This window comes from Spermophilus citellus (assembly GCF_964194105.1).
Source record: "Spermophilus citellus genome assembly, chromosome: X".
In the NCBI taxonomy this organism is placed as follows: domain Eukaryota; kingdom Metazoa; phylum Chordata; class Mammalia; order Rodentia; family Sciuridae; genus Spermophilus; species Spermophilus citellus.
This window is the reverse complement of record NC_138190.1, coordinates 86,170,680-86,242,768: the sequence shown is the minus strand read 5'-3', so window position 1 is coordinate 86,242,768 and position 72,089 is coordinate 86,170,680. Positions and strand designations below refer to the sequence as shown.

Here is a 72,089-nt window from a genome sequence, read left to right as displayed (position 1 = left end):
TTTGGAAAGCAGTATGGAGACTCCTTGGAAATCTGGGAATGGAACCACCATTTGACCCAGCTATTCCCCTTCTCGGATTATACCCAAAGGACTTAAAAACAGTATACTACAGGGACAGTGCCACATCAATGTTTATAGAAGCACCATTCACAATAGCTAAACTATGGAGCCAACCTAGATGTCATTCAGGGGATGAATGGACAAAAAAAAAAAATGTGGCATTTATACACAATGGAATATTACTCAGCATTAAAAAAGAACAAAACTATGGGATTTGCAGGTAAATGAATGGCGTTGGAGAAGATAATGTTAAGTGAAGTCAGCCAGTCCGAAAAAAACAAATGCCAAATGTTTTCTCTGACATAAGGGGGGTGACTCATAGTGAGATAGGGAGGGAGAGCATGGGAGGATTAGATTAATTGGAGATAGGCCAGAGGGGTGGGAGGGAAAGGGAGGGGGAGGGGATTAGCAAGGATGATGGAATGTGATGGTCATCATTATACAAAGTACATGTATGAAGACTTGAATTGGGTGTTAACATACCTTCTATACAAACACAGATATGAAATTGTGGTATATATGTGTATTATGAATTGTAATGCAAAAAAGTACATGTATAATGGCATAAATTGATGTGAACATACTTTATATACATAAATATAAAAAATTGTGCTCTATATGTGTAATAAGGATTGTAATGCATTCCACTGTTGTGGGTGTATTAAAACAAAACAAAACAAAAATGCTGCTTGACTGTAGTAATCATTTTACTATACAGGTATATGAGACATCATATAGTATATCTATGTAAAATGTACACATTTTTATAAGGTTTCATCACACTGTGATGTAAAAGAATAAAAGGGTAGATTTCACTACAAAACTAAAAAAACAGTAAAGACTAGGAAAGAAACTACAAAAAATTATATCAATTTGACAAATTTAATGAAATGGAGCAACTCCTTGAGAGATGCCTATGGAAAAAGAATTAGGAAACCTGAATAGCCTAAAGAAGGTTAAAGAGATTGAATTAATAGTTTAAAATCTTTTCTGAACAATAAGATCTAAGTCCACACCATGTAACATATGTATTTAAAAAACAAGTAAGGCAAAGTAATACCAGGTCTAAAAAAACTCTGTTCCAAGATACAGGTGTGATCACTTTTACAACTCACTTTATGAGATTGGTCATTGAGTGATACCCCAAGAAAATAGATGAGAAAAAAAATTTAGGTTAGTATTATTTGCAAACACAGATGCAAAAATCCTCAAAATATATTAGCAAATTGAATCCAGTTATGTGTAAAATTTAATAAAAAGTGGGGTTTATCTAAGGAATAAAACATGGACTAATTCAACTTTTGAAAATCAATGTGATTCATATTAACAATTAAGAAAAACATGATGGCCACAGAAAAACCACTTGAGAAAATTCCACACACATTCCGAAAACAACTCAAAAAAGTTAACAGACATAATCAAGAAAACCTACAGCTAATACGATGAACCTTAACGGTGTCAATTGACCACTTTTCCTCTATGATGGCAAATAAGAAGAGGCTGCTAAATTTCAGCATTCTTTTAATTGAAATCACAAACATTAACAACAAAATTGTCGGGGGCTGGGGATGTGGCTCAAGCGGTAGCGCGCTCGCCTGCCATGCGTGCGGCCCGGGTTCGATCCTCAGCACCACATACAAACAAAGATGTTGTGTCCGCCGAGAACTAATAAATAAATAAATATTTAAAAAAAACAAAAAAAAACAAAAAAAACAAAATTGTTGAAAGTCCTCTCACACGCAGGCAAATCGCTCGCAGTCACGTGAGCACCACAGCGAGCCTATAGCTGTTGTTCCTGTGGTCACATGCCACGCGATGATCTCGCGATACTCAGCGCTCTGTATCACAGAACGCTGAAAAGGCCCCACCCCTGTGCGTCAGGTGGTTCCCCACCCACGTGGCCCCCAAAAGGTCAAGTACCAGGAACTTCCCTTTAAGTGGGCTGCCCGGATCTTGGCTTACTGACGAGTGGAGTCGGAATTTCAAGCCACAGGTCCTTCGAACTGCCATCGATGGCTTGTTCTGGCTGAAGTTTAATTAGAATCTGTCACAGATCCCAACCGGTCCACAAACTTTGATATCCTGTCACGGTGGACAGTTTTCCTGGTAGGAGGAACATTAGCTGGGAGGAGAATTTTACTCTGGGTTTGGGCTTTGAAGGGTAGTCGAGTGGATGCCACAAGTGGGCATCGTGAAGAGAGGGGTTGGGAAGCGGTAGGGAGAGGACTTTGCGATTGTGGCTAAACTTCTGTACAGTTCTGATTATGGCGTGTGTGTGTGTGTGTGTGTGTGTGTGTGTGTGTGTGTGCGCGCGCGCGCGCGCGCGGGAACTGTTGGGGGTAGGAAGAGAGGTGGAGGCAGGCCAAGCGCCAGCCTGGGGACTGGTAGCAGGGCAGAGTCAGCGGGGTTCATGGATTTGTGGGTCACCCCTCAAGGGCCGGGCTCTCGAAGCCCAATGGGACCATGCTCCCTTCCTCAGACCCTCGCTACAACCCGATCTTGGCCGGTGATCACGCCTCTAGATTTGCTATCTATACCTCGCGTTCCCCTCCTCTGCCCCTGGTGTATCCATGGATACCAGAGCCCTCCTAGATGCCAGGTCTTACAGTTGATGATTCCAGAACTAATCGTAATTTCCATCTCATAGTTGATTCTGTAAAGATTCTTTTTGTTCCTTGGACTTAGTTTCCCAGGAGATGTTTGAAACATATGCTCAGGAAATAAGTAATTTTAGGAGGGAGGCGGGGGGGGGGGAGAACGGGGTCAGTGGGGGAGAGGGTAAAATTTCTAAAAGTCTTTAATATTTCACTAAACTGCCAAGTTAACCATGAGGAGAAGATTCGGGATTTACTTCCTGCGATGAATTTGAAGTCCAGCCATTTTTAAGAGCCCACTTGGGAGGGGGTTCATAAGCCTTTTCTGCTTCAGGTCTCTAAATAGCTTAAAGTAATAGAGCCATGTTACTCTGGTGAATTTCACCCGTGGTTTTCTAAGCATTGCTTCTTAGACTCCTTCCCCAAAACTCCCTCCTTTCCTTCAGGTGGAAAATTATGGTGAATAGATTTAAGAAAAATATTAAGTAAAACCATAAGCAATACATTTGATACATCAGCAATGTAGTGTTGGATTAAATTGAACAATAACAAGATTCTGCTTACATTTAAGCAGAATGGGGCTTTTAAAAATAATGCCTGACAAATGGTTAAAGAACTTTGTCATTTGTGATGTATTGTAACAGATAGCTTAAATAATCTATTTTTCTCTCATTTCTGCATTTTCAAGTTGGTTCTGCAAAACACTAGGGCTGAAGGACAACAACAAAAATGTGCTCTACACTAAAGAAGTATGGGACATACAGAAATGAAGGTAAACAGATTTCCATACTGTAGAATATATATTTATACACACATATATAAATGTATATAAATATAAATATTTTAGATAACTTCACTTGTATGTACCATGAATCGAGAGAGAGAGAGAGAGAGAGAGAGAGAGAGAGAGAGAGAGAGAGATTCCCTACTTTCTATAGGAATGGAACATTTTTCTACAGAGCTTTTGAGAGAGGTGGTACTTCAAAAAATATTTGGGAATCTCTGTTCAGACTAAATCTTGTAACATTTAAAAAACCTGCTTTTGTATGCTAAAAAAAATGGGATGAATGTTTATAATAATTTTAAACTTTTCTCCTTCAGAAATTACTCATTGCTCATAATTCAACTTATTTCATTATTTGGAGCATCTCCTGCATGAAACTTTTCACTTACTTCTTCTTCTGAGGTAGCCCCAATATGCATGCTTCTGATAAAATTGTGGCAAAAAGTAACAGAACTAATGAAAGTCTTTTAAGAAGTAGTATCTGTCATAGCAAATGAGTGTCCAATTTTTTTTTTTCTGGTACTGACAATTGAACCCAGGGGTGCTTAACCAGGAAACCACATACACAGGCCTTTTTAATTATTTTTTTAAAATTTTGACTCAGGGTCTCACTAAATTGCTGAGGCTGGTTGTCAATTTGTGATCTTCTGCTTCAGCCTCCTAAGCCACTGGGAAGTGTCCCACTCTTGAAGTCAGGATGTGTCTTACCTTCAGGGTGAACAAGCACAGTACCTCTCATTTGATACAAATCATCTACACATTTTCATAACATTTTTATTATTGAATAACTTCAGCTGTGATTACCTTGAGTCCCTATTATATAGCACACACTGGGATAACATTATCATGTAATTTATTTCATTTATCTCTCAGAAAAATCCTGAGAGGGTGTTATTTTCTTGAGAGATGAGCTATAGCAGTGAGGAAGGGCTGTATTATGCTGTGTTACTAGGCATCTGAAAACTTCAGTGACTCCTATTACATAGCCACGGCAGGTGTGTGTCTTTCAAGGGATGGTGGATGTTGGGGCCTGAGTGATTCTTATTGGAATGTCTCAGAGGAACAATGAAATGGATGGAGCAGCCACCATCTTAAGAGTGGTCTGTAATTGTGCAGAGTGGAGGAGAACCCAGAGGGCCTCACACTAGTAAGCAGATGTTCTGATGTAGAAATAGCACACATTGCTCACAAAGGCTTGGTCAGAGCTAGTCACGCAGATGGCCCTGCTTAAATGAGGGCAGTCAGGAAGTGCAGCCCTACCAGAGAGGGGCATGAAAACACTTGGCAAACAGCAGCACTAACTGCCACATAGAGGATTGGAAGCCAACAGAGGTTCGAGATTTGACTAAAAGCATGAAAGCCATAAGGGACAGAGCATGGATTTGAATGCAGACAGGTACAATTTCAAAGTGATCCTCTTCTCTACCCCGTTTGACACCATACCCTTTTCGCTAACTAAAGTTCAGGTATATTTATAATAAAAGTTCCTTTATTCAGTGACAGAGTCTCCCCTTCCTTAATCATCTGATTACCTAACAGTTGCGTTGAATAGGTGTGATGGCATGAGTCAAAAACAACAATATTAGCCAGGCGTGGTGGGGCATGCCTGTAATCCCAGTGGCTCAGGAGGCTGAGATAGGAGAATCGTGAGTTCAAAGCCAGCCTCAGCAACAGTGAGGCACTAAGCAACACGGTGAGATCTTGTCTCTAAATAAAATACAAAATAGGGCCGTGGATGTGGCTCAGTAGTTCAGTGCCCCTTAGTTCAGTCCTCGGTACCAAAAAAAAAAAAAAAAAACCATTGACAAGCCACAGGCTCTTTCAACGCAATTCAGTGTATTGGATATTTGAATATTCGCTGCATTCAGGTATAAAATTTGTAGAAAATATAATGTGGTAGACAAAAACCTTCTTACTTGATCTTTTACTTAACAAAATTTAACATCATATCTTTCCACTTGGTCATAAAAAATAAAAATAACAAACATTACAGCAGAAAATTAAAAAAAAACCCTGATAACCACAGTTATCAGTGATAAAGTTGAACTAAAATGATAGAAGTCAAGAGTTTTAGAAAGATTGGGTAATGATAAAGCTGTGGGCACTCAGGTGAGGAACATTAGTGAGAAAGTACAGAAGAGCCACTCTTGTAATACAGAAACTGTCATGCTAGCGGTCACAGAAATGATGACAAAGACAGGATAATATGAAAAAGATAGGATGAGCATTTGAAATTTCAGATTAAAAAGAAATATTGTGGGGAAAATGCTACTTTCCAAAGTGAAGAAATAGAAAAATCTTAATATTATTAAAAGCATTCTTTAGAAGGAAAACATGTAAAGGCAGAATTAATACCCATATCAATTAATTACATACATACTATGCCAAAAAAAAAAATCCGCAAATAGATTCCAACAAAAGCTAAACTAGATATTGCAACATGGCAGAGTTGGACTTACTCCCAAGCACACGACATTTGTTTAGCCTTTGTAGAGGTCCATAATGTAAATTAATGCAGTTAAAGCAATGCCTGAAGAAAGGAAGAAAGAGTGGATGATGATCACAAAAAGATCCTGTGAAAATAATATGCAGTAAATTAACCATCTAGGATTAAACCACAGTAATGACAATAATTTTTCACAAATCACAAAGAGAACATTATTTTTGTATATTGACCACTGGTATTTAAAATAATAAACTATATTCTGGACCACACTTATGAGTGAAATGTTAGAAGCATTCCCTTTCACAATTGGGAGAAGCAAAGATGGATCCTATGGAAACTTCTGTTCAACATAGTAGTGAACCTGGTGCAGTCAGCTGCTACACATTCTACGAAGCACTGCAAAGAGATCTATTGCAAACTTGCATTCAAACGTATATATAAAAAGCATGCACAGGGCTGGGGCAGTAGCTCAGTGACAGAGCACTTGCCATGCATGTGTGAGGCATTGGGTTTGATCCTTAGCACCACAAACAAATGAAACAATTAAAATAAAGGCATTCTGTCTGTCTACTACTACAATTTCTTTAAAAAAAAATCGGATGAATAGGGGCTTTGGGTTTCAGCTCCGCAGTAGAGTGCTCACCTAGCACATGCAAAGCACTGGGTTAGATCCTCCACACCACCTAAAAATAAATAAAGGTATTGTGTCCAACTACAACAAAAAATATTTATAAACTCATGTATGTATAAAAGGAAAATAAGCAAAGTTGTCGGTGTGATTATCTTCATGTAAAACTGAAGAGGACCTACATAAAATTAAAATAGAGATCAAGCTTGTTGGATATAAGAGTAGTATACACAGAAAATTTACAACAAATAGAAAATGCCACTTTTGTTGTGAATAAATGATTTACATAGCAGACACTATCATGCTTTGCAAATACACAATGAAATTGTCCCACATGGTGGCTATTTGGACACTCAAGCCATTCTTAGAAGCTTTGAAGCCATACGGAGACTTAAGAGTGAAAAGAAGCACCCATGAACACACATGAGCATGCAGGCATGCCAGAGAACTCTCCCCCCTCTTATTCTCTCACTCAGTTACCAGAGCCCCTTGCAATCAGTGTCTCCAGTGAGACCACGGTTCTATTAAACATATGCATCAACATAAAACTCAGAGGGAGCACTGAAGAATGTGGGAACCACATGCAGGGTCAGTCATGGGTGATGGTACAAGTCACTCAGTCTCTGTTGTATGTGTGGGAAAGCAGGCAGCAGTGGTGTATGGGGATATGGCCAGCATCTCATCGTGGCATTGTTCTTCCTGCTGAGGAAGGTGTAAGCCAGCTGAGAAATTAAAGTCTAAAGTAATTAATGAAGACCAAAAGACAAAGAGTCAAAATGTATTTTAAAAAGCAGAGCTCCTGATAGATCCAGTCCACACAGGTCCTGGAGCCAGGCAAAAGAAAATGTCTCCAGTGGTTTATTTAAGGGCAGGGATCAGGTTTCAACTGTGGAGTCTTGCTTTGTGATGTCCTGCAGTCAGCAGGATGATTGGCATCTTAGCAGGTCACACCCATCTCAGGTGCTGTGTGGGACATGGCAGAGCAGAAGATGAATTCACAAGGTCTCTGGGTAGTCTTACACAGAGGGAATATCCACCTGAAGTTCCCAGACAACAGGTGTTCCTATTCACTCTGCTGGGATACCGACAAAGTCTACACACAGCCCACGGATGGCTTGCGACAGTCGTCTTTCACCTGAAGCACACCTATAGATGAGTGGGCCTTGCTTGGCTCTGCATGATCCAGGCCTGCTTTTCTGGTCCTTACAGAGCTTCTGTAAGCTAGGTAATTTATTTTTATAGTATTTTTGAAAGTGAAAAATAGGCAAAGGTGAGTTAGGACCTTGGATAATACAGGACTTGACATGAAAATTGATTGCAAGCAAAAGACCCTGCAAGAAATGGGGATCTGGAAAGATGATCTGCCCTCAGTGCACAGATGATGAGAGCCTGATTCACATTAGAGGAAGAAATAGTGGAGTTCTGTGACATGCCATGGTGACACAGGTGCAGAAGTTGTCAGCTGTGATCACTTGAAGTATTGATGATGCCAGTGCATTGGTGGGCATGACAGAAGCTTTTTAGTGATTCTGAAGGCACTCCTGTCCCTGTGCCATTGAAAAAGGCTTAGGTGAGGAGAGCATTGTCATCTTTGAAGTGCTTTGGAGCAGTGGATATCTATAAGCCACAGATGCCATTCTAGATCCTGCCATTGTCCCGTTCATCTGATGGGACCCTGGAGCCAGAGGCCAAATAGAAGTGTGCAACATTCCAGGTGAAGTGATGGGTAGCAAGGCTAGAAAGGTAGTCATAATAGTTTGACCTACAGTGATCTTTGAAGGTGGTTGGTTGATCTGAAGATTTCCTGGCTCTTGAAGCATCTGAACATGATCTGCGTTCTGTTTGATTCATATACAGATAAATGCAAGATAAGGAGGATTTCTTTAGGATACAAGCCCACTTACAAATCTGTGAAATAATTAAAAATGAAACTCTACTTCTCTTACTGCCCTTGTCCTAGGGTCTGCCACAGAAGACCTAAAAGTGAAGTCACAGGGTACTCCAGCACATCTGTGTTGGCTTAGCCAAAGGAACACATGGCCATTTACCAGAGTTCCTGTGAGCTTGCTCTAAAGATGTGTCTCTAAGCCAGAGCTCCAGGAACTTGTCCTGCAAAGGGCTGGATTGTGAATATGTGGGGCTTTGCAGGCCATTTTGTCCCTGCTGCAATAATTCAACTCTGCCATGCGTAAAGCAAAAGCAGCCGTAGGCACCGCATAAATGTGGCTTGGATGTAGTGCACCTTTTTGAATATGAAGGTGAATTCAAATCACTTTCACATGTCTGGAAATAATAATCATCTTGTCACTTTTTATCCTTTCTCCGATTTCTTTCAAGTTCCCCCAAGTGTCCCTAACATGTAATCAAGATTACATCTACCTGAACAGTTTAAATGGGGAGAGTCCAATCTTGTATTGCATTTAACGTAGCATTTTTATAATTGTGTTTTGGAATAATAATGTTCCAAACCTAATAAATGTGCAGTAGGCTGAAACACATGAAGTGTGAATTCTCATGTAGGAGTAAGAATGAATAGGCCAAAGGGGTGGGAGGGAAAGGGAGGGGCACGGGGTTAGCAAGGATAGTGGAATGTGATAGACATCATTATCCAAAGTACATGTATGAAGACACGAATTGGTGTCAACATACTTTATATACAACCAGAGATATGAAAAATTGTACTGTATATGTGTAATAAGAATTGCAATGCATTCCGCTGTCATTTTTTTTTAAATTAATAAAAAAAACAGGAAATGGAAAATCACTGTGGTAAGGCATGGACCACCACAGGTGGGGTCTGGGATGGAACTTAACCACTGGCAAGGCCAGGGGAAGGACTGGATTAAAGCCAAGCATCCATGGACCCAGCACTCCTGCAGCAGTGAGGCCACCACCACAGGAGAAAGACACAAACCAGGGTCAGCAAGGAAGGGATGGCAAAAACTCATCCCATCCAATAATTGGCCCTGAGGAATAGGAAAAATGGCAAAGGCTGAAACTGGCCTTGACATAACATCTCCTGAGAACAATAGAGGAGTGCAAAAGGGTGAAGGTTTGTCTACTATAAAAGAGTACAGACTGTCCCAAGAAGGATGGCTTGCTGAACCTAAGGATCTACTTTTTCTCCTTCTCCAACTTCAGTAAAACATCATCAATGGTAAACAAGGGACAAGGTTATGCCTTAGTGGTATAGCGCTTGCCTAGCTCATGTAAGGTATTGGGTTCCATCTGCACCACCACATAAGGATGAACAAATAAAATAATGGTATTGTGTCCATCTATAACTAATAAAAAACAGGTAAACAAATTCTGGTCTCTCCATGTGATAGAATACTCTTCAGCAGTAACAAGTCAAGGGCACAGACGGATCCTATGCTGAGTTAAGGAAGCCAGACACAAGCAGGAGATTGTGTGTGATTCTGTGTATACAGAACTCTATAATAGGTAAATGAATATTTAGGAATCTAAAGCAGCTCTAGGTCTGCATGGAGCCAGGGGACAAAGAGTTGACCAACAGAAAACTTGTGGGTTGTGTATGTTTTTACCACAATTGAGGTGGTGGCTATCCCTAACCCCTGAGTTTCACAAGTGAGGCACCTAGGATCAGAAGAAGTTGGGTGAATTGTCTAAAGTGATGCAGTGTATTTATCAGAAGGTACTCATGCCTGATTATCAACTCTTATGCAGTATATTGCTTGATGGGAATAGTGCTGCTCCCCACACACCTGAAAAAAACCCTGATATGGCCATGAACAAGCTTTGATACAAATAATGCATAGACATGAAAGCATAACTAGTCTGCGTTACAGCCATGACTTCATACACACAGTTGACAATCCACACATTCCTTTTGCTGATTTGAGGTTCACATTCACACACAAATGCCAAAAGGCTATTTTATAAATGTTTTCTTGTGAGGAATCATACCATCTCATATGGTGGCATAATCCGACATTTGTCTCTGCACTTAGCATCATGTGGCTTGATGAACATTCCTTCCTGCTTCTTGGAGTCTACTACTTACACCTGAGAGCTTCCTTAAATTATAATACTTTTTTTGCCCAAAGATTGGAAATCAGAAAGTAAGACCTCACCAAGTCCTTCCACATGCCTGTTTCAGATTCCAAGCATTTTATTTTCACACCTGTTAGCACAAAATGACCAGGACAGTTGCTAACTTCACAGATCAGCACAGCCTTTAATGAAAGGTGGAGTCATGCCTCTGGTGGACCCACTTCCCTGATGGAAAACAAGCCATTGGCCAAAGCAGGAGTCTGTTGCACAGAGGTGAAGTAATTATTGATAGAGCGTGTCAGTTTGGGCACTCAGGAAACAAGTTTTGTGAGAATTTGATATTTGTTTTTATTGGGAAATACTTTTACTTGAAGAAGAATGGAGGGTCTGGGTTTAGTGTTCAGTATTTCTCTCTTTCCCTCCATGGTCCCAATGAACTGTCACTGGGAAAGGATTTATTTTGAGAAGGATCAATGCTGTGGCTTCCTCTCAGGGACTGCCATTCTAGGCTTGATGGACCTTTCCTTCCCAGGGATTGTCTTGACACTGGATGTTGTGTTTCATTTCCAAGGATTATCCTGTCAGTGGGAAAGAATGATTTGAGAAAGGATCAGTGTTATCAATGCGTTGCCTTCTCTCTCACTCCTTCTTCCAGGCCACATTATTTTGGAGTTTGTCATTTTCTATATGTGCAATGCCCTCAATTGATACGTCAGATTCTTTCCCACAGGGGCCAATGTGGTCTAGAACTCTCAGTTTGTAAAGTACATTAATGGCTGACATGGCAACCTGCACCATTCCCTATCTGCTTTCCTTCTCATTGCCAGGAGGACTACATACAAATGCAGGGAGCACATATGCATCTCCCACTTAACACCAGAAGTGCTAGACCTGGTAATAGCCGACTGAATTAGAGTGCTTATTAGATTACAGTCATTCTCCGGGTATTCTCCTTTTATTTCCATTCATTAACTCATTCCATTTTTAAAATAACCCCATGAGGATGATGACAAAAAAAAAAACCTCAAACCAAACCAAACAAAACCAAACAACAACAAAACAATAACAACCTTGAGAGGTAGAGAGGTATTAAATCCAAAGTTATCTGCCCAAGACCATAGAATTCAGCACCAGGGTTCAAATCCTGATCCATGGGACCTCAGACCCTAAGCCTGTAACCAATAATGTGTTATTCTGTATTGAGACTGAAATGAATGCTGGGACATAGAGAGCACTCCGAGTCCTGAGGACAGAGATGGGTTGGTGGCTGGAATCTATGTCTGAGACCCTCAGACTTCTGTCTACAAGACCCATCAATGAATGTTGTTTCCTTGCAGTGACTCTCCTTTCTCAGACTGTGTGGGAACTCCTTTCTCTGGGGTTCAGCCTCAAGTCACAGAGCCAGACACGATATGCATGGAAACAGAGGAAGGTTTTCAGAGGGTGCATATCTCCAGGAGGAATTTGCTTCCTCAGAGACTGTTTCATTGTGTGTTCCATACTCTTGCCAACTCACCCTCATCTTCCTGACACATATCTTCACCCCTTGGCCTTTTCACTCGCTATGTCAGGTATTTATATCCCTTCTTCCCTAACTATTCTCGAGTCCAAGGGCAGTTGTTCTCTACCCCTCTCAACAATACCTGACACTCTGAGGACCCATCATCCTTCCATGCCAAAGAGCCTGAAAAGGGGGGCCAGAATTTGGCCATATTTAGGCAGATAATATTTTACATGATAAATTGAAAAACTGAAATATGCAGGTCAAAGGATAAAAAATGACTACTGGATGGCAAAGCTTATCGTAGAAAATTAGAGTCACACAAGAGGAGAAGGAATGTGAGTTTCATATAAAAATCTTAGGGAAACATCACTTGTGCTTAAAAATATCCACATGCTTCTGCTAGGAAACTGTAGAGCAGGGTCCCAAATCCTGGACCTACTGTGAAGCCCATGCTGTCCTCCACTGCGTCCTATGTCCTCCTTCATTGGGGATGTGCTCTAACCCTGGCCAAGTCATGGACTGTGCCCCACTGTATTTGAAAGAATTCTTTCTACTTTAATAAGAAGCCATCCAGTCAAGTATTAAAACACCATTATCAAAGATAAAAGCACTGACAAGAACATTGGGAAAAAGGAACAAAATTTGGCCATATATAATACATAACACGTGGAAAGAAAATACGTGTGAGTTCCAGCTCTGCGTGACAGTGCAGATACCACCATGATTTGGAACATATGTATCCAAAACCTTGTATAGAAGGACATCATATGATCATGTGGACCCGTGTGCCCACATGCCCACACACTCACACCCATACCATGACACATGTGCATTCCTTCCTCTGTAACAAGGGCAGTCTTTCGAGTCAGTCACAAAAATGAGCGACCACAGACGTGCCTACAACTCCAGGACATTCTTCCTGCATACACCATGCGTCCAGAAAGCTGTGTGCTGAACTCAGTAGGTAAGCCTTTCTTTTTTTCTGTCAGCACTGTTAGCCAAAGCCGCCATCTCTGACGTCAAATCTACAGCTTTAGCATAGTCTACAGGGAGCTACATAGTTTTAGTTCTAATTTCTATGTGTACATTACTGAAACATGTCAATTTTGCAAAAGAAAGATTCCATGCATGGCCTATTTCCAAACAGGTTATGAAATAGTTGTCAAGCCCACTTTGGTATACACCAGTAGATGTGGATAGAAGTGGTAGAGAGGCCTGTGTTCTTAAAAAGTGGTTTGTTGATGATCCCAAATCTACATGACACACGTGGGTAAAATAAATATTAGTTGGGTCCTACATATGCCAGACACTCCCAGCCAAAAGTGACTCCTAATTTGCAAACCCCAAGGCCAAAGCAGATTCCTCCCATCTGGTCCAAGACCACTGTCTCCACCTGGCCCAAGAAACTTGGTTCCCATCCCAACAGGAGCAACTAGCATAACACCTAATCCCTGGCCAGCTCCTAGAATTTTTTCCTTGAGACTTGGAAGTTCACCATTAAGGGAGAAACAGTGCAGCTGTTGGAGGAGCTGTCAGGCTGTGGAAGCACACCAATAGATCCTGAGGACACAATATGAGTTCTGCCTCTTGTTGGGCTCAGAAATCCTGGGAAATGTTCCCTATGTCTGTGAGCTTAATATTCATGATCCAAAAGGGACTGTGAATACAGTTCTCATGAGATATCTGTGAGGAGGTCAAGGAAACGCAATGAGTCTGCCCAACACTGAGAAAATGTTGGTTGGCACTGGGCAAGTGCTATTTTCCTTCTTGCACCAGTTTTCCCTACCAAAGCAGGATGAAGTTCCTGTGGTCCTGGGGGTGCTGGGGAGGGCAAGGGAAGGCATTGGAAGGGAGGAGGAAGCATGGAGATGATTCAGGCAGACTTCCAAAATAAAACAGGAAGTAACATAGGAATATACATGATATTATAAAGGAGACTCACTAGTTCTTTCTCTGTTGGAGGCTCTGGTATTATGAAGTGGAGCTTGAGGAGGTCCCAGAGAGGCTCTACCTCATTTCTCATACTCTCATATGGCAGGGCCATGAGCCAGTGACTGGGCTGAGATGTGGGAGTTCAGTAAGTGGATGTGAACATATGTGTGTTTTGTCTTCAATATCTCTGACTATCAGGGAGAGTCTGAACAGGACTTTGCTGAGAGTAGGTCACTCAGTGGATTTCACTGTGTGAAAGCAATGATCGCCCCTCCCTCCTGCCCCTAGGAGGTGTTCACCGGAAGCCTGGTCCTCATCAGGATGTTGCAGAGTGCTCAGGAACAGACCAGTTTCTATCCATAACTGTGTCCCGAGGCAATGGGAATCATTAAATCATGAAATGTATAACTCACACACCTAGGGAATCTTCATGGTTAGAGCCTAAGAGGAAGTTGTTTTCTGACATTCTGGCTACCTTAATCCCCATCTCCACCAAAGCACTAATATTGCCTTCTGCTGGTACATGTTTTCAGTCAACTCTGGCATCAGTAAAATAAGCCCAGTGAGTCTACCTGTGGGAGAGGGAATTGAGAGTATCTTATTTCTGTAGATGCCATCCCTGCCCCCAAACAAAGAAGAAAAGAACGTTTCAAGTCTTGCCACCTGATGAATTCATTATCTGGGTGGGGAATGTGGGGGTTGAAAAGCAACAGCAACTCCTAGGAGAAAATCCAGGGTCAGATACAATCTAAATGATATGAGTGTACACACACACACACACACACACACACACACACACACACACACACACCTTGAGGCTCAGCCTGCATTGTCCAACACACTCAAAATCAGATTAAAGACAATTAAGTAGAGACAGAGAGGGGTATTACGTAGTGATAAAAGGGCCAATCTACCGGGAAGATGTAATGATGCTAGGTATGTAGGTACCGAGACACAGAGCCTCAGAGTACCTGAAACAGCAAAAGCAACAACAATAAAAACAACACTGATAAAAAAAATAAAATTAAAACTGAACATATATATATATATATATATATATATATATATATATATTAATTTAAAAAAAAAAACACACTGATGGACCTGAATGGAGAAATAGCTACATCTACAGCGAGAGTTGGGGCCTTCAGCGCTCCATACTCTGGCATTCCTGGGCAGCAAAGCGGGTATGATATACAAGACCTGCGTGATATGATACAGTAATAGGATCTAAGTAATCAACATCAGGAGAGTACCCTTTTGAAATATCTTCATTGGTGCATTGGTGCAAATATCACCCGATGCCAGGATTCAGAATGCCATATTTGGACATGCACATAATTTGATCTGTCTCATTCCCCAGTACCTTCCTTTTCCCTTCCTCCTCCCTCCCTCCGATCTGCTCGCTCTGCTCTACTGATCTCCTTTCTACCATGATTACAATTTTAATTGGCGAATTGGGATCTTTTTCAAGTGCCTGAACCATCTGCACAGATAGAGCATCTTCTCTGCCACCGAACACACCTCAACAAATCTACATCAACTGAAGTCATACAGAGGACATTCCCTGCCCATTTGGAATGAAACTGGGAATCAATAACAGAGGGAGAACAGGAAAGTCCCCACACATTTGGGAATTGTATTTGAAGCCGCTCATTCCAGTTTGTCATTCAGACCCTTGTTACAGAAGCGAAGAGTTTAGGAAGAGTCCTGTCCTGGGCTGAAAGCATTGCAGGCTGTGCAGAAGGAAAGCTTGCTCTGAATATTTCAAGCTGAGTATTGTTGAGGGCGAGGGTGGATTCCTCCCAACTCTCACTAAAGCTTTTACTACACCAGCAAAGGAAGCTCACTCAGCTAGCTGATTGTTCACAGTTAGTTCTGGGGGCTGATTGGATCTGGGCATGTGACAGAAGTTGCCTCCCAGCCATTGGTGGCAATCGGAGAAGCCTCAGAGAAGGCAGGGGTAGGACAGCTGCCTGGTGTGTTTGAAGCCTAACCCAAGGGCAGATGCACCCCTGATCCTTTTCAGTCCTGCTCCATGTAGTAAAAGGCCCAACAGAATTGCTTCCTTTTCCACAATGTCTCCTCTAATTGCACCACCTGTGAGATAAAACGCTCCTATCTGGACAGACAGAGGAGTTTGCTTTGGGGGGTGTGTCTGATTGCTTCTTGGGGCAGACTGACACTTTGCTTGTCCTTCCTTGTGTTAGCCCAAGATGGCGGTACGTCGTAAGTGGACCATTGATGTGTCTTTATACCTGTGTTTTTGTTCCCAGTTTCAGAATACAGGAACAAATGCAGTGCCCTTCAAGGAAGGAAGAGATGTGGAAGTTTGTCCTGGAGCAACTCTGGCAGGAGGAAGCTTCATTATGAGCATACTGGGTATGAGCTTCCACCTTCATGCCTCCAGGAGGATAATGGGAACATGGGGATGAGGGATGTCCATGATGAATCCCAGCTCAGGTAGTAAGTGACCAGGCAGCCTGGGTTGTGGGCAGCAGCCCCTGGACCACTCTGTGTGGCCTTCCTTTTCTTCTCTCAGTGGGAAACTGAAGAACAGTGGATGAGGCATATACTGGTAGAGCAGTCCTCATTCTCACCCTGGCATCAGGGAGGAGGGGCGGGGGTGTAGAGGCCTTCCTAAGCATTGATGGAAACCTCCTTCTCCCCCGTTACCAGCACACCTTATTCAGCCCACCGTGACCACAGGAGAGGGAAATGGCATGATGAAGAGCCTACCCATGTGACTCTGTGGAGAGAGAAAAAGACTCGAGGGAGAGAAATGGGGAAGGAGATACGAGATGGAGTGAAGAGGAGATGGTTCAAAGTGACAGTGAGTTTCTTGGAAAGGTCTGCATTAAGTAGGCTCTTCTGGAACCTGAAAGAAGGAAAATGACATTAAACAGCATCCGTTAAACACACACCTCCACTTGCAGGAGAGCTTCTGAATGGAAAGAAAGTGGATTCTGGAAATCAGTATTGAGTGCAGAAACATGGACTCATGCTTTAGAAGTCTTTTAATGCTAGGCAAGAAAATAGCACTTGGCTGGGTCTGTCCTCCATCCTAATTCCTTGCTGTCTCCTCCACTCTGACTCTTTCTTTTTATCCTTAGATTCCATATGGGAGAAAGTATGACAAGGCATGGCTAATGAATTCAATCCAGGGCCATTGCAGTGTCCCCTTCACCCCGGTCGATGTAAGAGAGGATGGTGAAGCCAGCTGAGTGGGCACAGGGGAGGGGGAGAGGCCTGGCTCAGCAGGGGCCATTGTCATCTGATACCATTGCTTCTGCCCTCACTACCTGTGTAGTTCCACTACATCAGAAATCGGGCCCGGTTCTTTGTCCAGGATGCAGGCACGGCCTCTGCATTGAAGGATGTCAGCTACAAGATTTGCGATGACAATGATGTAAAGGTGTGTGCTAGGGGCTGTCCCTGTACCATGTCTTGGGGGAGGGAGGATGGACTAGGGGCTGGTTGTCATCTTTGGGATTAGTGGGCCTGTTGTTGATCCTACCTCTCCTTCCCACAGATATTGGTCTTAGTCAGCCCTTCTGCTGTACCCTACTCTGTGCAGAATAAGTTCTCAGCAGAACAAGTGGAGCAGCTAAAGGTAGTGCAGATTTAAGGCATGCTGTGTGCCCACTCCCCGGATCCTACCTGCTCTCACCTCCTGACTCGATGACTCTTGTCACCATGCCCCCACACAGCCTCAGAGCCACTTTCTCCATCTCTGCCTTTGCAGTTGACCATGAGAAAACGATATGATGTCTCCCAGCAAGCTCTCGACCTCCAGAAGCTCCGATTTGATCCAGGTATTACCGACCACAGTAATTCTAGGGCAGGTGAGGGCAGAGGGGTTTTCCTGGGACGAGGAGGTAGGGATTCAGCTTGGGGAGGGTTTTTTTCTTATTTGCTCTTTTAAATTATATATATGAGAGTAGAACGCATTTTAGCAGATTATACGTACATAGAGTATAACTTATTCTACTTAGGATGCCACTCTTGTGGTCATACAGGATGTGGAGTTATCTTGGTTATGTATACGAATACAAGGCTAGGGAAGTGATGTCCTATTAATTCTACTGTCTTTCCTTTTCCGCTCCCCACTCCCTTCCCTTTGTTTCCCTTGGTCTAATCCAGGGGATTTCTATTATTCCCCTTCCAACCTCCCTTGTTTGCAGTTAGCATCCAGAAATCAAAGATGACATTCGGCCTTTGTTTTTGGAGGGGGATTGGCTTACTTCACTTAGCATCATATTCTCCAGTTCCATCCATTCACAGGCAAATGCCATAATTTTATTCTGTATGACTGAGTAATATTCCATTGTGTATATATACCATGTTTTCTTTACCCATTCATCCATTGAAGGACACCTAGGTTCCTTCCATAGCTTGGCTGTTGTGAGTTGAGCTGCTATAAACATGGATGTGACTTTGTCGCTGTAGTATGCTATTAACAATTTTAAGACCTTTAGGTATAAACCAAGGAGTGCGATAACCGAGTCACATGGTGGTTCCATTCCAAGGTTTCTAAGGACTCTCCGTACTGCTTTCCATAGTGGTTGCACGAATCTGCAGTCCCACCAGCAATGTAGGAGAGTACGTTTCTCCCCACATCCTCACTAACATTTATAGGTACTTGCATTCTTGATAATTGCCGTTCTGACTGGAGGGAGATAGAATCTCGGTGTAGTTTTGATTGGCATTTCTCTAATTGCTATAGATGTCGGATGCGTTTTCATATACCTTTTGAGCATTCATATTTCTTCTTCTGTAAAGTGTTTGTTCAGTTCCTTTGCCCATTTATGCATTGGTTTATATATTTTTCGAGTGGTAATGTTGTAGGGACAAACGAGGCAAGGCACCGAAGATAGCAGGAAACAGTTTTATTTGGCTGCAGCCAGGTTCAGAGGGCACAGCTTTTGCTGAAATCAATTAATCCCCTGAACCCTGAGTTCAGGGAGTTTCAGAGTTTTATACCCAGTGTGTAAGGGGAGGGGCTCAGAAGTTCACAGTCTGCAGAAGTTCACATAATAGCAGCTTTTCCTTTCACGGTTCTGGGCAAGTTAACTCTTCAAGGACAACACTTGAGAAGGGGAGAGCTTCTTCTCCCCTTTCTTTCCTCCCCCTGCCAGCTGTTACCATGGAGCCCAATTGTAGCTTATCTTAAAAATGTAGACATCTCTGTGAAGCCCAGCTCAAGGCCAGAGGCCTTGTTTGCACATTTCTTCAAAGTACTATACTGGATACATTTGTGAAAACTAGTAATGGGGTGCCCAGCACCTGGAGTGCTGGTATCTTCTCGGCCAGTGGCCAAGTAAACAGGGCGACACGAAAATAGGAAGTTTATCTACATTGGACTCTTTCTCAGAGACTCTTTTGCTGACAGTCCTAAAATCAGCCATGGTGAAGAGGGCTTTTCTGTGGAGAAAGGGGGTGCCACTTCAGTAAGTTTTCTGAGTTGTTTGTGTACTGTGGAAATTAATGCCTTACCTGAGGTACTGGTGGTGAAGATTTTCTCCCCATCTGTAGGATCTCTGTACACGTTCTTGATTGTTTCCTGTGCTGTGAAAAAGCTTTTCCACTTGATACCATCCCATTTGTTGATTCTTGATTTTACTCCTTGCGCTTTTGGAGTCTTCTTGAGGACTGACATGTTGAAATGTTGGAGACTTGGGCTTACTTTTTCTATTTGTAAGTGCAGGGTCTCTGGTCTAATGCCTATGTCCTTGATCCACTTAGAGTTGAGTCTTTTGCAGGGTGAGAGAGAGGGGTTCAATTTCGTTCTATTACATATGGATTTCTCATTTTCTCAGCACCACTCCTTAAAGAGGCTATCCTTTCTCCAATGTAAGTTAATGGTGCCTTTGTCTGGGATGAGATAACTGTATTATGTGGGTGTGTCTCTGTGTCTTCTGTTGGTCCATTGGTTCCATTGGTCTTCATGTCTGTTTTGGTGACAATACCATACTGTTTTTATTACTATAACTCCTTGGTATTATTTAATGTCTGCTACTGTGATGCCTCCTGTGTCACTTTTCATGCTAAGGATTGCTTTGGCTATTCTGGGCCTCGTGTTTTTCCAAATGAATTTCATGATTGTTTTTCTATTTCTGTGAAGAACGTCATTGAGATCTTTATAGGAATTGCATTAAAACTGTATAATGCTTTTGGCCGTTTTTATAATTTTGATTCTGCCTATCCAGGAACGTGGGAGATCTTCCCATTTTCTGAGGTCTAATTCAATTTCTTTCATTAGCATTCTGTAGTTTTTGTTATAGGTATCCTTCACCTCTTTTATTAGGTTGATTCCCACACATTTTATTTATTTAGTTTTTGAGGCTATTGTAACGGGGATAGTATGCGTGATTTCTCTTTCAGCCAATATCCTTGGTGTATAGAATATGATTGATTTATTGGTGTTGATTTTAAACACTGCTACTTTGCTGAATTTGTTTATGAGTTCCAGGAGCCTACTAGTAGAGTTTTGGGGGTCTTCTAAATATAGAATCATGTCTTCGGCAAATTGGGATAGTTTGAGCTCTTCTTCTTCATTTTCTTCTTCTTCTTCTTCTTCTTCTTCTTCTTCTTCTTCTTCTTCTTCTTCTTCTTCTTATGTGGGGAGGGTTTGTGCTGGCACTGATCCAGCTGGACCCCTCTTACCCTTCTGATTCCCTTGTCTTGGCTTCCCAAAGACCTGGTGGGCTGTGACATTGACATGATCCTGAATCGAAGAAACTGCATGTTTGCTACCCTGCAGATCATTGAAAGGAATTTCCCAGAGGTGAGACCTTAGGCCCAGGGCCAGTATTTAGATAGAGGGGTGGAAGGGATGGCATTTAGGGCAGATGTGCCCACCAGGTGCTAGAAAGTCCCCATCACTCTTATGCTTCCTCCCCCAAGCTGCTGTCCCTGAACTTGCGAAACAACAAACTGTACCGGCTGGATGGCCTGTCTGACATTGTAGAGAAAGCCCCCCATGTCAAGATCCTGAACCTCTCCAAAAATGAGGTGAGAAGAGAGAGCCAGATGAAAAGAAAATTGCATTGAGGGTGGCTGGTAGTGCACAGCAGGGTGCTGGCAGGAGGCAGACAAAGGCAACTGGAGTGAGGGTCCCAGAGTCTGGGTGCAGGTTCCCAGGTGTCCCTCTCTCCCTGGGTCTCCTTAACTGGTTCCCTCCCCATCTTTCTCAGCTGAGGACCTCCAAGGAGTTGGTCAAGCTGAAAGGGATGAAGCTGGAAGAGCTGTGGCTAGAAGGGAACCCCTTGTGCAGTGACTTCCCAGAGCAGTCTGCTTATGTAAGGTAGATAATGCCTGGTAACACCTGTCACCCTTCCTGGGGACCTTTGCCTCCTGGGAGCCGGAGCTCCCCCTGAAGTCCACCTCTGCAGGAGGATGCAACCTTGGCCCTCTGGAAGGATCACAGGCCACGCCCTCTCCTCTATCTGTGTCCCTCAGCTGTGCCCACAGGTCTGCTTTCCTTCTTGCGACCTGCTCCCCTTTTTCAGCTGGACTGGGGTGTGTTTCCCGCCCCTCTGCACTGGCCTCCTCCAGCAAGCCCTCTGAAGATGGGGCTGGGCTTTCCTCCCCTGTCTCTATGAGTGGCCCTTCTTCTCATGTTCCAAAAAGGTCCCCCTTCCTGTCCCAGGCCGACATGGAGATTTTATGCCCGTGCTGAGGACCAGGGTGGCTACCATCACAACATCTGTTCCTCTAAGCCATTGGTGGGAACTGTTTCCTCCTTGGGGAGAAACTTAGGTTCCCTGAGTCAAGGAGCCAGAGGTGGGCCACTGACAGCGAGCAGAGGCCTTCCCAAGACAGGAGGGGAAGGCAGAGGGCAAAGGAGGGGCAGGAGGAGGAGGAGGAGGAGGCGGGAGCACAGGCCACTCAGGGGCACTGCTGCTCTCTCCCCCACTCCACATCCCACATCCAACCTGGTCCCTCAGAGCAGCCCTGGGTAGCCCAAGTCAAGATGCTTCCTAGGGCAAGACACTGACTCAGACAGGCACAGGTGCACAGGGACCACCATGAGGGAACCTGGTGCTCATAAGAGGGGGCCACAGACCCTCTGTCACATGCTGAGCTGGTGCCTGATTCTTCACTACTGGTGCTGGGAATGACACCTCCCCTGGGGGTGGCTCCTTTTCCCATACCTGGCCCCCTCTGGGCCCACACAGGAGACAGAGGCTGAACCTGCATCCTGTGGGCCCCAGCCCAGCAGGTACATGTTTGCATTCCAGGGGCAGGTGAAGGAATGGGCTGCAGTAGGGCAGCTGGTTTCTTCTCACTTCTGCCTTGACCTCCAGTACCAGGGGGCAGCATCTTCCCCTTCCCTTTGCTTTGCTTCCTCTTTCCCCATCTCTCCATCCCCCGCCTTCACTCCCTTTCTGTGGCCATACCCCTGCCTTCCCCTGCCTGCCTCACTCACCAAACCCCCACCCCACCCAGCATCCTATCCTGGGAGGTGAGAGTATGACCTGGTCTTGGTCTGGCCAGGCCATGCCCCACGGAAGGCTGGACACCCAGCACAGTAGCAGAGCCCTGGTCTCCCACCCCATTCCCTGCTCCCTTCAGCGCCTTCCATGGGGGGACCTGGAAGAAGGTAAGGGAGGCAGGGTGGGCCCTGGAGGAGGGGGTCAGGCCAGTGTAGCTGGGAGGTACCCAGGGGGAGGGAGAGGGAGGAGAGCAAGAGGGAGAGAGTGTGCACAACCCTCCACTGTCACCTCACTTCATTAGATTTTTCATTTGCACAGTGCTATCCAGGATTGTTTCCCCAATTTGTTACGCCTGGTAAGTACACACTTCCGGTCTTGTCTCCTTACTCACATACCTGACCTCCCCGCTGGCCCCAGGCCTTGTGGGCCTTGCCTAGATTATGTGCGCACCAGACCCTCATCCATCTTAAAGGGCATGGATTCTCCCTGGCATGGACATTTTCCCTAGGGAGAACACACGTGCACACACCCATACACACCCACTCACAGGGTGCATATACTGGTAGAGATTTCCAAGAGCTCATGATGCAGACACCAAGTGTGATCTCACCCATGGATTTTCCAGGGCCTATTTATACGTGGCCTCTGGCCCTTGTTTCCCCTTGGGCCTGTTCAACTCCTTGCACTTGCAGTGCCACCACCCTGAGCTGCACTGCTGACTTCCTCTTCCCTTCTCAAGGATGGCCAGGAGTTACCCACACCAATTGTCGTCGACCTTGAGGCCCCCAAGTTAATAAAACCCTGCACGGTGAGAAAGAAGCACCAAAAGAGATGGGGGCATTGCAGGGTAGGCTTTAGCCACCACAGAGACTAAAATGACCTTTTAATTCCAGGAAGACTCTAAAGGAACTGAGACCCTAAAGAATCTAGTTCTGCAATTCCTGCAAGAGTAAGTTCCCCTGAGACCTTGAGGAAGGGGAGGCCTGGGACAGTGTGGACTACCGTAGCACAGGTCTGCACATAGGAGTTTTCTGGTCTCCTCTGGGCCCTCAGCCACAGAGTTAGCCTGTCCTCTTTGCTCCCTCACAGGTATTACTTGATCTATGATCACGGAGATCGAGAGGGTCTCCTCAGTGCTTACCACAACAAGGCATGCTTCTCTCTGACCATTCCCTTCCATCCTAAGGACTCAGCCGAGTGAGTATCTGTGCTCAGCTCTGACCCTGGTCTGGGGCACTGTGACTCCCCCCACATCCCCGCAGACACATGCCAGCTCCTTGCCACACCGGCACTGGCTGGACCACGATTATTTGCTCCTCTTTTTCTCCTAGGAACAGCTTGTGCAGATTCGTCAAGGATAGCAAGAATATGAGGAAGCTCAGGAATTCCTGTAAGTGTGTGATGGGGAAGACTGCGCAGCGACAGCATAAGGGGGTGTCAAAGGGTCAGTCACGGGGTTCAAGGGCAAGGGTGTGGCAGCCCCCTCATCTTTGCTTCTCCTGTCCTCTACAGACCAGTGGAAGCAACTGAAGCACACAAAACGTGACATCTTGGATACCCTCTGCGTGCTGCCCAAGACTCGGCATGACCTCAGCTCCTTTGTGGTGGACATGTGGTTCCAGACGGTGAGCACCTGCTTCCTCCCTGGGCTGGGACCAGAAAGCTGGAGGTGGGTAGGAGGTTAAGCAGATCCTGAGTTCCTGCATTGCCCCCTTTCAGGAAACAATGCTCTGCTTCTCCGTGAATGGTTTGTTCAAGGAAGGTGAGTGTCTATACAACCCCCTCGGATCGCCTGCTGCTCCCTCCCCTGGGTGGGCACCCTCTCAGAACTCCCCCAGCTTCCCTGATTCTGGGCCTTTCCTTCCTGTTCTTCCCTGGGGGCTCTTCCCTCGGTGCTCCCACTCTGCCCACAAAGCATCCTGGTCTGAACGTGGTCCGTGCCTGTCTGCCCCACAGCTCCGGTGTGTGTTAGGGACATAGGCTGTGGGGTTCCATGGCTCTCCTCCCAGGTCCTTACTCTGTGGCCTTGGACCAACTACTTGACCTCTCTTTTTCGCCATTTTTTAAATGGGGCTAGTAGAACCCATCTCTTGGGCAGGTGTGAGATGAAGATCAAGTGAACTTTTGAAGTGGTTTTCACAGGGCCCAACATGTGGTAGGGGCCCTATCGCTGGGAGTGGATTGTTCCAGTTGTCTTCCCCATTCCTGCTGTGCCCTCCTGACTCCAAGTGAACAATTGTCTGGGTCTGGCCTCCTCCAGTGGAAGAGCCCGACTGGGGGATGCTGTTTGAGCATGTGTAAAGCATGTGCAACTCCAAGGGAATGTTGTTTGTTGTCCTTGAAGTGGAAGGAAAGTCTCAGGGATGTGTTCATGCCTTTACCCGGACCTTCGTTGCTACTCCTGGCAGCAATTCCAGGTGAGTGCTATGGGGCGGGTGAGAGCACCATTCTCAGCCTGGGACCAGTGGTATAGGAATGTGGTGGCAGAGTCGTCAGGATATTCTCCACATAGTGGAAGACCAACAGGTAGATCCAATGAGCAGTCTAGCCTAGTGGTTAAGACTAAGGGCTTTTAACTGGGAATGACAGTTCTCTTCCTGATCCCAACACTCACTATGTCCTTGGTCAAATTACTTGACCTTTCGGTGAGACTCACTGTCCTCCTCTGAAAACGGGGACAAGAGTACCCAGGCTCTGGGGCTGCTGTGTAGGAGAAAATGCATTGGGGTTAAATCTACAAGTCCACTGGGCGTGGCAGCACATGCCTGTAATCCCAGCAGCTTGGGAGGCTGAGGCAAGAAGATCACAAGTTCAAAGCCAGCCTCAGCAAAAGCGAGGTGCTAAGTAACTCAGTGAGACCCCGTGTCTAACAAAAACAATACAAAATAGGGCTGGGGATGTGGCTCAGTGGTTGAGTACCCCTGAGTTCAATTCCCAGTACCACCCACCCCCCGCCCCGCAAAAAAAATCTACAAATCCAGTGAAGCTGGTACAAAATCTCTCCAAAGGTGGGCTCTATGGGTAGGAGCCTAGGAATCTGGGAGGCAGCTATAGTAGGGATATTGGAGGAATCCAGATGCTGCGTGGCAGTGGTTAAGGAGGTAGGCAGTGTGGGGTTATCTGTCGGGCCAGTTGTTTCAGGGAGTGTTTGTTATTTTTTTCTCTCTCCAGCCTGTGCATCGTAAACGACCAGCTGCTTGTGAGGGATGCCAGCCCTGGTGAGATCCAAAGTGCCTTCTCCATCCCCATGCCCACACACTGCTCCAGCTTCATGTCCACCCTCTCCCAAGAGCAGCAAAAAACTGTGCAGGCTTTCTCCATCCAGTCTGGGATGAAACTTGAGTGGTCTCAGAAGTGAGTGTTGGGTATAAATGTGAGTGGGGCAGGGGAGTGAATAATGGAAACTCCCAGGATATTTGGGGGAAAAACCTGTGGGTATTTGTTGCACAGTAAAAGTGGGCCCATGAAAAAGGTAGCACACTTTTTTACTGATGTATGTAAAGTATATCAAAAATAGTATAATGCTCAAATGTCATCATCTTCCATATGAAGAGTCCAAAAGAACCCATCATGACAAGCCACTAGAACAAATATACAAGTTCAGCAAGTATTCAACATCAATGCACAAATTTCATGGGTATTTCTATGTACTTGCAGTAAACAATCCAAAATGAAATTAAGAAAACAAGCCCATTTACAATAGCATCAAAAAGGGTAAAACAAGGCTGGGGCTGTAGCTCAGTGGTAGAGTGCTTGCCTAGCACGGGTGAGGCACTGGGTTCGACCCTTGGCGAAAGAAAGAAAGAGAGGGGGGGGGGTGGGGGAGAGGGAGGGAGGGAGGGAGGGAGGGAGGAAGGAAGGAAGGAAGGAAGGAAGGAAGGAAGGAAGGAAGGAAGGAAGGAAGGAAGGATATTGTGATCATCTACAACTAACTAAAAAAATATTTTTAAAAGGATTAAAACACTTAGGAGCAAATGTAATCAAAGAAAGTAAAATCACATGTGCTGAAATCTTTGGCAAAGCATGGCTGAAGAAAAAAGTAAAGAAGATGTAAGTAAGGGGATAGACACCTCATGTTCCCAGGGTGGAAGACGTAATGTCAGTAAGGTGCCAGTGCTGTCCAGAGGAATCTTCAGATTCAACACAACCCCTACCAAAATCCCCGATGGCTCCTTTGCAGGAGTTGACAAGGTGATCCTAATGTTTATATGGAAATGCAGCAGATGCAGGATAGCCAGAATAGTTTCAAAGGAAAAGAACAATGTTAGGAGACTCACACTTACCAACTTCAAAACCTGCTACAAAGCTGTAGCAATCAAGACCTTGTGGTACCAGCATACACACAAACATGACTCTATGGAAATGAACTGAGAGTCTACCTAATGCACCTTTACATTTATGGTCCAATTGTCTATCATCTGGGCTGTTGGAAAAAAGTGCCATGGGGTTATAAAATCAAAAAGGCTTGAACAAGGTGCACCAGGATGACTGAATATCCACTTGCAAAGTCATGAATTTTGACCCACACACCCAAGTCACACTGTAAGCAAACAGTGACTGAAAGTGATGAAGGACTTAAAGAGCCACAGCTATACAACCCAAAGAAGAAAACATGGGTATAAATCATCATGACCTTGAATTAGGCATCTATTTCTTAGGTACACGGCAGAAACTCAAGGAACCAAAGAAGAATAGGTAAATTGGACTTCCTAGAGTTCATAGAATTTAAAAGCTTTTGTAATCATTGGATTCTATCAAGAAAGTGCAAAGACAGCTGACAGAATGAGAGACAGTTTTGCAGATCACACATCTGGCAAGAACACATGAACGTTTCTTAAAACTCCACCATAAAAAGACAAACATCCCAGGGAAAATGGGGAGAGGGCTTGACTAGGCATTTCTCCAAAGAAGATGCACACATGGCCACAGAGCCCTTGAAGAATTTCTCATCATCATTAGTCAGTAGGGAAATGCCAAGCAAAGCCATAATGAGTTGGCTCTTCACATCCACTAGGATGGCTTTAATTAATAAAATGAAAGTGAACAAGTGTGGCTGAAGATGTGGGGAAATTGGAAATCTCCCATTATACTGGTGGGAATATAAAATGGAACAGTCTCTGGGGGAAACATTTTGGCAGTTCCTTAGATAGTTAAACACGGAGTTACTGTATAGCCTGGTAATCCCACTCCTGAGTATATATACCATGAGCAATAAAAACGTGAACTCAAAAAAATTTTACTCGAATGTTTGTAGCAGAATTGTTTGTATTGGCCAGAAAGTAGAAACAGCTCAGATGCCTTCTTGCTGATGAACGCATAGGTAAATGTGGTACATATATCTAGTGGAATATCATTCAATCGTTAAGAACATAGTGCTGATACATGCTATGTCAAGGATGAATCCTGACAACATCATGCTATGTGAAGAAAACAGTCACAAAAGGCCACATATTGTATGGTTCCGCTTATATGAAATGTCCAGGATAGGCAAAGCCAAAGAGACAAAAAGCAGAATAGTGGTCGCCAGGGAAAATGGGGGAGTGATATAAAGCTCTTGGAATCGGGTAGGTGGCCTGGCTGCACAATCTTATGACTGTGCTACATGACCACTGAATTGTGTACCTTAAAAAAGTAAGTGCTGCAATGTATATCTGACATCTCAATTCAGACACAATTGGCCAGTCTTCCTCTTTGAATTTCAATTTGTTATTTTCTTGAGCATCTTTTCTTTATCAGTATGATCGAGCTCCTTTATGCTTTTGAACACCCCTATTTTTCTGCTTTGAATTTGGGTGAGCATGAATGTTCATGACAGACATTTTCGTTTTTACAACATCTTTCTTCCTCATTACAGTGGTCCTCATTCTGGCACGTGCATCCCAGAAAAAGAGCAGCGTAGGTTAAGAGGTGGCATTTTGTGGCCAGCGTGTCTGTCCTGTGGTAGTAATAGAGACCACCTGTTCTTGTCCCACTGCAGGTGCCTGGAGGACAACCAGTGGAACTACATCAGAGCTGGTCAGGTCTTCACTATGCTCCAGGTGAGGCCTGGGGATCAAGTGGGTGAAAGACGATGTCTCTAGGCCATTGGGAAGGTAGAGACCATGTGGCCTAGGAATGGAACTTGGGGCACCTGCCTCTTCTGACATCCTGACTCCTTCCCTCCAGAACCAGGGAAAGATACCAGGGGAGGCCTTCAAACAGATGTCCTGAAAGGAGCCCTTGGATGCCATCTTCCTCTTCATGTACATTGTAGTTTTCTGTCACCAACTTAAGTCCACGCTCATCGCTGGGGTTGCAGGTCTGGCTGACTCAGAAGTCAGAGTTAACTTGTAGGCCAGGTAACATAACCTCCCAAATGGCTAGTTGTTATGTGTGTTTTCCCCACCAAAGATGGCTGTTTATCTTTACAATAAAGCGTGATATTGCATGTTGTGTGCTGTGTGTCCTGGGTTTCTTCTCTCCTGATGCAGGCATGAGCCAACAGGGCCAGGACCGAAAGGCCCTGTGCACCTCCGCTCCCATCCCGTAGACCCTGGCTGTTCTTAAGCAGATCCATCAGGCTTGCTCCAAGACAGTTTGTGAATAAATCCTCATGAGAAAAGACACATGCTACTTCTAGTGATTGGCATTTGGAGATTGTGAGACTGTGAGGTGCTCTCCCCGGAGGCCTGCAGAAGCAGCCATGTGACCTGACACAATGGGGGCTTCTCAAGGGATGCTTTCTGGCTATTGGGGGCTGTGGAAACAAGGAATGATTGAGGCATGGAACAAAACAAAATAGGGAGGTACTTGAGGGCTGACATATTTTACTTCTCTTTCCTAATATTTTTAGATTTTCATACACCATACCAGGTTCAGCTTTGTTTTTTGTTTGTTTTTTGGTTTTGCACAGCTGAATAGGAATCGGGCCTCTCTGCATCTCTGCCCTAGCTTCCGTTTATCTACCCCACATGCCTATCCCACCCTCTCCTCTTAGGCTGCTCCCCGAGGAATCTTCTGTTAGCACCTATAGTTGGTGCGGAAGGAGTAGTCCATTCAGGATGCCCAGCACATCCTTCACAGAATTGGAAGAAGATCCTCCATATATGTGACTTTCTTTTCTACCATTGATTGAATCCATGGACACTTAGCCACTGATCTACATCCCCAGTCCTTTTTTTTTTATATCCCATTATATTTATTTTCATTTTTATTTTGATACAAGTTATCACTAAGTTGCTCTTATCCTCACCAAATTACTGAGGCTGGTTTTGAACTTGTGATCCTCCTGCCTCAGCCTCCTGAGTCATGGGGATATGTCCATGTTCTTTAGTCGTTTCAGACACTCATTTTTTACCTCCATATGACAACAGCAGTAGCCAAAAATTTCATTTTGTGGTTAGTTTTGTGGAAATTTTCCCAATGACTGATGGTTGGTAGTTTCAAATTTCAGGAAATTATTAAATATGACATCTGCCCAATTTATTGCCCACACTTCTAGAATGCTTTTACTTTTTTTGGATATAAAAATAATAGTAATACAAAGTTTTCAAGTTACAATCCTAGAAATGATGACACCTGTGAAGTACCACCAGTTGACAATAATTCCTGCATTTTTTGTATGTTTTGGCAGAAGTAACTTGACACTTTGCATTCATGATATATGTTTACATTAGGGAGCCACATATCAGAGAAAAGAGTGTTTTTAAGTAGTATCAAAATAGTAAGTATTGCTTCAGAATAAATGTAAGAAATTATAAAAATTTTTACCCTGAAAATAAAAACATTCATGACAGGACACAAATATATATAAATGCATCACATGTTAATGCATCAGAAGAATTAATAGTAGTTAAAATTTCCAATTTATCTATTATACTGCATAGCACAAATTAGTATTATTTTTAGCAAAATTTCAATGAAATTCTTCATCAAAATAGAGAAAATTCATGTGATTCTGCAATCTGTATTTGGGGTGAAAATGGGAGTTCAAAACACAATTTGAGTCAAATGTATGAAAGATGATATATCATGAGCTATGTAATGCTTTAAATAATCAATAAAAAAAACAGAAAATTCCTACAATTCATTTGGAACCATACACAACCCCTAATAGCCAAAGCTGTATTGAGAAATAATTCGGAGGTTTCACACTTTCTGATTTTAAATTATATTGCAAAGTTGTAGTAATCAAAGCAGTCTGATACTGGCATAAAACATACAACAAGAGAACAGAATAGAGGGCCCAGAAATAAATCTAAATAAATATGTTTGCCTAATTGACAACTTCACCAAGATGATGTAATTGGAGAAAGATAATATTTTCAATGATTCTGGGGAAGTTTATTTAAAACAGTTAAACCCTAATCATATGCCATAAATAAAAGTAAATTCAAAAATGTATTAAATCCTAATATAAAGCCTGAAACTATAAAATATCAACAAGACAAATACAGGGAATAACTCCTTGACTTTTGCCTTGTCATTGATATATTGGATGTCACACCAAAGCTCAGACTAGAAAAATAAAGAAACTATATAAATGGGACAATATCAACTAAAAAGATTCTGCACAGCAAATTATACAATAAACAAAATGAAAAAAATAACATACAGACTGGGAAATTATATTTCAAACCAAGTATCAGATAAATGTAAAAAAAAATCTTATAACCAAATAACATCAAAACCAATGTGATACTTAAAATTGGTAAAGGACATAAGACTTTTCTTCAAGTAATGCATAAAAATGAGTCAATAGGTATATGAAAATGTGCACAACATCACTAATTGTTAGGGAAATACAATTTAAAACTATTATGAGATATATACTTATTTTGATGGCTTTTATGAAAATAACAAGACAATGTGGATAAAAGGGAACACTTGCCCTGCTGGTTGGAATATAAATTCTTCCAGCCATAATGGAAAATAATATTGTTTTCTTTAAAAATTAAAACAAAACTACCATATGACTCAAACTAAAAAGTTTCTTAGGAAAAGGAAACAATATGTTAGGTGAATAGAGAGGCTATATCTTGGGAGCAAATCTACCCCTCACACATCAGATAGAGCTCTAATCTCTAGGGTATATAAAAGAACTAAAAAAGCTAAGCACCGAAAAAACAAATAACCCTGTCAACAAATGGGCCAAGGACCTGAACAGACACTTCTCAGAAGATGATGTACAATCAATCAACAAATACATGAAAAAATGTTCATCATCTGTAGCAATTAGAGAAATGCAAATCAAAACCACTTCACGGTTTCATCTCACTCCAGTCAGAATAGCATACTCATACACTGCTGGTGGGACTGCAAATTGGTGCAGCCAATATGGAAATCAGTATGGAGATTTCTTGGAAAATTGAGAATGGAACCACCATTTGACCCAGTTATCCCATTCCTCAGTCTATATATACCCAAAGTACTTAAAAACAGCATACTACAGGGACACAGCCACATCAATGTTTATAGCAGCACAATTCACAATAACTAAACTGTGGAACCAACCTAGATGCATACACACACACACACACACACACACACACACACACACACACACACTGGAACATTATTCAGCAATAAAAGATTATAAAATCATGGCATTTGCAGGTAAATGGATGGCATTGGAGAAGATAATGCTAAGTGAAGTTAGCCAATTCCCCCCAAAACCAAATGATGAATGTTTTCTTTGATATAAGGAGGCTAATTCATAGTGGGATAGGGAGAGGGAGCCTGGAAGGAATAGATGAACTCTAGATAGGGCAAACGAGTGGGAGGGGAAGGGAGGGGGCATGGGGTTATTAATGATGGTGGAATGTGATGATCATTATTATCCAAAATACTGGTATGAAGACACAAATTGGTATGAAAATACTTTGTATACAACCGGAGATATGAAAAATTGTGCTGTATATGTGTAATAAGAATTGTAATGCATTCTGATGTCACATTGAAAACACCTACAATATGACTCATATACCGCTTTTAGAATATACACCCAAAGGAAATTAAATTATCATTTTATAAAGACATCAGCAACCCCATGTTCACTGCAGCATTATTCACAATAACTGATATGGTAACAATTTGCATGTCCATCAACAGATGAATGGATAATGAAAAAATGCCTGTGTGTGTGTGTGTGTGTGTGTGTGTGTGTGTAAGGCCAGACCTCAGTCTTATCTCAGTCTTATGGGTTTAATAGGCATTCCAGAAAATTGAGAGTTAAAAAGTGACTGGTCTTCAAGTCTATATACATAAGATAATGTACCTGGAGACAGGAAGTTGAGAAGTCAGCTCAGCCTTCTAAGACTATGTTATCAGAAGAGATACCAAGAAGCCAAAGACAGATAATGGAAGGTCACTAAAACTCACTGAGAACAGAAAATACTCTGTTCTGTTGTGAAAATCATATTAAGGACTCACTCAGATGATAAGGGGCAGATGCCAGGTGGTGAGGGACAAGCCCATGCATAGAGAAGCCACTAAAGTAACCTACAGTTCACTTTATTTTATTAGCATAGAACAATCACAACCAAAGGCAGAGATTTAAGTTGGTAATGAAACATTCATTGTATGGAGAGGCATGATGAAGGAGAGCACAGACAGAACTAAAAATTCTATTTTTTATGCAATGATATCAGGAGACTAGGTCGCTGCATAAACCACAAATGCCATAAAAGCTATACACCTTTGTCTTTTGCTTGAGGTATCCTAGGATTTCTGTACCCCACATACTCCCTCCCTGTGCTCAAGTGTAAGAATAGTCTTGTCCCTGTTGCACTGGTGCATCTGCCTGATTCTTCTAATACTCAACACAAGAAAGCACAGAATTCGTAACACATAGAGCTAAAAATGTAGCTCAGTGGTAAAGCCCTTGAGGAGCATGCATAAAGCCTGTATCCCCAGCACCTAAAAAAAATAAGAATGTGTATATATGGATACAAACATATATGCACAGGCATGTGCATGTGGACACAAACACACACACACACACACACACACACACACATTTTTCAGCCTTAAACTATTGTGGGAAACAGACCAGTTGAGAAGCAGCAAGCAGCACTCAGAGAGGAGAAATCGAATTTTATTTTATGCCAGTTGTCACAGAGGAGAACAAACCCCGAATCCTGAACTCTTATCCAGTTTCAAACAATATTTATAGGTTACTTTGTGCCAATAAAATTTCTAGTCTACATTACAAAAGGCCTTGCTCAGGGTTTCTAGTGGGAAGTGTGTTTACAAAAGCAAAAAGCAATGAGAAACCAGCTGTCATAGGCATGGATGAATCTCTAGCTTTTTGTCTAAAGCATCTCACAGGGGTGTTTACATTTAAAAAGGGTAAAGTCAGACTCTTAGAGTCAGTTATTTACAACCTAAAGTCAGAATAGGAACCCATGGTTAATTAGGCTTCCTGGAGAAAGGCTCACAAAAGGGGAGGGGAACTGACCCTTTCCCCACGCAATGTTTCTCACAATAACATTCTTGTAATTTCATTTTACAACCAGGTCTTGTTTTGCCATCTCATTCTCTCCTTTGATGAGTTTTTAATGTTTTTAGGAGGCATCACTTCTGTCCATGTCCTCTAAGTTAAGCCACTGGTAACTCTGGAGGACCATTTGTAACTTTATGGCCTCCAGGTGTAGGAGACAAATCAGGTCAGTATGTTAAGGATTCAGGGACAAAACAGGAATGCCAGGAGGTACATGACAGAAAACAGACCTATACAGAAAATAAGAGTATTCCAGTTTTTGCAGTGTGTAGATTAGTCAGCTTCCAGAGTGACTAAAGTAGGGCCTCTTTTTTCCTCGGGGCCCCTTAGGGTGCAGCGTGTTTATTTTGAATTGTCAACTTTCCTGGTGCAGCTGAATTGGGAATGTACTCCCAAACATATGGGGCTGGTCTTACCCAGCAGCAATGACTCCAAGGGGCCAAAAGTAGGGGTAGATTAAATGACAGTGAATAGACCCCTCCAGAGGAGGTTTAGGGGCTGGACATTCCATTCTTTTACCAAAATAGCATCTCTTGGTTAAAGGGATGGGAAAATGTTTTTCAATTTTTAGATCTTCTCATATAACTCTTATTATGGAAGAAGGGCACCCATAAAGAATCTCATAAGTGGAGAATCCTGTCTGTATAATAGGGCTAGAACTAATTATTAACAAAGCAGTTGGCAACATATAATCCACTGTAGGTGGTTTTCCTGATACAGAAGTTGAAACTTTTAGGTGATATTTAACCCTTCTACATCAATTGTACCACATTATTCATAGATGCCAGCCCATGTGCCTCTGTACTTTGGTTATAACTCCTTGCAAGTGTTCAAGAACAAGTTGGTTAAAATTGACTTTGTCTCTATCTACTGTTGAGAATCTGCTGAGCCAGGTGCAGTCATGCACATCTGTAATCCCAGTGGCTTGGGAGGCTAAGGCAGGAGGATCATGAGTTCAAAGCCAGCATCTGCAAAAAAACTGAGGTGCTAAGCAGCTCAGTGAGACCCTGTCTCTAAATAAAATGCAAAATAAGGCTGGGGATGTGGCTTAGTGGTCGAGTGCCTGTGAGTTCAATCCCCAGTAACCTCCCCCACCAAAAAAAAAGAATCAGCTGAGATTCCTCAGGGGACCACGCATGGGAACTTGGAAGAAGCCTCTTAACTTCTCTAGTGCTATCTGCTAGGATAGGTCAAGGTCTTGCTGATTGTAAATGGCTTTCTTTGGAAACATTAAGGGACATTTCCCTCTCCAATGATCCTCCACTTTGCAGAATGTACACTGATTGCCTTCCTATTTTCTAGGGTCCCATTGATCCCCCTGATGCGGGAGTCATGTGGCCCAGAATTGTAAAGCCCTTAGAGAAGTCCTCTCTTTCTCTTGGCAAGCTGACTTCAGAAGGCAAGGACCAAATATTGGCTATTTTCCTTGGCCCTTTTTCTTTTCTTTTTTTTTAATATTTATTTTTTTTGGTTGTAGTTTGACACAATACCTTTATTTTATTTATTTATATGTGATGCTAAGGTTCGAACCCAGGGCCTCACAAATGATAGGTGAGCACTCTACTGCTGAGCCACAAAAACAGGCCCCTTTTTATTTTTTAAACGTTAGTCTCCATGTTTTGGTTTTATTCATCTGGCAGGCCAGGTTCAGGAGTACTGGGTTTTAAATTTAATGTCTAAAATTTTACAGTTATTTATCTCTTCCATTTAATTGAGGTAATTATTACACCTGAAGTCAGACTTATATTTTATCTAGCCTATAGGTGATTGCTCATTATCTCAAATTAACTCAGGTTATTAAATTAGAAGTTGCATTTCTGGAAAGCACTGAAAGACAACAGTTATAAAATTTACAAGGAAAATACAAAATGAAATTAACAAGAGTAAAATATATATTTGATTTGTATAATATCTATAAACTAAGAAAAGCAATTTTCAAAATCCCAAACCTATACTTAGCTATATATTATATTCACAGTTTATTTTAAGATCACAGTAATCCTTATTAAAAAAATCTATTTCTTGAGCTTAACTTCAAATAAACTTGAGCTGTTATCTTAACAAGGATTAAGGTGAGAGTCAGAGCCTTAACTCAAGTGAGGTGGCCTCTAGACAAATCTTAGGTAAGTTGTTTAATTTCTGAAGCTGATCTCTTCCTCCTTTTAAAATATTATTTTATAAAGTTTTCATATATTTTTTCTAAGTATGTATGAACATTAAATTAACATTATCCAACATTACATCTGAATCATGAATCAAACAAACTAAGAGAGCTTATAATGCATTTTGTGGGAAAGTGGCAACATGTCTTTATATCCCATATTGTCAACCTTTAAATAAACCAGGCTCTCATTTTTACCTTCCAGAAATGCATCCAAGTTTCCATCCCAGTATAGAGTAACACAAAATTTTATTTATAACTTATTGATGACAGGTTATTTTTATTCAATTACAAATTATTAAATGACATAAATAATTTTCCAACTAAATTTGTTATTTTTCTATAAGTCTGTAAGAGACTACTGCTATAGAAAACTTTAGTTTGGAGAACACCAGCTTGATAAAGTGCTATTCTAAACCTTATATTTTAATGATTTGAAACTTTGAAGGACATAAATACATCTAATATACAAAAAAAACCCAGTAACATTTAGCATCGCAATCACACTGATGCTTTATATTAACCAAGTTTAACATTTAATACAAATTTAGAATCTATAGTGTAGTGTAATAATCTAAAATGACAGTTTTTTAAAACTAGAGTTGTACAAACCTTAATCCCTTTAAGATTAGTTCCCCTAAATAATAAAACCTAAAAGATACAAGAAATTATCTTGATAGATAAGAGCAGATTAATGTTTTAAGAAATCCTTGTTACTTCAACACAGAATTAAATTCTGGTATATATCAGTGCATTAATATTTGACCTTAGGAAAAAAACCTTAAGTAGCTTTAACAGATTGTGCTAATTATATCCAACAGAATCACAGAATCTTTTTTATATTTACCATTCACAAACCTTCTGTAACTTACTTAGACATTCTACAACTTGTTTATATACTTAATTTTCACCTCTCTTTCATCTTGGACTTTAGCACAAAAATATTACTTTACCAGACAATACTTTCTCATCAAGAAACATTTCCTTTACTTTCTAATTTTCCACATTAAAATATATGTCCATACCTATAACTTTCTTTTTTAAGTTTTGCACCATTTTAAAATTTATATTCTAAAACAATGCTTATGAATATTATCTAGGCATTTAAATTACAAAACAAATTTCATCCCAGGAGAGGGTTGGACAATCCAGCATATACCAAAACTGTGCCTTAATCTTTTTTCTCCCAGGTTGCATTCAATGGGTTGAAATACAGGATTTTTTTTTTTTTGGTGGGGGGCATGGTTATTGAAGATTGAACTCAGGGGCACTTGGCCACTGAGCCTATTCCCAGTCCTTTTTTGAATTTTATTTAGAGACAGGATCTCACTGAGTTGCTAAGCATCCTGCTTTTGCTGAGGCCGGCTTTGAACTCGTGATCCTCCTGCCTCAGCCTCCTGAGCTGCTGGGATTACAGGCATGCACCATCACACCCAGAGAACACAGGATATTTTTTGAGTCTGACCTCTCTCCCTTATAATTATCCAATGCCATCAACATTTAGTGAGTTCCCCAGTGTCAATTGTACCCAGAGTCTCTTTTAGGTTCCTTTCCTTGCATGAGGCCTATTGGTATTCAATGGAGTGCTGCAGTCTGGCTGGGCACAAAAATAACAGGGAGGTCACGAGCCACTTGTAGGTTCAAACAGGAACTACTTTATTGCCAGAACCCCACGGGAACTCTCCAGAACTCTCCGGAAACCCTGCGAGAACCAACGGGAACTCAATGGGAACTCAACGGGAACTCCGCGAGAACTCAAAAGTAGTGGGCACCGGAGGTAGCTCGCCTTATTGCCGTACAGCAGAGGTCTATATTATACACAACTGAATACACAGCTTGTTTCAATTTAGCATCATCCAGTTACAGCAATCAGTCATTATCTTAATATTTATACACAGCTTAACTTAATTATCATCATCTTAATGGCTCGCTGGCGTTACTTCTCAACCACTCCTTCTGGCAAAATGCCAGGCACCATCTTGACTTGGTTGGTTGTGGCTCTCAACAATGGAGGAAGCCCTTTCCTTTAGGTTTCCTTGAAGATTCCTTTGTAGAAGCTTCCAACAAAATACAGTTCGATCTTAGTTTCTGTCTTTTTTCTTTTCTGGGTGCAGTTGTTTATCCTGCCAGTTTCCCCATATATTTGGTTTGATGAGATACTGTTATAGCAAGGATTGCTTTGCCCCAGTGATAGATATCCCCTGGCTAAATGGGGTTTCCTATGATCTTTAAAAGGGAGACTCTTTGTATCCCCGGGTCATAAACTAATATCCTTTATGGTCAGCAGCCTCTAACACCCATGGGAAAAAGGGGCTGGAAGTCAGGGTGGAGACTAGGGTCTCTTTGTACATCTTTTATAGCCCAGGAATGTTTCCTGTTTTTTTTCCAGCCCATGTCTGGTGTCCCTGACCCACAGCAAGGTTATCTGTTGATCTGCAACTGCCTGGGGCCAGGCTGAGAAACAGCACTGAGACTGCCAGCACTAGGTTGAAATGATTTTAAATCTTTTGTAACCCTTTCTTTTGATGTCCTTCATAACAGAGACAGTATCTTTTGACACCTTCCACTTAGTTCCTAACTTTTCAGACTCTTTATCATGCAATTGCATAAAAATGCCTGTACATACAGAATCTTCCATAAACTTTATACCCCTGACAGACCAACTCTAACTACAAAATTGTGTAATAATCCAGAAAAGATTGTGGTACAGTAAAACATATTTCTCTTAGATAGGTTTATACCTATAAATGGCTCATTCAGCCAAGATCTTTCTTTCCAAGAGACTAACAGTAAGATCAATGTAGAATGGCCCATGTGTTAAAGGGCCAGGAACAGATATAAAAAATAGACAAGAGAGGATCACTGAAACCAGGGCTGACAGACAGGAAACTTTAAACAGAGCCTTGAGGAGGCCTGGAGTTTGAGTCAGAATACTCAAGGCCTTAGGAGTCCTGAGTCCAAATAAAACAACCATATTTTATCATCTTTTGATTTCTTTTTTCTTTTATCCTAGGACTCTAATATATTAATGTGTGGGCTTGCTCTCATCCAGTGAGGAGGTCCACAGAACAGGGTAGAGGAGAGTGTGTCTGTGGAGTCGCTAATGAAGACCTCTGGAGAACAAGCAGAAAGCAGGACTGATTTTATTGTGCAGTTACCGTGTATATACTCAGGCAGTAGCTAAGCAGATTATAGGAAGCCACCAATGCAATTTCTGGCCAACTGTCCTTATGGAGACCAACTGAGGAGCAGACTGTGGTTCAAGCGTTGGAACTGCAACACATGGCCTCATGCCCAGGGCTGTGCCTATGGGGTAAGCGGTTTGCCACTCATGTGCCTAGCATGAAGGGAGTGGTTGCAACTCAGACACCTTTAATGTATTCCATGTATGCAGTACTCCATGCACCTGTCCCAAATATTAACATAAGGCCCAGAGGGCCATCTGATAATTTTGGTGTCTTTTCCCCTGCCAGCATTCTCTTTCTATGTTTTGTTTTTGTTTTTGTTTAATTTAGAGGGTCAAACTCCCCCCAACAAGTGGTTTCTTGCACTCTTTCCCATCCTGCTCTCTTGAGTGTAGTCTTATTTCTAAGTAAAGGCTTAATTCCCCCTTATCCCCAATGGGAGCAAAGAAGGAAAACCATAGGAAGTAGGGTGTCTCCTGATATTCCTGGGTCCGTCTGGTTCTCTTATCAGGCATTTGCAAAAGATTACAGGGTGGATTCCTGCAGTTTGGAGGCAATACCTGTATTGTCCCAAGGCAGAATGCAGACCTCCAACCATCCTTAAAATGTTCAGGAACCTGGTCTAGTTGGCCTTTTAGATATCCTTCACTTGTCCCTCCTGTTTTCTAGCATTAGGGAGGAACTTGGCAGAATCCTAGAACACAAGAACAGATATAATTGTCATTTATGTCCCATAGCACTTTGATTTAAAAGTGACACTGTTTTTCCTCTTTTCCCCATGTTCTACTCAGTGCTGGTGTCACAAGACAAACAAAGGGGGTCACACAAAGTACTCACCTAGCCACATCCCTGAAGGGAGCTTAGATGCTGACTAAAGGCATCTAAACCCCAGGCCTGGTCCAAGGTCCTATTATAGAATGGGAATTGCCATTATGCCATATTAAGTCACCAAAGAACCGAAGTTAGGACTCACTCACACTCCATGGTACAAAGCTGTGGAGCCACAAATAGTTTCACAATCACTCACACATGCACCCAATAATTTAAAATATTGTCTCCCCACTTTCAGAGTCCTTTATATTGATGACCCCTTGTGGGAGTCCCTGATACTGATTCCCTCTTTATGGGTGGCTGTGGGAGGTGATCAAACTCCCTTTCTGTCCTACAGATAGGCCTCGCTGAGGTCTTGGGGCCCAAGATTTTACCTTTATCCTGATGATTGTGCCAGAGTTGGTCTGACTCTCTAGGGAGTATGGATGGTGATTGTGCCACAAAGGCACATGTCTGCCAGGTGAAGGACAACCTGAAACTATCGGGTGGTGCTGTCTTGTTTGATTTAAGGGGCACTGCACACTCCAACATAAGCAGCCTACCACACTAGTGGCTCAAAGGGCCAATACAGTTATTGCATCCCAGTCAGGGAACCAAAATGGGGTGGAAAATAGATCAGTCAGAGAAGCAACAAGCAGCACTCAGAGAATTCAAACTTTATTTTACATCAGGGGCCCCAGAGAACAACCTCCAAATCCCAAGAGATGATTCATAGTTTCTCACAACATTTATAGGCTATTTGGTACTATAAAATTTCTAGTCTACATGACAGAAGGCCTTGCTCATTGAGAAGTGTGTTCACAGAAGCAAAAAGCAATGAGAAATAAGCTTTTTTTTTTTTTTCCACAGGCATGGATATTTCTCTAGCTTTTTGTCTGAAGCTCTCACAGGGGTATTTACATTTCAAAAGGGTGAAGTCAGCCTCTTAGAGTCAGTTATTTACAACCCCAAAATGTCAGAGTAGGAACCCATAGTTAATTAGACTTCCTGGAGAAAGGCTGACAGAAGGGGAGGGGAACTGATCCTTTCCCCACACATTGTTTCTCAAAATAACGTTCTTGTAATTTCATTTTACAACCAGGTCTGGTATTGCTATTTCAAAACAAGAGGGAAATCCTGCCATTTCCCATAATTTTAATGGACCTGGAATATATTGTGCTAAAGGAAATATGCCAAAGAAAGAAAAAAATACTAATGCATGTTATCACTTATTATCTTAAAATAATAAAGAGTGGTTATCAGAGATAGGGTAGGAGGAATGAGGAAATACAGGTCAAAGAATACAAACTAGATTTTCAAGAGGCCACGTGATGGTGAACAGAGGCAGGAGCCTAGTATCTCACAAAGGAAGTTTCCAGCCTGACATGGTATTCATCTATTGTGGGGTCCAGAGTGCACCTGGTCCAGAGAATATATTGTGCCTAGGGGAACCCAGACTGGGAATACTGAGGAGAGAGAGCTTCCTTTGTTGCTGGTATCCCATAGGAGCAACTGGGAAGATGCCAGTAACCAGATTGGTGCATCTGAACTCCAAGTCTGCTCCTTGGTAATTCACATCAGTGGCTATGGAACACTGTGAGGCCTGTGGAAGTTTAGACTCCTCACCCTAAAAGTGGAATTTTCAGGAGGCCCCTGAGACCCAAATATCCAGCAAAGATTGGTCTCTGTCCAGCAATAGGGGATGTGGATCAAATCTCAAATAGCCACTGACATAATTCCAAAGGTCAGCCAATATTAACCCCAGCTGCTGAAACTTCCACCTTAGAACTCAGCTGATATAAAAAAGCATTAGGAGACATAAATTTTCAGCACTCCCCAGTGTATCCCATCCTACACTGTTGAGATAGGAATTTAGGATAAGGAGAGAAAAATGTGGAATCTTAAGGGAAATACCCTCAATACATTGAAATGCAAAATTAAGCCATTGAGATACAGAAAACACAGTTGCAAACCTTGGTCCATGCCCTTTTAAAATGAGGGAATTACACAAGCCCAGGAAAACTGGCATGAAATTTGAGCTGCACCCTGGATTCGCCTCCAGTCTGGTCCCTGACACATAATAACGAATCCCCCTCAGCCCAAATCAGGGCTACTTCACACTCTTGAGACAGCCCACATTCTCCCTTGAATGTGTATCTACCTTTCTAAATAAACCTTTGTCTATGTCTTTGTTTCACTGAAATTATTTTCTGTCACATATGCCAAGAACCCCACAGGTTGTGAATTAAGTTCCTCCTCTCCTCTGGGAACTCCTTGGACCCTTCTCCAGAGACATTTCTTATCCCATGTCACTGTGAGATGGAAGCTGAGAGCTACTACAATCAGCTTTGGATTCAGGTCACAATGGTTGGCAGCTCAGTGAGAAATACAAACAAGTTGGACTTAACAACCTCAGCCACTGACACAGGGATTACAGAGTTCAAAAATAAATACAAAGAATGACACAACAGCATAAGCAATGAATATCCATCCTTACCAACAGTTTTGGCCACCTCAGTGGAAACAAGCCTTTTATTTCTCATGAAGAACCTATTCTTGGTCTGGGGTTGTAACTCAGTGGTAGAGCACTTGTTTCACATGTTTGAGGCACTGGGTTTAATCCTCAGCACCACATAAAAATAAATAAAGATATTGTGTCCATTTACAACTAAAATATATATTTTTTAAAAGAAGCTATTCCTCCCATTTTCCTTTTAAATTTTTATTTGTTAACTTAGTTTTAGTTTTTTATTTTTTTCCCATTGTGTGTGATTATGTCTTTGTGGGTATCCTTGTGTGTGAGTGTGTGTGTGATTCTCACTGGGCTGATAGGTTTGAGAATATATCAGTTACTAACAGTATTGTTATTCCTTGTTCCTCCTTTCCTCTGAGAGGGGATGGAAAGAATTGGGACACTTGAAGTTCATAAAGTAGAGATCCTGCTGCTGAGTAACAAAAGTCAGTCAAGTAACAGTGAACCACACTCCATAAACAAACTAGCCCCACTTGAACATCAATAATACATCAATATATAAAATAGAGGAAACCAAAAAATGACCAAATACCAAGTAGGATCAACTAAAGGGGGACTTCAGCCCCCACACTTGGACATCTATGATTTTAGAAAAAATCAGAGATGTTCCTAGACCAAAATATAACTTCTAACCAAATGACACATGCATAAAATAGGAAGGGAAATCCATTTCAACTGAAGCACAAGTGTAAGACCTCAGAAAACAATAGGAAACAGGTAATCAAATCCTCACTCCAAACTCACAGTCCCCCAAAGAAGGAACACACAGATATGAAAGTAGATAAATTTTCAGAGAAAGACTACTAAAAAGGTTATTATTAAAATGTTCAATGGACTAAAAGAAGATATAAGAAATGAATTAAGAAAACAAATGCAGCGGTTGAAAGATCATTTCAATAAAAAAACAGAGATACTGAAAAGTGAAAAATAAGATTTCCTAGAAAGAAAAGACACAAAGAATCAGATTAAAAATTCACTTGAAAGTATTACCAAAACATTAGATTGCATGGAAACTAGAACTTCCAGCCTTGAAGACATAGCATATGAACTTGAATAAGGAAATAAAAGACCATGATCACAATATATAAGAACTCTGGGACAACATTTAAAAAATAAACCTGAGAGACAATGGGATAGAAGAGAACATGGAAACACAGACTAAAGAATTAAGAACCTCTTTAGTGAAATAATAGCAAGAAATATTCCCAAGCTTAGAAAGGAGATGGACATCAATATACAGGACACATATCTAGGACTACCATTAGATAATATCAGAAAAGAAACTCTCCAAGACACATTATAATCAAAATACCTAACAGAACATAAGGAAAGAATATTAAAAACTATAAGAGAAAAATGTCAGTTTATATTTAGAAACAAACCAATAAGGCTCACTTCTGATTTCTCTACCCAGACTCTAAAAGCTAGAAGAACTTGCACTTAGATATTCCAAGCTCTAAAAGAAAACAATTGTTGATCAAATTTGTTACATCCAGTAAAGATTTCTTTCAGGATCTATGAAGAAATATAAATGCAAAAATCCTTAATAAAATGTTAGCAAAGTCACATCAAGAAGATAGTACACTGAGGGATCCAAGATGGCCGGCCAGAGGGAGGCAGCATTCTGTGTGGCTCCGTGACCTGGATCTCAACTGGTGGGAATACTGCTTTGCTGAGAGTGATAGAGAAACCCTCCACAGCTGGTCCCATGCAGGAATCACAGTCCCCATTCTGTGAGGGGCCCTGGTCCTCAGCATTAGAAAAGGACTCCCAACTCCCGACTACTTCCCCATGCAGGTCTCACAGGTGCCTACCGTCAGCACCGGTGCAGAATCACCAGAAGTTGTTCCCATGGAGGACACCCAGCCACTACCCATGCACACGGCCTCCAGCCACCACTCCCATGTGGACCCCCATCTACCAATGAGGGGCTCCCCTGGTCACCTCCACCTTGGGACTCGGCAGCTACTGCCATAGTCCCCTACTCATTGTAGCCTACCTGCATCTGGGGACATCACAGGCTCTGAAGAAAGCTGACAACCATAACACTGCACGCCACAGATCTCATCTCTGAACACATTGCACAATGCCATCACCTGGCTACCCCCAACCGATATGACACCCCATCACTGAAAGCAGCTGCCTCCATTTTGGGTCATCTCCACCAGTATCTTTAGTTGGGACAACTACCAGTATGGAACACTGCATAGGCAGGTACCCATAGTTTTCTAATTCCCCCCAATCCCCAGAAGCCACTAACTTAGCAGAGTGACTGCCCAATACAAAACAGCCTTCCACAACAGGTGTGCAGCCACCAGAGTGCAACACACAAGGCCCCTGGAGAGAAAGGTTCCTGACTAGGAAGTAGAAAGGGAGAGGGTGAGGGAAACAGGCTTTAGAGACTAATCTAGAGGGCAGAAACTGTGAGGTTTACAGGCGAGATGAGGAGATAAGACCAGGTGCCCAGTCACAGGATCAGACCCCCAAGGAGATCATTGAGGTGCAGTCTCCCAACGGGACCAGCAGGTGCCATAACCCACTTCCAGGTGCCCTGAACCCAAGACCAACCCTCACACCATCCTATTGCATGAGAAGGGAAGCAGGAAAGATACTGATCTCCAACCAAAGCAATCCTTGTTTCTTCCTTCAAGATTTTTTTCTTTTTCTCCCTCTTTATTCTCCCACCCTCACATCTCCAACTGATGTGAAACCAAGTACTTTGCATGAATCAGGATATTGAGGATGGAGATGACTGAATAGTATATTGCAGTTGTATTGCATATTCTTTTTTCCCTCCAATTTTTACTATATTATTTTAATATATATCTGTGTTTGTTCTATGTATTCTACTGTCTTTCCTCTTACTTGTCTACCCAAAATTACTACCTCTCTATTCTCCTGCTTATAACTTTCTTTAGATTTCTCTTTCATACTTCCTAAGATATCATAACTCTATATCATCATCTCATACCTCCTCAGCATATCTTCCTACACCTCACTCCCTGTTCTTTGTCGAACATCAGAAACTGTGAACCCTTTTATAAACCTACTGATTTTGTTGTAGATAATAATTAAATTCACCATTTCTGTCCATTGTAACAACTATTTGTTTTTAGGTGGTATTTTGTTTATATTGGGATCTGTTAACATTGTCTTTCCTCTCAAATGAGAGGTGTTGGAACCCTACAGGGGCACTAAAAACCCATAGGGCAAAAAGCGGTAACACCTCGGATCCCCAGAGCTAGAAAGGAAGGCACACAAGCAACATGAAAAGACAAGAGAAGAATGTGACCCAAACAAATCAAGATACCACATTATTAGAATCCATGGACAGCACAGCATATGAAATTACAGAGAAGGAGTTCAGGATGCACATGATTAAAATGTTTTGTGAATTAAAAGATGATATAATAAAGCAAATACAGGCAGCAAAAGATCATTTTAAAAAGAGCTACATAAGCAAATACAGGAAGCAAAAGAGTACTTCAATGGGGAGATAGAGGTTCTAAAGAAAAACCAAACAGAAATCTATGAAATGAAAGAAGCAAATTAAAAGTTCAATTGAAAGCATCACCAACAGAGTAGATCACTTGGAAGACAGGACCTCAGACAATGAAGACAAAAATATATAATCTTGAAAATAATGTAGACCACACAATGAAAATGGTAAGAAACCATAAGCAGAACATTCAAGAAATATGGTAAAGCATAAAAAGACCAAATTTAAGAGTTATTGGGATAGAGGGAGGCACAGAGTTCCAAACCAAAGGAATGAACAATCTATTCAGCAAAATAATATCAGAAAAAATTTCAAACATGAAGAATAAATTGGAAAACCAAATTCAATAGGCTTACAGGATACAAAATTACAACAGATCCACACCAAGCTGTGCCGCAGTCTTGGCTGGGCACAAAATCACGAGCCACTCACAGCTTTGTAGATTCAAACAGCAATTCTTTATTCCCGAACTCACACCGGCCTCTACACACGTTCTGGGGAAATCCAAGTTCTGCTGCCGCCCAATTCACCTACTCCACGAGGCTTTCTTTTCCAATACTTTCTGAATCTCACGAGAATTCAAAGAGAACTCAAGGATTGGGCATGCCTGAGGAAGCAGGATACGCCCTATTCCCCCGCAGGGTACACCTTAAACCTGGAACTTCCCTAAACCCAAGGACGGGATACTCCCTAAAACCTGATAAGCTCTAAACCCGGATCCGCCCTGGTCCTTGAGCAAGGTCACCTTACTAAAGCATACATGCAATGTCCCAGCGAATGTCCTCTAAGCAACATGGGGTACGCTGGCAAAGAAATTTCGATGCGTCATTCCTACTTGGCAATGGCCCTCAGCAAAGCTGCATTATAATGAAAATGCCTAACAAATTGAATAAGGAGGGAATATTAAAAGCTACAAGAGAAAGGAATCAGATTACATATATGGGGAAACCAATTAGGTTATGTGCAGATTTTTCAACACAGACCCTGAAAGCTAGAAGACGCAGGAACAACATATATCAAGCTCTGAAAGAAAATGGATGCCAACCAAGAATCTTGTATCCAGCAAAATTAAGCATTATTTTATGATGAAATAAAAACTTTCCATGATAAACAAAAGTTAAAAGAATTTACATCTAGAAAACCAGCACCACAGAACATCGTTGGCAAAATATTCTATGAAGAGGAAATGAAAAACAACAATGAAAATAAGCAGATGGAGGTATTACACTAAAGGAAAAGCTAATCAAAGGAGAAATCAAGTCAAGTTAAATAAAAAAATAAACAAAAATGGCTGGGAATACAAATCCTGTCTCAATAACAACCCTGAATGTTAATGGCCTAAACTCACCAATTAAAAGAATTAGGCTAGCTTATTTGATAAAAAAAAAAGACCCAACAACATGCTACCTCCAAGAGATTCATCTCATAAGAAAAGACATACACAGACTGAAGGTGAAAGTTTGGGAAAAATCATACCACTCACATGGACTGCGGAGTAAGCAGGGGTTTCCATCCTCATATCAAATAAAGTAGACTTTAAACTAAAGTTAATCAAAAGGGACAAAAAGGACATTTCATATGGCTCAAGGGAACCATACACCAACAAGATATCACAATTATAAATATATATGCCCCAAACAATGGAGCATTTATGTTCATCAAACAAATCTTCTCAAGTTTAAGAGTCAAATAGACCACAACACAACAATTCTGGGTGGCTTTAACACACCTCTTTCACCATTTGATAGATCTTCCAAACAAAAGTTGAACAAACAAACTATAGAACACAATAATACAATCAATAGCTTAGACTTAACTGACATATACAGAATATTTCATCCTTTAATGAGTGAATATACTTTCTTTTCAGCAGCACATGGATCCTTCTCTAAAATAGACTATATATTATGCCACAAAGCAACTCTTTTTTTTTTTTTAAAGAGAGAGTGAGAGAGAGAGAGAATTTTTAATATTTATTTTTTAGTTCTCGGCGGACACAACATCTTTGTTGGTATGTGGTGCTGAGGATCGAACCCGGGCCGCACGCATGCCAGGCGAGCGCGCTACCGCTTGAGCCACATCCCCAGCCCAACACAAAGCAACTCTTAACAAATACAAAAAAGTAAAGATACTGCCCTGCATTCTATCAGATTGCAATGGGATGAAATTAGAAATCAATGATAAAATAAAAAATAAAAAGTACTCTAACACCTGAAGACTAAATAATATGCTACTTAATGAATAATGGGTTGCAAAAGTCATCAAGGAGAAGATTAAAAATTCTTAGAGGTAAATGAGAACACTAATACAATATAGCAAAATGTACTTCATTGCATGGAGTTCACTCCTTAAAAGAAGAAAAATTCAACAAATAAGTGACCTAATACTACATCTCAAATCCCTAGAAAAAAGAGAACAAATCAACACCAAAAGCAGTAGGAGGCAAGAAATAATTAAAATTTGAGCTGAAATAAATAAAACTGAAAATGAAACAATTTAAAAAATTGACAAAACAAAAAGTTGGTTCTTTGACAAAAATAAATAAAATTAACATACCCTTAACTACACTAATAAAGAAGAGAGAAAAACTCAAATTATTAACATATGTGATTAAAAAGGTAATATCACAATAGATACTACAGAAATACAGTAGAAAACTCCAATAAAATAGAAAATACTGAAGGCATCAACAAATTTCTTAAGTCATATGATTTGCCCAGATTGAATCAGGATGATATATACAATATAAAAAGACCTATATCAAGTGATGAGATAGAAGACACCATCAGAAGCCTACCAACCAAGAAAAGCCCAGGACTGGATGGATACAAAGCCAATTTCTGCAAACCCTTTAAAGAAGAACTAATACCAGTACTCTTCAATTTATTTCAGGAAATAGAAAAAGAGGGAGCACTTCCAAATTCATTCTATGAGGCCAATATCACTTTGCCTGGTTTTGGAATCAAGGACACATCAAAAAAAGAAAACTGCAGACCAATATCTCTAATGAACATAGATGCAAAAATCCTCAATAAAATTCTGGAAAATCAAATACAAAATCATATCAAGAAGATTGTGCACCACGGTCAAGTGGGATTCATCCCAGAGATGCAAGTTTGGTTAAACATATGGAAATCAATAAATATAATTCATCACATCAATAGACTCAAAGATAATAGATGCAGAAAAAGCATTTGAAAAAACACAGCACCCCTTCATGTTCAAAACACTGGAAAATCAGGGATAACAGAAACATATCTCAACATCATAAAAGCTATCTATGCTAAGCCCCAGGCCAACATCATTCTAAAAGGAGAAAAATTGAAAGCATTCCCTCTAAAAACTGGAACCAGACAGGGATGCCCTCTTTCACCACTTCTATTCAACATAATTGTGGAAACACTGGGCAGAGCAATTACACAGACAAAAGAAATTAAAGGGACATGTATAGGAAAAGAAGAACTTAAATTAGCACTCTTTGCTGATGATATGATTCTATACCTAGAAGACTTTTTTTCCTAGAACTAGTAAATGAATTCAGCAAAGTAGGAGGATATAAAATCAACACTCACAACTCAAAGGCATTTCTGTATATCAGTGACAACCCTCAGAAAGGGAAACAAGGAAAACTACCCTATTTTCAATAGCCTCAAAAAAAATAATTTGGAATCAACTTAACAAAATTATATATATATATATATATATATATATATATATATATATATATATATATATATATAATGAAAATTACAGAACCCTAAAGAAAGAAATCAAAGAAGACCTTAGAAGATGGAAAGATCTACCTTGCTCTTGGATAGGCAGAATTAATATTATCAAAATGACCAAACTTCCAAAAGCACTATACAGATTTAATGCAATTCTGATCAAAATTCCAATGACATTCCTCATATAAGTAGAAAAATCAATCATGAAATTCATCTGGAAAAATAAGAGACTCAGAATAGCTAAAGCAATCCTTAGCAGAAAGAGCGAAGCAGGTGGCATCACTAAACCAGCCCTTAAACTAGACTACGGAGCAATAGTAACAAAAACAGCATGGTATTGGCACCAAAATAGACTGGTAAACCAATGGTACAGAATAGAGGACACAGAGACTAACCCACAAAATTACAATTATCTTATATTAGACAAAGGTGCCAAAAAATGCATTTGAGAAAAGATAGCCTCTTCAACAAATGGTGCCGGGAAAACTAGAAATCCATATGTAACAAAATGAAATTAAACCCCTGTCTCTCACTATGCACAAAACTGAACTCAAAAGGTTCAAGTACTTGGAATTAAACCAGGGAACCTGTGTCTAATAGAAGAAAAATAGGCCCAAATCTTCATCATGTTGGATTAGGCCCCAACTTCCTTAATCAGACTCCTATAGCACAAGAATTAAAACCAAGAACCAACAAATGGGATGGACTCAAACTAAAAAGTTTCTTATCAGCAAAAGAAAAGATCTGTGAGGTGAATAGAACAAATTTTTACCCATCATACATCATATATAACACTAATCTCTAGGGTATATAAAGAACTCAAAAAGGTAAACACCAGAAAAACAAATAACCCAATCAATAAATGGTCCAAGGACCTGAACAGATACTTCTCTAAAGAATACGTATAACCAATCAACAAATGCATGAAAAAATGTTTATCATCTCTAGTAAGTACAGAAATGCAAATCAAAACTACAATCAGAATGGCATTTATCAAGAATATAAACAACAGTAAGTGTTGGTGAGGATGTAGGGGGAAAGGTACACAATACATTGCAGGTGGGACTGCAAATTGGTGCAGCCAATATGGAAAGCAGTATGCAGATTCCATGAAAACTGGGAATGGAATCACCATTTGACCCAGCTGTTCCTATCCTCAGTCTATACCCAAAGGACTTAAAAAAAAAAAAAACCAGCATACTATAGGGACACAGCCAAATCATTGTTTATAGCAGCAAAATTCACAATAGCTAAACTGTGAAACCAACCTAGATGCCCTTCAGTAGATGAATGGATAAAAAAGATGTGGCATATATACACAATGGAATATTATTAGGCAATAAAAGAGAAATAAATCATGGCATTTGCAGGTAAATGGATGGCATTGCAGAAGATAATGCTAAGTGAAGTTAGCCAATCCTCAAAAAAACAAATGCCAAATGTTTTCTCTGATATAAGGTGATTGACTCATAGTAGGGCAGGGAGAGGGAGCATGGGGAAAAAAGATGAACTCTAGATAGGACAGAAAGGTGTGAGGGAAAGAGAGGGGGCAGGGGGTTACCAAGAATGGTGGAATGTGATGGACATCATACCCAAAGTACATGTATGAAGACATGAATCGGTGTGAACATACTTTATATACAACCATAGAAATGAAAAACTGTGCTCTATATGTATAAAAAGAAATAGGATGCATTCTGCTCTTTTATTTTAAACAACTGAATGAATGGATAAATAAATAAATAAATAAATAAATAAATAAATAAATAAATAAATAAATAAATAAATAAAAATAAGACAAGACATGTCTGCTAGCCTAAATTTGCCTGACATGTTATTCCACCTGCAGATCTGTATCCTGAGTCTGAGCTCCCAACAAAAAAACCTTAACCTCCCTATAAATATAATAGGATATAAATAAATAATAAATATAATAGGATATAAAAAAAGGACTGGGGATGTAGATCAGTGACTAAGTGTCCATTGATTCAATCAATGGTAGAAAAGAAAGTCACAGATATGGAGGATCTTCTTCCAATTCTGTGAAGGATGTGCTGGGCATCCTGAATGGACTACTCCTTCCGCACCAACTATAGGTGCTAACAGAAGATTCCTCGGGGAGCAGCCTAAGAGGAGAGGGTGGGATAGGCATGTGGGGTAGATAAACGGAAGCTAGGGCAGAGATGCAGAGAGGCCCGATTCCTATTCAGCTGTGCAAAACCAAAAAACAAACAAAAAACAAAGCTGAACCTGGTATGGTGTATGAAAATCTAAAAATATTAGGAAAGAGAAGTAAAATATGTCAGCCCTCAAGTACCTCCCTATTTTGTTTTGTTCCATGCCTCAATCATTCCTTGTTTCCACAGCCCCCAATAGCCAGAAAGCATCCCTTGAGAAGCCCCCATTGTGTCAGGTCACATGGCTGCTTCTGCAGGCCTCCGGGGAGAGCACCTCACAGTCTCACAATCTCCAAATGCCAATCACTAGAAGTAGCATGTGTCTTTTCTCATGAGGATTTATTCACAAACTGTCTTGGAGCAAGCCTGATGGATCTGCTTAAGAACAGCCAGGGTCTACGGGATGGGAGCGGAGGTGCACAGGGCCTTTCGGTCCTGGCCCTGTTGGCTCATGCCTGCATCAGGAGAGAAGAAACCCAGGACACACAGCACACAACATGCAATATCACGCTTTATTGTAAAGATAAACAGCCATCTTTGGTGGGGAAAACACACATAACAACTAGCCATTTGGGAGGTTATGTTACCTGGCCTACAAGTTAACTCTGACTTCTGAGTCAGCCAGACCTGCAACCCCAGCGATGAGCGTGGACTTAAGTTGGTGACAGAAAACTACAATGTACATGAAGAGGAAGATGGCATCCAAGGGCTCCTTTCAGGACATCTGTTTGAAGGCCTCCCCTGGTATCTTTCCCTGGTTCTGGAGGGAAGGAGTCAGGATGTCAGAAGAGGCAGGTGCCCCAAGTTCCATTCCTAGGCCACATGGTCTCTACCTTCCCAATGGCCTAGAGACATCGTCTTTCACCCACTTGATCCCCAGGCCTCACCTGGAGCATAGTGAAGACCTGACCAGCTCTGATGTAGTTCCACTGGTTGTCCTCCAGGCACCTGCAGTGGGACAAGAACAGGTGGTCTCTATTACTACCACAGGACAGACACGCTGGCCACAAAATGCCACCTCTTAACCTACGCTGCTCTTTTTCTGGGATGCACGTGCCAGAATGAGGACCACTGTAATGAGGAAGAAAGATGTTGTAAAAACGAAAATGTCTGTCATGAACATTCATGCTCACCCAAATTCAAAGCAGAAAAATAGGGGTGTTCAAAAGCATAAAGGAGCTCGATCATACTGATAAAGAAAAGATGCTCAAGAAAATAACAAATTGAAATTCAAAGAGGAAGACTGGCCAATTGTGTCTGAATTGAGATGTCAGATATACATTGCAGCACTTACTTTTTTAAGGTACACAATTCAGTGGTCATGTAGCACAGTCATAAGATTGTGCAGCCAGGCCACCTACCCGATTCCAAGAGCTTTATATCACTCCCCCATTTTCCCTGGCGACCACTATTCTGCTTTTTGTCTCTTTGGCTTTGCCTATCCTGGACATTTCATATAAGCGGAACCATACAATATGTGGCCTTTTGTGACTGTTTTCTTCACATAGCATGATGTTGTCAGGATTCATCCTTGACATAGCATGTATCAGCACTATGTTCTTAACGATTGAATGATATTCCACTAGATATATGTACCACATTTACCTATGCGTTCATCAGCAAGAAGGCATCTGAGCTGTTTCTACTTTCTGGCCAATACAAACAATTCTGCTACAAACATTCGAGTAAAATTTTTTTGAGTTCACGTTTTTATTGCTCATGGTATATATACTCAGGAGTGGGATTACCAGGCTATACAGTAACTCCGTGTTTAACTATCTAAGGAACTGCCAAAATGTTTCCCCCAGAGACTGTTCCATTTTATATTCCCACCAGTATAATGGGAGATTTCCAATTTCCCCACATCTTCAGCCACACTTGTTCACTTTCATTTTATTAATTAAAGCCATCCTAGTGGATGTGAAGAGCCAACTCATTATGGCTTTGCTTGGCATTTCCCTACTGACTAATGATGATGAGAAATTCTTCAAGGGCTCTGTGGCCATGTGTGCATCTTCTTTGGAGAAATGCCTAGTCAAGCCCTCTCCCCATTTTCCCTGGGATGTTTGTCTTTTTATGGTGGAGTTTTAAGAAACGTTCATGTGTTCTTGCCAGATGTGTGATCTGCAAAACTGTCTCTCATTCTGTCAGCTGTCTTTGCACTTTCTTGATAGAATCCAATGATTACAAAAGCTTTTAAATTCTATGAACTCTAGGAAGTCCAATTTACCTATTCTTCTTTGGTTCCTTGAGTTTCTGCCGTGTACCTAAGAAATAGATGCCTAATTCAAGGTCATGATGATTTATACCCATGTTTTCTTCTTTGGGTTGTATAGCTGTGGCTCTTTAAGTCCTTCATCACTTTCAGTCACTGTTTGCTTACAGTGTGACTTGGGTGTGTGGGTCAAAATTCATGACTTTGCAAGTGGATATTCAGTCATCCTGGTGCACCTTGTTCAAGCCTTTTTGATTTTATAACCCCATGGCACTTTTTTCCAACAGCCCAGATGATAGACAATTGGACCATAAATGTAAAGGTGCATTAGGTAGACTCTCAGTTCATTTCCATAGAGTCATGTTTGTGTGTATGCTGGTACCACAAGGTCTTGATTGCTACAGCTTTGTAGCAGGTTTTGAAGTTGGTAAGTGTGAGTCTCCTAACATTGTTCTTTTCCTTTGAAACTATTCTGGCTATCCTGCATCTGCTGCATTTCCATATAAACATTAGGATCACCTTGTCAACTCCTGCAAAGGAGCCATCGGGGATTTTGGTAGGGGTTGTGTTGAATCTGAAGATTCCTCTGGACAGCACTGGCACCTTACTGACATTACGTCTTCCACCCTGGGAACATGAGGTGTCTATCCCCTTACTTACATCTTCTTTACTTTTTTCTTCAGCCATGCTTTGCCAAAGATTTCAGCACATGTGATTTTACTTTCTTTGATTACATTTGCTCCTAAGTGTTTTAATCCTTTTAAAAATATTTTTTTAGTTAGTTGTAGATGATCACAATATCCTTCCTTCCTTCCTTCCTTCCTTCCTTCCTTCCTTCCTTCCTTCCTTCCTTCCTTCCTCCCTCCCTCCCTCCCTCCCTCTCCCCCACCCCCCCCCCTCTCTTTCTTTCTTTCGCCAAGGGTCGAACCCAGTGCCTCACCCGTGCTAGGCAAGCACTCTACCACTGAGCTACAGCCCCAGCCTTGTTTTACCCTTTTTGATGCTATTGTAAATGGGCTTGTTTTCTTAATTTCATTTTGGATTGTTTACTGCAAGTACATAGAAATACCCATGAAATTTGTGCATTGATGTTGAATACTTGCTGAACTTGTATATTTGTTCTAGTGGCTTGTCATGATGGGTTCTTTTGGACTCTTCATATGGAAGGTGATGACATTTGAGCATTATACTATTTTTGATATACTTTACATACATCAGTAAAAAAGTGTGCTACCTTTTTCATGGGCCCACTTTTACTGTGCAACAAATACCCACAGGTTTTTCCCCCAAATATCCTGGGAGTTTCCATTATTCACTCCCCTGCCCCACTCACATTTATACCCAACACTCACTTCTGAGACCACTCAAGTTTCATCCCAGACTGGATGGAGAAAGCCTGCACAGTTTTTTGCTGCTCTTGGGAGAGGGTGGACATGAAGCTGGAGCAGTGTGTGGGCATGGGGATGGAGAAGGCACTTTGGATCTCACCAGGGCTGGCATCCCTCACAAGCAGCTGGTCGTTTACGATGCACAGGCTGGAGAGAGAAAAAAATAACAAACACTCCCTGAAACAACTGGCCCGACAGATAACCCCACACTGCCTACCTCCTTAACCACTGCCACGCAGCATCTGGATTCCTCCAATATCCCTACTATAGCTGCCTCCCAGATTCCTAGGCTCCTACCCATAGAGCCCACCTTTGGAGAGATTTTGTACCAGCTTCACTGGATTTGTAGATTTTTTTTGCGGGGCGGGGGGTGGGTGGTACTGGGAATTGAACTCAGGGGTACTCAACCACTGAGCCACATCCCCAGCCCTATTTTGTATTGTTTTTGTTAGACACGGGGTCTCACTGAGTTACTTAGCACCTCGCTTTTGCTGAGGCTGGCTTTGAACTTGTGATCTTCTTGCCTCAGCCTCCCAAGCTGCTGGGATTACAGGCATGTGCTGCCACGCCCAGTGGACTTGTAGATTTAACCCCAATGCATTTTCTCCTACACAGCAGCCCCAGAGCCTGGGTACTCTTGTCCCCGTTTTCAGAGGAGGACAGTGAGTCTCACCGAAAGGTCAAGTAATTTGACCAAGGACATAGTGAGTGTTGGGATCAGGAAGAGAACTGTCATTCCCAGTTAAAAGCCCTTAGTCTTAACCACTAGGCTAGACTGCTCATTGGATCTACCTGTTGGTCTTCCACTATGTGGAGAATATCCTGACGACTCTGCCACCACATTCCTATACCACTGGTCCCAGGCTGAGAATGGTGCTCTCACCCGCCCCATAGCACTCACCTGGAATTGCTGCCAGGAGTAGCAACGAAGGTCCGGGTAAAGGCATGAACACATCCCTGAGACTTTCCTTCCACTTCAAGGACAACAAACAACATTCCCTTGGAGTTGCACATGCTTTACACATGCTCAAACAGCATCCCCCAGTCGGGCTCTTCCACTGGAGGAGGCCAGACCCAGACAATTGTTCACTTGGAGTCAGGAGGGCACAGCAGGAATGGGGAAGACAACTGGAACAATCCACTCCCAGCGATAGGGCCCCTACCACATGTTGGGCCCTGTGAAAACCACTTCAAAAGTTCACTTGATCTTCATCTCACACCTGCCCAAGAGATGGGTTCTACTAGCCCCATTTAAAAAATGGCGAAAAAGAGAGGTCAAGTAGTTGGTCCAAGGCCACAGAGTAAGGACCTGGGAGGAGAGCCATGGAACCCCACAGCCTATGTCCCTAACACACACCGGAGCTGTGGGGCAGACAGGCACGGACCACGTTCAGACCAGGATGCTTTGTGGGCAGAGTGGGAGCACCGAGGGAAGAGCCCCCAGGGAAGAACAGGAAGGAAAGGCCCAGAATCAGGGAAGCTGGGGGAGTTCTGAGAGGGTGCCCACCCAGGGGAGGGAGCAGCAGGCGATCCGAGGGGGTTGTATAGACACTCACCTTCCTTGAACAAACCATTCACGGAGAAGCAGAGCATTGTTTCCTGAAAGGGGGCAATGCAGGAACTCAGGATCTGCTTAACCTCCTACCCACCTCCAGCTTTCTGGTCCCAGCCCAGGGAGGAAGCAGGTGCTCACCGTCTGGAACCACATGTCCACCACAAAGGAGCTGAGGTCATGCCGAGTCTTGGGCAGCACGCAGAGGGTATCCAAGATGTCACGTTTTGTGTGCTTCAGTTGCTTCCACTGGTCTGTAGAGGACAGGAGAAGCAAAGATGAGGGGGCTGCCACACCCTTGCCCTTGAACCCCGTGACTGACCCTTTGACACCCCCTTATGCTGTCGCTGCGCAGTCTTCCCCATCACACACTTACAGGAATTCCTGAGCTTCCTCATATTCTTGCTATCCTTGACGAATCTGCACAAGCTGTTCCTAGGAGAAAAAGAGGAGCAAATAATCGTGGTCCAGCCAGTGCCGGTGTGGCAAGGAGCTGGCATGTGTCTGCGGGGATGTGGGGGGAGTCACAGTGCCCCAGACCAGGGTCAGAGCTGAGCACAGATACTCACTCGGCTGAGTCCTTAGGATGGAAGGGAATGGTCAGAGAGAAGCATGCCTTGTTGTGGTAAGCACTGAGGAGACCCTCTCGATCTCCGTGATCATAGATCAAGTAATACCTGTGAGGGAGCAAAGAGGACAGGCTAACTCTGTGGCTGAGGGCCCAGAGGAGACCAGAAAACTCCTATGTGCAGACCTGTGCTACGGTAGTCCACACTGTCCCAGGCCTCCCCTTCCTCAAGGTCTCAGGGGAACTTACTCTTGCAGGAATTGCAGAACTAGATTCTTTAGGGTCTCAGTTCCTTTAGAGTCTTCCTGGAATTAAAAGGTCATTTTAGTCTCTGTGGTGGCTAAAGCCTACCCTGCAATGCCCCCATCTCTTTTGGTGCTTCTTTCTCACCGTGCAGGGTTTTATTAACTTGGGGGCCTCAAGGTCGACGACAATTGGTGTGGGTAACTCCTGGCCATCCTTGAGAAGGGAAGAGGAAGTCAGCAGTGCAGCTCAGGGTGGTGGCACTGCAAGTGCAAGGAGTTGAACAGGCCCAAGGGGAAACAAGGGCCAGAGGCCACGTATAAATAGGCCCTGGAAAATCCATGGGTGAGATCACACTTGGTGTCTGCATCATGAGCTCTTGGAAATCTCTACCAGTATATGCACCCTGTGAGTGGGTGTGTATGGGTGTGTGCACGTGTGTTCTCCCTAGGGAAAATGTCCATGCCAGGGAGAATCCATGCCCTTTAAGATGGATGAGGGTCTGGTGCGCACATAATCTAGGCAAGGCCCACAAGGCCTGGGGCCAGCGGGGAGGTCAGGTATGTGAGTAAGGAGACAAGACCGGAAGTGTGTACTTACCAGGCGTAACAAATTGGGGAAACAATCCTGGATAGCACTGTGCAAATGAAAAATCTAATGAAGTGAGGTGACAGTGGAGGGTTGTGCACACTCTCTCCCTCTTGCTCTCCTCCCTCTCCCTCCCCCTGGGTACCTCCCAGCTACACTGGCCTGACCCCCTCCTCCAGGGCCCACCCTGCCTCCCTTACCTTCTTCCAGGTCCCCCCATGGAAGGCGCTGAAGGGAGCAGGGAATGGGGTGGGAGACCAGGGCTCTGCTACTGTGCTGGGTGTCCAGCCTTCCGTGGGGCATGGCCTGGCCAGACCAAGACCAGGTCATACTCTCACCTCCCAGGATAGGATGCTGGGTGGGGTGGGGGTTTGGTGAGTGAGGCAGGCAGGGGAAGGCAGGGGTATGGCCACAGAAAGGGAGTGAAGGCGGGGGATGGAGAGATGGGGAAAGAGGAAGCAAAGCAAAGGGAAGGGGAAGATGCTGCCCCCTGGTACTGGAGGTCAAGGCAGAAGTGAGAAGAAACCAGCTGCCCTACTGCAGCCCATTCCTTCACCTGCCCCTGGAATGCAAACATGTACCTGCTGGGCTGGGGCCCACAGGATGCAGGTTCAGCCTCTGTCTCCTGTGTGGGCCCAGAGGGGGCCAGGTATGGGAAAAGGAGCCACCCCCAGGGGAGGTGTCATTCCCAGCACCAGTAGTGAAGAATCAGGCACCAGCTCAGCATGTGACAGAGGGTCTGTGGCCCCCTCTTATGAGCACCAGGTTCCCTCATGGTGGTCCCTGTGCACCTGTGCCTGTCTGAGTCAGTGTCTTGCCCTAGGAAGCATCTTGACTTGGGCTACCCAGGGCTGCTCTGAGGGACCAGGTTGGATGTGGGATGTGGAGTGGGGGAGAGAGCAGCAGTGCCCCTGAGTGGCCTGTGCTCCCGCCTCCTCCTCCTCCTCCTCCTGCCCCTCCTTTGCCCTCTGCCTTCCCCTCCTGTCTTGGGAAGGCCTCTGCTCGCTGTCAGTGGCCCACCTCTGGCTCCTTGACTCAGGGAACCTAAGTTTCTCCCCAAGGAGGAAACAGTTCCCACCAATGGCTTAGAGGAACAGATGTTGTGATGGTAGCCACCCTGGTCCTCAGCACGGGCATAAAATCTCCATGTCGGCCTGGGACAGGAAGGGGGACCTTTTTGGAACATGAGAAGAAGGGCCACTCATAGAGACAGGGGAGGAAAGCCCAGCCCCATCTTCAGAGGGCTTGCTGGAGGAGGCCAGTGCAGAGGGGCGGGAAACACACCCCAGTCCAGCTGAAAAAGGGGAGCAGGTCGCAAGAAGGAAAGCAGACCTGTGGGCACAGCTGAGGGACACAGATAGAGGAGAGGGCGTGGCCTGTGATCCTTCCAGAGGGCCAAGGTTGCATCCTCCTGCAGAGGTGGACTTCAGGGGGAGCTCCGGCTCCCAGGAGGCAAAGGTCCCCAGGAAGGGTGACAGGTGTTACCAGGCATTATCTACCTTACATAAGCAGACTGCTCTGGGAAGTCACTGCACAAGGGGTTCCCTTCTAGCCACAGCTCTTCCAGCTTCATCCCTTTCAGCTTGACCAACTCCTTGGAGGTCCTCAGCTGAGAAAGATGGGGAGGGAACCAGTTAAGGAGACCCAGGGAGAGAGGGACACCTGGGAACCTGCACCCAGACTCTGGGACCCTCACTCCAGTTGCCTTTGTCTGCCTCCTGCCAGCACCCTGCTGTGCACTACCAGCCACCCTCAATGCAATTTTCTTTTCATCTGGCTCTCTCTTCTCACCTCATTTTTGGAGAGGTTCAGGATCTTGACATGGGGGGCTTTCTCTACAATGTCAGACAGGCCATCCAGCCGGTACAGTTTGTTGTTTCGCAAGTTCAGGGACAGCAGCTTGGGGGAGGAAGCATAAGAGTGATGGGGACTTTCTAGCACCTGGTGGGCACATCTGCCCTAAATGCCATCCCTTCCACCCCTCTATCTAAATACTGGCCCTGGGCCTAAGGTCTCACCTCTGGGAAATTCCTTTCAATGATCTGCAGGGTAGCAAACATGCAGTTTCTTCGATTCAGGATCATGTCAATGTCACAGCCCACCAGGTCTTTGGGAAGCCAAGACAAGGGAATCAGAAGGGTAAGAGGGGTCCAGCTGGATCAGTGCCAGCACAAACCCTCCCCACATAAGAAGAAGAAGAAGAAGAAGAAGAAGAAGAAGAAGAAGAAGAAGAAGAAGAAGAAGAAGAATGAAGAAGAAGAGCTCAAACTATCCCAATTTGCCGAAGACATGATTCTATATTTAGAAGACCCCCAAAACTCTACTAGTAGGCTCCTGGAACTCATAAACAAATTCAGCAAAGTAGCAGTGTTTAAAATCAACACCAATAAATCAATCATATTCTATACACCAAGGATATTGGCTGAAAGAGAAATCACGCATACTATCCCCGTTACAATAGCCTCAAAAACTAAATAAATAAAATGTGTGGGAATCAACCTAATAAAAGAGGTGAAGGATACCTATAACAAAAACTACAGAATGCTAATGAAAGAAATTGAATTAGACCTCAGAAAATGGGAAGATCTCCCACGTTCCTGGATAGGCAGAATCAAAATTATAAAAACGGCCAAAAGCATTATACAGTTTTAATGCAATTCCTATAAAGATCTCAATGACGTTCTTCACAGAAATAGAAAAACAATCATGAAATTCATTTGGAAAAACACGAGGCCCAGAATAGCCAAAGCAATCCTTAGCATGAAAAGTGACACAGGAGGCATCACAGTAGCAGACATTAAATAATACCAAGGAGTTATAGTAATAAAAACAGTATGGTATTGTCACCAAAACAGACATGAAGACCAATGGAACCAATGGACCAACAGAAGACACAGAGACACACCCACATAATACAGTTATCTCATCCCAGACAAAGGCACCATTAACTTACATTGGAGAAAGGATAGCCTCTTTAAGGAGTGGTGCTGAGAAAATGAGAAATCCATATGTAATAGAACGAAATTGAACCCCTCTCTCTCACCCTGCAAAAGACTCAACTCTAAGTGGATCAAGGACATAGGCATTAGACCAGAGACCCTGCACTTACAAATAGAAAAAGTAAGCCCAAGTCTCCAACATTTCAACATGTCAGTCCTCAAGAAGACTCCAAAAGCGCAAGGAGTAAAATCAAGAATCAACAAATGGGATGGTATCAAGTGGAAAAGCTTTTTCACAGCACAGGAAACAATCAAGAACGTGTACAGAGATCCTACAGATGGGGAGAAAATCTTCACCACCAGTACCTCAGGTAAGGCATTAATTTCCACAGTACACAAACAACTCAGAAAACTTACTGAAGTGGCACCCCCTTTCTCCACAGAAAAGCCCTCTTCACCATGGCTGATTTTAGGACTGTCAGCAAAAGAGTCTCTGAGAAAGAGTCCAATGTAGATAAACTTCCTATTTTCGTGTCGCCCTGTTTACTTGGCCACTGGCCGAGAAGATACCAGCACTCCAGGTGCTGGGCACCCCATTACTAGTTTTCACAAATGTATCCAGTATAGTACTTTGAAGAAATGTGCAAACAAGGCCTCTGGCCTTGAGCTGGGCTTCACAGAGATGTCTACATTTTTAAGATAAGCTACAATTGGGCTCCATGGTAACAGCTGGCAGGGGGAGGAAAGAAAGGGGAGAAGAAGCTCTCCCCTTCTCAAGTGTTGTCCTTGAAGAGTTAACTTGCCCAGAACCGTGAAAGGAAAAGCTGCTATTATGTGAACTTCTGCAGACTGTGAACTTCTGAGCCCCTCCCCTTACACACTGGGTATAAAACTCTGAAACTCCCTGAACTCAGGGTTCAGGGGATTAATTGATTTCAGCAAAAGCTGTGCCCTCTGAACCTGGCTGCAGCCAAATAAAACTGTTTCCTGCTATCTTCGGTGCCTTGCCTCGTTTGTCCCTACAACATTACCACTCGAAAAATATATAAACCAATGCATAAATGGGCAAAGGAACTGAACAAACACTTTACAGAAGAAGAAATATGAATGCTCAAAAGGTATATGAAAACGCATCCGACATCTATAGCAATTAGAGAAATGCCAATCAAAACTACACCGAGATTCTATCTCCCTCCAGTCAGAACGGCAATTATCAAGAATGCAAGTACCTATAAATGTTAGTGAGGATGTGGGGAGAAACGTACTCTCCTACATTGCTGGTGGGACTGCAGATTCGTGCAACCACTATGGAAAGCAGTACGGAGAGTCCTTAGAAACCTTGGAATGGAACCACCATGTGACTCGGTTATCGCACTCCTTGGTTTATACCTAAAGGTCTTAAAATTGTTAATAGCATACTACAGCGACAAAGTCACATCCATGTTTATAGCAGCTCAACTCACAACAGCCAAGCTATGGAAGGAACCTAGGTGTCCTTCAACGGATGAATGGGTAAAGAAAACATGGTATATATACACAATGGAATATTACTCAGTCATACAGAATAAAATTATGGCATTTGCCTGTGAATGGATGGAACTGGAGAATATGATGCTAAGTGAAGTAAGCCAATCCCCCTCCAAAAACAAAGGCCGAATGTCATCTTTGATTTCTGGATGCTAACTGCAAACAAGGGAGGTTGGAAGGGGAATAATAGAAATCCCCTGGATTAGACCAAGGGAAACAAAGGGAAGGGAGTGGGGAGCGGAAAAGGAAAGACAGTAGAATTAATAGGACATCACTTCCCTAGCCTTGTATTCGTATACATAACCAAGATAACTCCACATCCTGTATGACCACAAGAGTGGCATCCTAAGTAGAATAAGTTATACTCTATGTACGTATAATCTGCTAAAATGCGTTCTACTCTCATATGTATAATTTAAAAGAGCAAATAAGAAAAAAACCCTCCCCAAGCTGAATCCCTACCTCCTCGTCCCAGGAAAACCCCTCTGCCCTCACCTGCCCTAGAATTACTGTGGTCGGTAATACCTGGATCAAATCGGAGCTTCTGGAGGTCGAGAGCTTGCTGGGAGACATCATATCGTTTTCTCATGGTCAACTGCAAAGGCAGAGATGGAGAAAGTGGCTCTGAGGCTGTGTGGGGGCATGGTGACAAGAGTCATCGAGTCAGGAGGTGAGAGCAGGTAGGATCCGGGGAGTGGGCACACAGCATGCCTTAAATCTGCACTACCTTTAGCTGCTCCACTTGTTCTGCTGAGAACTTATTCTGCACAGAGTAGGGTACAGCAGAAGGGCTGACTAAGACCAATATCTGTGGGAAGGAGAGGTAGGATCAACAACAGGCCCACTAATCCCAAAGATGACAACCAGCCCCTAGTCCATCCTCCCTCCCCCAAGACATGGTACAGGGACAGCCCCTAGCACACACCTTTACATCATTGTCATCGCAAATCTTGTAGCTGACATCCTTCAATGCAGAGGCCGTGCCTGCATCCTGGACAAAGAACCGGGCCCGATTTCTGATGTAGTGGAACTACACAGGTAGTGAGGGCAGAAGCAATGGTATCAGATGACAATGGCCCCTGCTGAGCCAGGCCTCTCCCCCTCCCCTGTGCCCACTCAGCTGGCTTCACCATCCTCTCTTACATCGACCGGGGTGAAGGGGACACTGCAATGGCCCTGGATTGAATTCATTAGCCATGCCTTGTCATACTTTCTCCCATATGGAATCTAAGGATAAAAAGAAAGAGTCAGAGTGGAGGAGACAGCAAGGAATTAGGATGGAGGACAGACCCAGCCAAGTGCTATTTTCTTGCCTAGCATTAAAAGACTTCTAAAGCATGAGTCCATGTTTCTGCACTCAATACTGATTTCCAGAATCCACTTTCTTTCCATTCAGAAGCTCTCCTGCAAGTGGAGGTGTGTGTTTAACGGATGCTGTTTAATGTCATTTTCCTTCTTTCAGGTTCCAGAAGAGCCTACTTAATGCAGACCTTTCCAAGAAACTCACTGTCACTTTGAACCATCTCCTCTTCACTCCATCTCGTATCTCCTTCCCCATTTCTCTCCCTCGAGTCTTTTTCTCTCTCCACAGAGTCACATGGGTAGGCTCTTCATCATGCCATTTCCCTCTCCTGTGGTCACGGTGGGCTGAATAAGGTGTGCTGGTAACGGGGGAGAAGGAGGTTTCCATCAATGCTTAGGAAGGCCTCTACACCCCCGCCCCTCCTCCCTGATGCCAGGGTGAGAATGAGGACTGCTCTACCAGTATATGCCTCATCCACTGTTCTTCAGTTTCCCACTGAGAGAAGAAAAGGAAGGCCACACAGAGTGGTCCAGGGGCTGCTGCCCACAACCCAGGCTGCCTGGTCACTTACTACCTGAGCTGGGATTCATCATGGACATCCCTCATCCCCATGTTCCCATTATCCTCCTGGAGGCATGAAGGTGGAAGCTCATACCCAGTATGCTCATAATGAAGCTTCCTCCTGCCAGAGTTGCTCCAGGACAAACTTCCACATCTCTTCCTTCCTTGAAGGGCACTGCATTTGTTCCTGTATTCTGAAACTGGGAACAAAAACACAGGTATAAAGACACATCAATGGTCCACTTACGACGTACCGCCATCTTGGGCTAACACAAGGAAGGACAAGCAAAGTGTCAGTCTGCCCCAAGAAGCAATCAGACACACCCCCCAAAGCAAACTCCTCTGTCTGTCCAGATAGGAGCGTTTTATCTCACAGGTGGTGCAATTAGAGGAGACATTGTGGAAAAGGAAGCAATTCTGTTGGGCCTTTTACTACATGGAGCAGGACTGAAAAGGATCAGGGGTGCATCTGCCCTTGGGTTAGGCTTCAAACACACCAGGCAGCTGTCCTACCCCTGCCTTCTCTGAGGCTTCTCCGATTGCCACCAATGGCTGGGAGGCAACTTCTGTCACATGCCCAGATCCAATCAGCCCCCAGAACTAACTGTGAACAATCAGCTAGCTGAGTGAGCTTCCTTTGCTGGTGTAGTAAAAGCTTTAGTGAGAGTTGGGAGGAATCCACCCTCGCCCTCAACAATACTCAGCTTGAAATATTCAGAGCAAGCTTTCCTTCTGCACAGCCTGCAATGCTTTCAGCCCAGGACAGGACTCTTCCTAAACTCTTCGCTTCTGTAACAAGGGTCTGAATGACAAACTGGAATGAGCGGCTTCAAATACAATTCCCAAATGTGTGGGGACTTTCCTGTTCTCCCTCTGTTATTGATTCCCAGTTTCATTCCAAATGGGCAGGGAATGTCCTCTGTATGACTTCAGTTGATGTAGATTTGTTGAGGTGTGTTCGGTGGCAGAGAAGATGCTCTATCTGTGCAGATGGTTCAGGCACTTGAAAAAGATCCCAATTCGCCAATTAAAATTGTAATCATGGTAGAAAGGAGATCAGTAGAGCAGAGCGAGCAGATCGGAGGGAGGGAGGAGGAAGGGAAAAGGAAGGTACTGGGGAATGAGACAGATCAAATTATGTGCATGTCCAAATATGGCATTCTGAATCCTGGCATCGGGTGATATTTGCACCAATGCACCAATGAAGATATTTCAAAAGGGTACTCTCCTGATGTTGATTACTTAGATCCTATTACTGTATCATATCACGCAGGTCTTGTATATCATACCCGCTTTGCTGCCCAGGAATGCCAGAGTATGGAGCGCTGAAGGCCCCAACTCTCGCTGTAGATGTAGCTATTTCTCCATTCAGGTCCATCAGTGTGTTTTTTTTTTTAAATTAATATATATATATATATATATATATATATATATATATATATGTTCAGTTTTAATTTTATTTTTTTTATCAGTGTTGTTTTTATTGTTGTTGCTTTTGCTGTTTCAGGTACTCTGAGGCTCTGTGTCTCGGTACCTACATACCTAGCATCATTACATCTTCCCGGTAGATTGGCCCTTTTATCACTACGTAATACCCCTCTCTGTCTCTACTTAATTGTCTTTAATCTGATTTTGAGTGTGTTGGACAATGCAGGCTGAGCCTCAAGGTGTGTGTGTGTGTGTGTGTGTGTGTGTGTGTGTGTGTGTGTGTGTACACTCATATCATTTAGATTGTATCTGACCCTGGATTTTCTCCTAGGAGTTGCTGTTGCTTTTCAACCCCCACATTCCCCACCCAGATAATGAATTCATCAGGTGGCAAGACTTGAAACGTTCTTTTCTTCTTTGTTTGGGGGCAGGGATGGCATCTACAGAAATAAGATACTCTCAATTCCCTCTCCCACAGGTAGACTCACTGGGCTTATTTTACTGATGCCAGAGTTGACTGAAAACATGTACCAGCAGAAGGCAATATTAGTGCTTTGGTGGAGATGGGGATTAAGGTAGCCAGAATGTCAGAAAACAACTTCCTCTTAGGCTCTAACCATGAAGATTCCCTAGGTGTGTGAGTTATACATTTCATGATTTAATGATTCCCATTGCCTCGGGACACAGTTATGGATAGAAACTGGTCTGTTCCTGAGCACTCTGCAACATCCTGATGAGGACCAGGCTTCCGGTGAACACCTCCTAGGGGCAGGAGGGAGGGGCGATCATTGCTTTCACACAGTGAAATCCACTGAGTGACCTACTCTCAGCAAAGTCCTGTTCAGACTCTCCCTGATAGTCAGAGATATTGAAGACAAAACACACATATGTTCACATCCACTTACTGAACTCCCACATCTCAGCCCAGTCACTGGCTCATGGCCCTGCCATATGAGAGTATGAGAAATGAGGTAGAGCCTCTCTGGGACCTCCTCAAGCTCCACTTCATAATACCAGAGCCTCCAACAGAGAAAGAACTAGTGAGTCTCCTTTATAATATCATGTATATTCCTATGTTACTTCCTGTTTTATTTTGGAAGTCTGCCTGAATCATCTCCATGCTTCCTCCTCCCTTCCAATGCCTTCCCTTGCCCTCCCCAGCACCCCCAGGACCACAGGAACTTCATCCTGCTTTGGTAGGGAAAACTGGTGCAAGAAGGAAAATAGCACTTGCCCAGTGCCAACCAACATTTTCTCAGTGTTGGGCAGACTCATTGCGTTTCCTTGACCTCCTCACAGATATCTCATGAGAACTGTATTCACAGTCCCTTTTGGATCATGAATATTAAGCTCACAGACATAGGGAACATTTCCCAGGATTTCTGAGCCCAACAAGAGGCAGAACTCATATTGTGTCCTCAGGATCTATTGGTGTGCTTCCACAGCCTGACAGCTCCTCCAACAGCTGCACTGTTTCTCCCTTAATGGTGAACTTCCAAGTCTCAAGGAAAAAATTCTAGGAGCTGGCCAGGGATTAGGTGTTATGCTAGTTGCTCCTGTTGGGATGGGAACCAAGTTTCTTGGGCCAGGTGGAGACAGTGGTCTTGGACCAGATGGGAGGAATCTGCTTTGGCCTTGGGGTTTGCAAATTAGGAGTCACTTTTGGCTGGGAGTGTCTGGCATATGTAGGACCCAACTAATATTTATTTTACCCACGTGTGTCATGTAGATTTGGGATCATCAACAAACCACTTTTTAAGAACACAGGCCTCTCTACCACTTCTATCCACATCTACTGGTGTATACCAAAGTGGGCTTGACAACTATTTCATAACCTGTTTGGAAATAGGCCATGCATGGAATCTTTCTTTTGCAAAATTGACATGTTTCAGTAATGTACACATAGAAATTAGAACTAAAACTATGTAGCTCCCTGTAGACTATGCTAAAGCTGTAGATTTGACGTCAGAGATGGCGGCTTTGGCTAACAGTGCTGACAGAAAAAAAGAAAGGCTTACCTACTGAGTTCAGCACACAGCTTTCTGGACGCATGGTGTATGCAGGAAGAATGTCCTGGAGTTGTAGGCACGTCTGTGGTCGCTCATTTTTGTGACTGACTCGAAAGACTGCCCTTGTTACAGAGGAAGGAATGCACATGTGTCATGGTATGGGTGTGAGTGTGTGGGCATGTGGGCACACGGGTCCACATGATCATATGATGTCCTTCTATACAAGGTTTTGGATACATATGTTCCAAATCATGGTGGTATCTGCACTGTCACGCAGAGCTGGAACTCACACGTATTTTCTTTCCACGTGTTATGTATTATATATGGCCAAATTTTGTTCCTTTTTCCCAATGTTCTTGTCAGTGCTTTTATCTTTGATAATGGTGTTTTAATACTTGACTGGATGGCTTCTTATTAAAGTAGAAAGAATTCTTTCAAATACAGTGGGGCACAGTCCATGACTTGGCCAGGGTTAGAGCACATCCCCAATGAAGGAGGACATAGGACGCAGTGGAGGACAGCATGGGCTTCACAGTAGGTCCAGGATTTGGGACCCTGCTCTACAGTTTCCTAGCAGAAGCATGTGGATATTTTTAAGCACAAGTGATGTTTCCCTAAGATTTTTATATGAAACTCACATTCCTTCTCCTCTTGTGTGACTCTAATTTTCTACGATAAGCTTTGCCATCCAGTAGTCATTTTTTATCCTTTGACCTGCATATTTCAGTTTTTCAATTTATCATGTAAAATATTATCTGCCTAAATATGGCCAAATTCTGGCCCCCCTTTTCAGGCTCTTTGGCATGGAAGGATGATGGGTCCTCAGAGTGTCAGGTATTGTTGAGAGGGGTAGAGAACAACTGCCCTTGGACTCGAGAATAGTTAGGGAAGAAGGGATATAAATACCTGACATAGCGAGTGAAAAGGCCAAGGGGTGAAGATATGTGTCAGGAAGATGAGGGTGAGTTGGCAAGAGTATGGAACACACAATGAAACAGTCTCTGAGGAAGCAAATTCCTCCTGGAGATATGCACCCTCTGAAAACCTTCCTCTGTTTCCATGCATATCGTGTCTGGCTCTGTGACTTGAGGCTGAACCCCAGAGAAAGGAGTTCCCACACAGTCTGAGAAAGGAGAGTCACTGCAAGGAAACAACATTCATTGATGGGTCTTGTAGACAGAAGTCTGAGGGTCTCAGACATAGATTCCAGCCACCAACCCATCTCTGTCCTCAGGACTCGGAGTGCTCTCTATGTCCCAGCATTCATTTCAGTCTCAATACAGAATAACACATTATTGGTTACAGGCTTAGGGTCTGAGGTCCCATGGATCAGGATTTGAACCCTGGTGCTGAATTCTATGGTCTTGGGCAGATAACTTTGGATTTAATACCTCTCTACCTCTCAAGGTTGTTATTGTTTTGTTGTTGTTTGGTTTTGTTTGGTTTGGTTTGAGGTTTTTTTTTTTGTCATCATCCTCATGGGGTTATTTTAAAAATGGAATGAGTTAATGAATGGAAATAAAAGGAGAATACCCGGAGAATGACTGTAATCTAATAAGCACTCTAATTCAGTCGGCTATTACCAGGTCTAGCACTTCTGGTGTTAAGTGGGAGATGCATATGTGCTCCCTGCATTTGTATGTAGTCCTCCTGGCAATGAGAAGGAAAGCAGATAGGGAATGGTGCAGGTTGCCATGTCAGCCATTAATGTACTTTACAAACTGAGAGTTCTAGACCACATTGGCCCCTGTGGGAAAGAATCTGACGTATCAATTGAGGGCATTGCACATATAGAAAATGACAAACTCCAAAATAATGTGGCCTGGAAGAAGGAGTGAGAGAGAAGGCAACGCATTGATAACACTGATCCTTTCTCAAATCATTCTTTCCCACTGACAGGATAATCCTTGGAAATGAAACACAACATCCAGTGTCAAGACAATCCCTGGGAAGGAAAGGTCCATCAAGCCTAGAATGGCAGTCCCTGAGAGGAAGCCACAGCATTGATCCTTCTCAAAATAAATCCTTTCCCAGTGACAGTTCATTGGGACCATGGAGGGAAAGAGAGAAATACTGAACACTAAACCCAGACCCTCCATTCTTCTTCAAGTAAAAGTATTTCCCAATAAAAACAAATATCAAATTCTCACAAAACTTGTTTCCTGAGTGCCCAAACTGACACGCTCTATCAATAATTACTTCACCTCTGTGCAACAGACTCCTGCTTTGGCCAATGGCTTGTTTTCCATCAGGGAAGTGGGTCCACCAGAGGCATGACTCCACCTTTCATTAAAGGCTGTGCTGATCTGTGAAGTTAGCAACTGTCCTGGTCATTTTGTGCTAACAGGTGTGAAAATAAAATGCTTGGAATCTGAAACAGGCATGTGGAAGGACTTGGTGAGGTCTTACTTTCTGATTTCCAATCTTTGGGCAAAAAAAGTATTATAATTTAAGGAAGCTCTCAGGTGTAAGTAGTAGACTCCAAGAAGCAGGAAGGAATGTTCATCAAGCCACATGATGCTAAGTGCAGAGACAAATGTCGGATTATGCCACCATATGAGATGGTATGATTCCTCACAAGAAAACATTTATAAAATAGCCTTTTGGCATTTGTGTGTGAATGTGAACCTCAAATCAGCAAAAGGAATGTGTGGATTGTCAACTGTGTGTATGAAGTCATGGCTGTAACGCAGACTAGTTATGCTTTCATGTCTATGCATTATTTGTATCAAAGCTTGTTCATGGCCATATCAGGGTTTTTTTCAGGTGTGTGGGGAGCAGCACTATTCCCATCAAGCAATATACTGCATAAGAGTTGATAATCAGGCATGAGTACCTTCTGATAAATACACTGCATCACTTTAGACAATTCACCCAACTTCTTCTGATCCTAGGTGCCTCACTTGTGAAACTCAGGGGTTAGGGATAGCCACCACCTCAATTGTGGTAAAAACATACACAACCCACAAGTTTTCTGTTGGTCAACTCTTTGTCCCCTGGCTCCATGCAGACCTAGAGCTGCTTTAGATTCCTAAATATTCATTTACCTATTATAGAGTTCTGTATACACAGAATCACACACAATCTCCTGCTTGTGTCTGGCTTCCTTAACTCAGCATAGGATCCGTCTGTGCCCTTGACTTGTTACTGCTGAAGAGTATTCTATCACATGGAGAGACCAGAATTTGTTTACCTGTTTTTTATTAGTTATAGATGGACACAATACCATTATTTTATTTGTTCATCCTTATGTGGTGGTGCAGATGGAACCCAATACCTTACATGAGCTAGGCAAGCGCTATACCACTAAGGCATAACCTTGTCCCTTGTTTACCATTGATGATGTTTTACTGAAGTTGGAGAAGGAGAAAAAGTAGATCCTTAGGTTCAGCAAGCCATCCTTCTTGGGACAGTCTGTACTCTTTTATAGTAGACAAACCTTCACCCTTTTGCACTCCTCTATTGTTCTCAGGAGATGTTATGTCAAGGCCAGTTTCAGCCTTTGCCATTTTTCCTATTCCTCAGGGCCAATTATTGGATGGGATGAGTTTTTGCCATCCCTTCCTTGCTGACCCTGGTTTGTGTCTTTCTCCTGTGGTGGTGGCCTCACTGCTGCAGGAGTGCTGGGTCCATGGATGCTTGGCTTTAATCCAGTCCTTCCCCTGGCCTTGCCAGTGGTTAAGTTCCATCCCAGACCCCACCTGTGGTGGTCCATGCCTTACCACAGTGATTTTCCATTTCCTGTTTTTTTTATTAATTTAAAAAAAATGACAGCGGAATGCATTGCAATTCTTATTAC

At 42.9% G+C, this 72,089-nt stretch overlaps 2 protein-coding genes across 2 annotated transcripts; one reads left to right on the top strand and one right to left on the bottom strand.

The window, feature by feature from the left end:
- Positions 1 to 16,178: 16,178 nt before the first annotated feature.
- LOC308639481 (nuclear RNA export factor 2-like) lies at positions 16,179 to 44,545 on the top strand (the record flags this gene model as incomplete). Its single annotated transcript, XM_081277716.1, has 20 exons — positions 16,179 to 16,184; positions 16,239 to 16,292; positions 17,076 to 17,159; positions 17,273 to 17,377; positions 17,495 to 17,575; positions 17,708 to 17,777; positions 20,661 to 20,749; positions 20,869 to 20,976; positions 21,159 to 21,268; positions 22,719 to 22,755; positions 23,140 to 23,208; positions 23,294 to 23,349; positions 23,490 to 23,597; positions 23,732 to 23,790; positions 23,913 to 24,025; positions 24,120 to 24,162; positions 24,745 to 24,817; positions 25,572 to 25,754; positions 28,378 to 28,438; positions 44,366 to 44,545. 20 exons carry the CDS (start codon positions 16,179 to 16,181, stop codon positions 44,543 to 44,545), a joined length of 1,689 nt encoding a protein of 562 aa, XP_081133842.1.
- Positions 44,546 to 52,814: 8,269 nt separating this feature from the next.
- LOC308639480 (nuclear RNA export factor 2-like) lies at positions 52,815 to 65,113 on the bottom strand (the record flags this gene model as incomplete). The annotated part of the gene is made up of 19 exons (XM_081277715.1): positions 52,815 to 52,917; positions 55,537 to 55,719; positions 56,474 to 56,546; positions 57,129 to 57,171; positions 57,266 to 57,378; positions 57,501 to 57,559; positions 57,694 to 57,801; positions 57,942 to 57,997; positions 58,083 to 58,151; positions 58,536 to 58,572; positions 60,023 to 60,132; positions 60,315 to 60,422; positions 60,542 to 60,630; positions 63,515 to 63,584; positions 63,717 to 63,797; positions 63,915 to 64,019; positions 64,133 to 64,216; positions 65,000 to 65,053; positions 65,108 to 65,113. 19 exons carry the CDS (start codon positions 65,111 to 65,113, stop codon positions 52,815 to 52,817), a joined length of 1,551 nt encoding a protein of 516 aa, XP_081133841.1.
- Between the last annotated feature and the right edge of the window lie 6,976 nt (positions 65,114 to 72,089).